Source organism: Coffea eugenioides, chromosome 9, assembly GCF_003713205.1.
Source record: "Coffea eugenioides isolate CCC68of chromosome 9, Ceug_1.0, whole genome shotgun sequence".
In the NCBI taxonomy this organism is placed as follows: Eukaryota; Viridiplantae; Streptophyta; class Magnoliopsida; order Gentianales; family Rubiaceae; genus Coffea; species Coffea eugenioides.
The window spans coordinates 14,506,449-14,578,537 of record NC_040043.1 but is presented as its reverse complement, the minus strand read 5'-3'; the positions used below and the strand labels follow the sequence as shown (position 1 = coordinate 14,578,537).

Below are 72,089 nucleotides of genomic sequence, written 5' to 3'. Positions count from 1 at the left end.
GGTTTTCGTAATCATATTTTTTTTAATCACTTTTTTACTTCACATATATCAAATCATTGTAGTAATTTTCTAAAAAAAAAAACTCCAGAAAATAATGATCAAGTTGTCAGAACCACAATATAAAGCATGAGCCAATATATAGTAATACAATAATTCATCCATTGTTAAAAGAATACGTTAGTTCAATCAAAGATATGTTTACCTTAAAAAACTAATAAAAGAGCAGCATATTAATTTATTACATCAAAGACATCAAGCTATTCTGGTCATTGAATACAATCTGTCAAAATTTGATATTATCGCTTTTACCATCCTGTCAGTGGTGGAATGCTTTGCTCATTTCGAAAGAAATTGCTTATTCTTAACATGAACCAATCTGTCAAAATTATTCTTGAAATATTTAGTCCCCCAAATGCTTGCTTTTTTATAGCTTGTATTCCCTTGAATATCATTCACGCCCAAGTCGAGATGCCTATAATACGTATAGACTGCTCTTGGAGACTTTGAAACATAGGTAGACAAGTAAGGAATGAATTTCGTTTTGGCCCTCTAAAATAGACCAAAGTTTCGATTCGTCCATTGAAAGTAAGCAAGTTCTAATTAAGTCCTCCAAACTGAAAAGTTGGTACCAATTGAGACCTTGTATCAATTCAACTCTGGTTATTAAAGTTCGACTAAGCTTGAGCTGTATATTGAAATTTTACAAATTTTTTAGGAACTTTAAAGCAATTAATCTCCTTTTAAAAAGAATAAAATTTTTCTTCGAATCTGATTTGAAAGATTTATCATAGTGGAAGAACCTTTTCCAGATTAAAGAAACAATAATGTATCCTTTTTAGTTCATTTAGCTGATAGGTTCATAGTAGTCCTGAAGTCCTTATAATTGGTAAGGTTTTACTTTATGACTTAAAATTTTGGTCAAACGTGAGTGACGAAAAATGAAGTGATGAAAGGGCTCATTTAAAACAAATTTTTTTTTTTTTTTTTAGCTCTGAAGACTCAATTAGGACTTATTCAATTTCACGGATTGAATCAACACTTTGGTTTATTTTGGAGAACCAAATCAGAATTTACCCTTTATTAAATTTTCGCCAATGTCTTGATGTGTTCCTCAGCAATAATCCACTTTTCCATTTGGTCCTATGCATGTTATTCATTATCCTTGTGGATTTCTTGAACCGACACCTCTACCTGATAACATATAATTTGGTTAATTTGATGAATTCGGGAAATGTTGAAATGGAAATGCATGTCAAAGAGATAAGACCAATTATTGGCCATTTCGTACCCTAAAGTGTAGATCTCAAAAAATTTCACTAAAAAACTATAGGAAATAAATTTTATAAAATCAATGTATGGGAAGGCAATTTACATACGTATAAATATGTGTGGAAGAATGAGGCATAAATCAATAATATATTATCAATCACACATAATAGCAATACCCTTAACTTTTTACTTTTCTCAGCTGATAACAATATATAGAATCCTATTTATAAATTGGATAAGTTGGTGAACAAGTATTACGACCATAAGAAATTTTTTAATAAAATACTAATTCATAAACAATAACACTACCATAATTTGAACCCTATAGAATTACTAGAATCTTAACTTGACTAAAACACTACTAAATAATAATATAAAAATTTCTACTTTTGAACCTTGATTTAATATGCCTGCATAAAGGTTTCGAGATGAATGAGAGTAACAATGGTCAAAGACGGGAACTAATTTCAAGTGGCGCCTATAGTCACCGTTTTAGCTAAAGAAAAAGTAAACTGATCAAAACAACAAATTTTGAATAATTTTGGTGACTATTTGTGCCACCTTTTCCGTTTGATTTAATAAAAAATATCTAACTAGAAATAAAAAAGTTAGCTATAATGATCAATCTACTTTTGTTGATATCTCACAATTATTTTAAAAGAGTAAATCTAATAATAAAAGGAAAATGGCCATTTTGGTCAATTGTCTTTGGAGTTTTGATCAATTTAGTTCCTTATCTATTATCACAATTATTTTAGTCCATTATTTTTGCCATAAAAAAGCCAATCTAGGCCATCTAACATAAAATTGAAAGTTTGTAATAGAATTAGTCTCGTATGTGCACCATTAAAAATAATCATTTTGCTCCATTATCATTAGAGTCATGTCCAATTTTATTCTTATACCTCACCGCATACCCATTGTTGTGTGTGTGTGTGTGTTATTTTGTTTTATTAATCTAATCTTTTTTCTAAATTTCGAAGGTAGGCTTATAGTGCACGATACCGGCTAAATTAAGGTTTTGTAATTTCTCATAAAAGTCCTATATTGACTTTGTTTTGTGAAAATGCGGGTTTAAATTCGTGAAATGACAAAATTGGACAAAACTTTAAAAATAATGGAGCAAAACGGTCATTTTCAACAGTGCACATGCATTGCAGGTGATTAACTTGGTTAAACATTTTTAATTTTTCATTGTAGGTTCTAGATTGTTTTTTTTTTGCCCTTTGTGTAAAGATAAGGAACTAAAATGGTGGCAATGATAGATAGGGACTAAATTGGCAGAGACTCCAAAGTCCATCAAAATGGCTATTTCCCCATAATAAAATAGCAATGAGTTAAAGAAAATGACTCGTGTATTTTGACAAAAAGAGGGAAGCATCATGGATATCCTCGAGACCATCGCAAAGAACACCGCCTCAAAAATTATTATTTCACCTTAAAAGGTCGCCGGAAAAAAAAAAGAAAAAAATTGCTAATTTCGTATATGTCACATAATCACAATTTTTTTATCCAAACCAGATAAAAAGGCTACCACACTTGCTTATAATTACCAAATAACTGGCCTACCTTGTCACTATTCATTCATTCATTGAACCTTGTATATTTTTATGATAAAACGAGATAAAACATAACAACGTATTTCAGATGTTTTTGCTGAATTTCTTTGAGATTGAAGTGAAAAAGATGATATCTACTTCTCTATTATGGTACTATTTTCAAACTCGTGTTTGGTAAATGGTATTTTGCAGCTACAAGCAAAGGAAAATTATGTATTCGAGAAAAGGACTTTTGAGCCTGATTTCTAAGAAAGGATCTGAGATGGACTTTTCTTTTCTTAATATTTTTCCCATTGTGGGTCATCAAATCTTCCACTTCTAAGAAATTACAACTGGAATTTTTGCTTGTTCCCTTCCTGTGAGTAATCGGCCATGAAACTCTCTGTTCCATTTCTCATGTGGTCTTTCATGCAAACTACAGATTGAAAGACATTAGTAGTAACATTGTGCAATTTCATTCTGGAATATGCAATTTTGAATCACGAAGATTTAATATGAAATGGAACTCTACGGAGGAGCCTCACCATGATAAATGGAACAGGAGAAGGAGTATTTAAGAAGAAACACTGGGTTTCATTTGGATTGAGGAATTTTAATGAAGCATTTGAAATTCTATCAAATTGTTTTAATTGTTTAGATTGCTTAAAAAACATTTGGGTTTGTAATTTATCAATTATTTATCATATTTTTAACACTAGAATAATTGGTGATGTACAAATCTAAATATCTCTCAAGAAATCTAAATAATTAAAAGAATTTGAGAGGATTTCAAACCGGTCGTTGAATACCTCATTACAAACGTAGTCAGAACATATTAACATGAGGAAATCATTCACTACATCAGGATAGCAATACTTTTCTAAAACGTGTTATAGAAAATTTTCAGTTCTTGGGATTTGTGATCTCGTAAACGTGTCCAAGAGAACTTCTGAATACGGTAAGAACCAAAACCTCCTCAAGAAAATTCTATAAATAGCACTCTAGCCCAATTCAGTTTTATCAAAGAATTCAATACAAAGAAAAATGGTGACTTCCCGCAGTTCATTGTTTTCTCATTTCTCATTTCTCATACTTGCATTAGCCATCCTACAGGCTGACGCATCAAGAATTCATGATGATTATCTAAAATGCCTACAATCTCAAAACTCAGACTCCATATCTACCATTGCTTACACCCCAAGAAACACATCATATGCATCCATATTGCAATCCACAGAGCAAAACTTACGTCCCGCATCAACCTCTCTATTCAAGCCAACTCTCATCCTTACACCACTTCATTCATCTGAGATCCAGGCAGCAATACGCTGTGCCAAGAAACATGAAATTCAAATCAGAGTCCGGAGTGGTGGACATGATTATGAGGGTCTTTCCTATGCTTCAACAAGCCCTTTTGTCATTGTTGATCTTAGAAACATTAGCTCGATATCAGTTGACAGGGAAAATCGTACGGCATGGGTTGAAGCAGGGGCAACTCTTGGCCAACTTTATTACAAAATCGGTGAGACAAGTAGGGAACTCGCATTCGTTGCTGGTGCTTGTCCCACAGTAGGCGTTGGAGGACACTTCAGTGGAGGAGGCTATAGCATGTTGTCACGTAAATTTGGGTTGTCAGTTGATCATATTATTGATGCCAAAATTATTGACGTGAACGGTCAAATTTTGGATCGACGGTCTATGGGTGAGGATCTATTTTGGGCAATCAGAGGAGGTGGTGGAGCAAGTTTTGGGATCATCATTGCATGGAAAGTAAGTCTTGTTTCTGTTCCTGAAAAGGTAACAGTTTTCAATCTAACCAAGACATCGGATCAAAATGCCACTCAGCTAGTATATCAGTGGCAACACATTGCAGACAAGATTGATGAAAATTTACTAATTAGGCTCTTCATATCGAGTTCCACTTCTCCCCAAACCGGAAAGAAATCCATAGTAGTTTCATTTACCTCTTTGTTCGTCGGTGGAATTGATCAGCTCCTTTCCTTGATGCAAAAAAGCTTCCCAGAGCTGGGATTGGCAAAAGAAGATTGCATTGAAATGAGCTGGCTCGAGTCCACAGTCTACTTTGCCAACATTCCAGGAGCTGCATCAGTTGAGGTCCTTCTGGATAGGAATTCGTCCAAGTCATATTTCAAAGGAAAGTCAGACTATGTAAAGAAACCAATTTCAGTAAAAGGTCTTGAAGGATTATGGAAAAGGCTTTTTGCAGAAGAAGAAGAAGACATGGAGGCACATTTCCAGCTACAGTTTAGTCCTTATGGAGGAATGATGAGTGAAATCTCAGAATCTGCAACACCTTTCCCTCATAGGAGAGGGAACATTTTCATGATTCATTATGCAGCGGCATGGGACAAAAAAAGCAATGCAGAATCCAAAAGACATCTGAATTGGACAAGAAGAATTTACAGCTACATGGCTGCCTATGTATCAAAGTCTCCAAGAGCTGCATATTTGAATTATAGGGATCTTGACTTGGGAGTTAATAAAATCAAAGGCAATACAAGCTATAAACAAGCTAGCATTTGGGGAACTAAATATTTCAACCAAAATTTTGACAGATTGGTACATGTGAAGACTAAAGTGGATCCAAGTAATTTCTTCAGAAATGAGCAAAGCATTCCACCGCTGTCATAATGGTGGTAGGTATATTGAAGGACCAAAAAAATAGAGTTTGTTTATGGTTATTTTCCTTTGCTCTTTTTTTTTTTTTAAATGGTTCATGGTACAATGCGAAATAAATAAAATTATTGCTTTTAGAATATTAATGATCTGTACTACACAGCAAATCTTTTGCCGTTGCTCTAGCTTCAATTTTCCTTGTGAACGCAGAGAGGAAATAATCTTTCTTGGTTCTGATTAGATTTAAATTCGTAGTGCTGTTATGGGTCGGAAGCAATTTGAAATTCTTTATGACTTCATAGGATGTTGTTTCCTTTTCCGGGTTAGATATTGAATAATTATAAGCTTATCAGTACTTGTTGCTTTGGTATACATTTTTACAAATGTAAGTAGGAACATTTGTGTACCAATTCTAAATGTCTGACATATATATGCAGGGTTTGAGTCCAATTATCTTATGGTGTTTCCTTTGCCGAATACTTGCCAACGGTCATGACACAAGGAACATGCAAATCACATCAATTTAGATCAAACCAGACTTAAAACCTCGATTCCTCTTTTATTGTGTCTCTTCAAATAGCAAATTTACCTGAAGAAATTTATGCTATGAGTGCATAGCCTGAACCACACCAAGATAGACAAAGTGTCGTCCTTTGAAAGTGGGGATAATTTTAGAAACCTCTGTTGTGGTTTTTGACAATTTCATTGACCTTATGGTTTGAAAAATTATATTAACCTCCCTTGAGGTAAAGGTTTTGGTAATAAAATCAATCCAAATAAAAAAAGTACTTTAAGGAGAGAGATAAAATTTTTATTCCAAAAATGTCCTTTATGCATGTATATAAGTTGTATTAATAAAAGGCTGAAAACATATTAATAAAAGTAAGGGAAGGCAAGTGCAAAGAGTAAAGAACCAGAAATAAGTAGTAACTAACTTTCTCTACAAATTTGGACCAATGATAGGGTGTAATTTGTTATTAAATTTATGGTTAATTTCACCTTTATCCTTGCCAAATATTGTTTTAATTGGCGGATGCTACTTATATTTGGTGTTTGGGCCTAATCACAGGAGATGGAGCGGAAAAATGCTAAAAAGAGAGATTTTCTTGCAGACATGCTATAAAGTCCAGATTTTCGGGATTGTGTGCACGTGGGAAGCTTCCCGAAAATTGACAAATCCGGTTCCAAGTTATGCTGAACCAATTCTTTCTCTTTTGTTGACTAGTAGTCCACTCGTATTAGGAAACAAGAAACAAGGAAATCTCGATGGTTGCCTTATCTTTCTCTTTTCCTTATTCGGGTAGGAAACTGAAAGGACATAGACTAGTCACTTAGATTAGGTTTGTGACCCTTTTTTTGTTTGGGATCGGCCGCAAGACAGGAGCACACTTTCTCTTCGTTCGCTTACCTTTTCATTCGAACATATATTACATCGTTTGAAGAAAAACAAGATTGATGTCAATGAATTCAATCTTTTCGCGTGAATATTTATCTATGAGATGTGACTAAATTTCTAATCTAGTCAAAGATCAACTCAATGACGCAGTCTTAAACATCTTTGAAATCGAACTAATCTCAACTAGTTTCTTCAATTTATTAATGTTTGTGCAATCTTTATTTTAATTTCTCGAGATTATTTCGTTAACTGAATGTCAAGGGCCCGATATTCAAAGTGACCTAATAATCTATTGCCAGATTAATCAATTAAATCCGTAATTAATTAGTTGATTAATATTAGTGGTAACTAGCATTTACACACGTTAGAAGAACGTGCAATCTAATTTAAATAGCCCTCTTAGTGTGTTATTGATTAGGGTCAAGCTTTTCTAATTCTTAATATAATTAGGAAATTAAATCCTATGATCGTACTTAGGATTATTTCCTGGTTAGGGGTGATCATCGGTCATACCTTGGTCGTCAATAAACTAATGAAAAATTGGCCGTCAGAACTTGTTGACGACTATAACTGACCTGTTAATGAATTGAACGGACCATCTTTGCATCAATGATCAGATGAATAGACTGTGTCTACGAGGTTGTATTTTTTGCTAGAGTTTGTCTACAATCGATTTAATTCCTGCTTACTTTCGTGAATTGTTTTATTAACTAATTGTTTATTTATTTTTGTTTGAGTTGTTTAATTGTTTCCAATTTTATAAAATTCCCCTTTCTCGATACTCTAGATGAAACAAATTATTCTCAATTCCTGTGGATTCGACTTTACTCACCGCTATTTACAAAATTTATAGTTTTGTTGAGTAGGTTTTTATTATTGTACAGTCTCGACACCTGTCATTTTTTGGCACCGTTGTCGGGGACTAGTGCTTGATCAAATTGTTTCTTTTTGAGTTCATTTATTTTGTTTCGTTTTGTTTTCATTTTTTCTTTTTTTCCAGCTTATGCCTCGTTCTTCTTGTACAGAAAATTTGGTGTATATTCTTGAAATAGAGAAGACAGCACGTAAGCTAAGGAAGGAGACCAGAGAACAAAGAGAGGAACAGTCACTTGTTGTATCCCCAGAGGATTTTTCAAGTGATCATTCGAGTGATTTTGAAGAGGAGGAAGCTACCATGGCCAACAATCGAACATTTAGGGAGTTGGCTGCTCCTGACTTAACTCAGTAGACACTATGCATTACTTCCCGCACTTAAATGAAAATACTCATTTTGAATTAAAATCTAGATTAATTCACCTCTTATCTTCTTTTCATGGTCTTTCAGGTGAGGAGTCCCACAGGCATCTACAAGAATTTGATATAGTGTGCTTGAGTATGAAGCCCCCAGAGATTACTGAGGAACGAATAAAGTTGAGGGCATTTCCCTTTTCTCTCAAGGACTCAGCAAAAGACTGGCTATACTATCTACCCGCAGGTAATATCACAATTTGGATGCAACTGAAAAAGAAGTTCTTGGAGAAATATTTCCCTGTCTCCTGAGCTGCAAGTTTGAGAAAGAAAATATGTGCTGTTAAGCAGCAACCGGGAGAGATCTTCTATGAGTACCAGGAGAGATTCAACAAACTGTGCACAAGATGCTCGCAACATCAGATAAGTGAACAATTATTAATTCAATATTTTTATGAAGGTCTTTATTTGTCTGACAGGAATATTATTGACGCTGCGAGTGGTGGAACACTGGTGAACAAAACTCCTGGAGAGACGTGGGAGTTGATTCAGAGAATGGCAAAGAATTCACGACGTACAATTTGACTCCTGAGATACTCTTTCCACTCGTCGAGTGAATGAGGTAGAAATTTCATCATTCAACAGTAGTTATCTAAATTGACTTCTTTTGTTCGACAATTGGCTGTAGGAAATACGCAGCAAGTCAAGGTGTGCGAGATCTGTACCAATATAGGACACTCTACTGATATGTGCCAAATGATCCAAGAGAAAAATGCTGAACAAGTCAGCATGGTTGGCAACATGCCCATGCCACGGAGGCAATATGATCCATACTCTAACACCTACAATCCTAGTTGGAGGGATCACTTGAACTTTAGTTATGACGGGAACTGACAGCAAAACTTTGGTTAAAATATACAACAAAGGTTCCAACCTTAATACCAGCCAAAGTCTCAACCTTTAACTTCTAATTCAGGAAGCTCTCTGGAAGATGTGATCAAAAGTCTAGCCACAAGTGCTGCTCAATTTCAATAGGAGACGAGGTCAAGCATACAAAATATGAGAAACCAAGTGAGTCAAATGGCAACCGCAATTAACCGCCCAGAATCTCATGTTTTTGGAAAGTTGCCATCTCAACCTGAAATTAACCCAATGAATGTAAGTGCTATGACCCTCAGGAATGGGAAGGAGGTTGAAGGACCCAAGTCGATGGTTCCCAAGGATAAGAGCAAAGATCACATTGAGAAAGAACTCGAGGAAGAAGGAGGGGCAGATACAAACCCTAAGGAGGTAATTTTTTGTTATGTTATTAAGAATAAATCTAACACTCCACCTTTTCCTAGATGGTTGGAGAAACCAAGTAAACTAGACAAAAAGAAGGAGATCTTGGAGATGTTTAGAAAGATTGAAATAAATATTTCTCTATTGGATGCAATCAAGCAAGTGCCAAGATATGCCAGATTTTTGAAGGATTTATGCGTCAATAAGAGGAAGTTGAAGGGTGATGAGAGAGTAGTGGTGGGGAGAATGTGTCTGCAGTGCTACAAAGAAAACTCCCACCCCAATGCGAGAATCCAGGTATGTTCACTATCCCCTGTAAGATAGAAAACACTAAAATTAGAAATGCCATTCTAGATTTAGGAATCTCTATAATTGTGATGCCAAAGACCATTTATGCTTCTTTAAATTTAGGACCACTAAAAGAAACTGACATTATAATTCAATTAGCTGATCGCACTAATAACTATCTTGAGGGGCTAATTGAAGATGTTCTAGTACAAGTCAATGAATTAGTGTTTTCTGCCGATTTCTATGCTTTAGTATGGGTGATGAACACTCCCCAGATCCATCCTTTGTTTTGTTAGGTTGACATTTCTTAAGTACTACTAGTACCAAAATTGACGTTAATAAGGGTTCACTAACAATGGAATTTGATGGAGAAGTTGTTCATTTTAATATCTTTGATGCATTGAAATACCTACATGAGTCTAGTTCTATTTTTTTGGTGACTACAATTGACCCTGTAGTGCAGGAAGTATTTAAATTTAATGGCAGGGATAAATTAGAAGTGGCCCTGACCAAACACCTCGAGTTGGAAATAACTTGTGATGTGGAGTTGAATGACGAGTTACAGTATGTGGTTGGGGCATTGCAGTCATTGATACATACTTCAGTGAGGTATAGGCTTACTCCTATGTTTGTGTCTGAGACTCACTAAAAGTTATTACCTTCTGTTGTGCAGGCACTTGAGGTGGAGTTAAAATCCCTATCGGACCATTTGAAGTATGCATATTTGGCTGATAAGGGAACATTATTTGTGATAATCTTGCAGAGATTATCACCCAGTCGAGAAGATAAGCTGGTCCGGGTGCTTAAAGACCACAAGGAAGCCATCGAATGGACCATTACTGATATAAAAGAAATCAGTCTATCCGTGTGTATGCATCGAATTAGGCTAGAAGATGATGCGACACTTGTCAGATAACCTCAAAAGAGACTGAACCCAATGATGATGGAGCTAGTGAAGAAAGAGATACTCAAACTCCTGGATGTAGGTATAATTTTCACCATCTTTGACAGCCAGTGGGTGAACCCAGTTCAAGTGGTACCCAAGAAGCTAGGAGTGACAGTGGAGACAAACCACGAAGGAGAGGTAGTCCCAATTCGTAAACCTACGAGTCGGTGCCAGTGCATTGATTATCGTAAGTTAAATGCGATAACCAAGAAAGACCACTTTCCCCTCCCCTTTATAGATCAAATGATAGAAAGATTGACCTGTCGTGCTTATTATTTCTTTTTAGATGGTTTTTCAGGTTACTTCTAAATTGCAATAACACCAGAAGATTAGGAAAAGGCAACATTTGCATGCTCGTTTGGTATCTTTGCTTTTCGAAAGATGCCTTTTTGGCTATGTAATGCTCCCACCACGTTTTAGAGATACATGGTGAGTATATTCTCTGAATATGTAGAAAAGATAATAGAGGTGTTCATGGATGATTTTAGTGAATATGGAGATAATTTTGATGATTGTCTCGATAATTTGATTTTAATTTTGAAAAGATGCATCGAAACTAATCTAATACTCAATTGGGAGAAGTGTCATTTTATGGTTGAGTATGAAATAATTTTAGGTCATGTCGTATCATTTAAGAGCATAGAAGTTGATAAAGTTAAGATAGATCTTGTGTCTTCTTTACCCTACCCTGTAAGTGTGAGGAAAGTGCGCTCTTTTTTGGAATATGCAAATTTTTATTGAAGGTTTGTCATAGATTTCTCTAAGATTGGAGTACTATTGTTCAGATTCCTACAAAAGGACGTGGTATTTGTGTTCGATGATGAGTGCAAACAAGCATTTAGCAGGTTGAAGGAGCTATATCCAAATTGGGACCTCCCATTTGAGATCATGCATGACGCTAGTGATTATGCAGTAGGGGTGGTGTTAGGTTAGAGAGTGAAAAAAACTGTTCACACAATTTATTATACTTCAAGAATTTTGAATGAAGCTCAACTCAACTACTCCACCACAGAGAAAGAGCTTCTAGCTGTCTTTTTGCCTTAGAAAAATTTAGGCCTTATTTGTTAAGAGTTAAAATAATTATTTATTTTGACCATGCAGCATTGCGGTATTTACGGACGAAAAAGGATGCCAAATCAAGGCTGCTCAGATGGATTCTACTCCTACAAGAGTTCGACTTAGAAATAAAAGACAAGAAGTGAGTAGAAAACTTGGTGACTGATCATTTGAGTCGCATACCAATCATTGAGGAGGATTTTCCATTGAGAGAGTCATTTTCTAAAGATCAACTATTTTCTGTTAATTCACCCCCTTATTGGTATGCAGATATTGCTAACTATTTAGTCACTGACAAATTTCCTGTAGGATGGTCTAAGGTAAAAAAAAGATAAATTGAAAAGTGATGCTAGATACTACATTTGAGATGATCCTTACCTTTGAAAGCAAGGCGCCGATCTAGTGATCAGAAGATGCATAAGTGAAATTGAGTTTCATTCTATATTAACATTTTGTCACTCTTTTACATGTAGAGGTCATTTTGGGCCGAAAAGAATGGCTCGTAAGGTGATAGAAAGTGGTTTCTATTAGCCGACTCTCTTCAAAGATGCCTATATGTTCTGTAAGTCTTGCGATAGATGTCAAAGAGTGGGGAATCTTTCTCATAAAGATCAAATGCTACAAATCCCTATGTTTTTTATTGAAATCTTTGATTTTGGGGTATTGATTTCATGGGCCATTTTCCCTCTTCTTTCAGTTTCTTATATATATTACTTGCAGTCGATTATGTTTCTAAATAGGTTGAAGTAAAAGCCACCCGAACTAATGATTCTAAAGTTGTTGCAAATTTTGTGAGGTCTAATATTGTTGTTCAATTTGGAATGCCAAGGGCAATTGTAAGTGATAGGGGAAAGCATTTTTGTAATAGAACAATTGCTGTAGTGTTCAAGAAATATGGTGTTCTTCATAAGGTGTCAACTTTCTACAATCCTCAAACCAATGGTCAAGCAGAGGTTTCAAACAAAGAAATCAAATCGATTTTGGAGAAGATAGTCCGCCCAGATAGGAAGGACTAGAGTGTATGGTTAGAAGATACATTATAGGCTTACAGAACGACTTACAAGACACTCATTGGAATGTCTCCTTATACACTAGTATTTGGAAAGCCGTGCCATCTTCCAGTCGAGCTCGAGTACAAGGCAGTTTAGGCGGTCGAGCAGTGTAACATGAATATTAAGGAGGTTGGAGTTCATAGGAAATTGCAGTTGCAAGAGTTGAAGGAAATTAGGAATAAAACTTACGAGAATACTTTGATTTACAAGGAGAAAAATAGAATTTTTCATGACCAACAAGCCTTTAGGAAGATATTCGTTAATGGACAAAAAGTTCTTCTCTATCATTCAAGACTCAAACTTTTTCTCGGTAAGTTACATTCCCGTTGGATTGGTTCATTTGTAGTCATTTTTTTTTTTATTATGGTGCAGTAAAGATCCATAGTTTGAAGACAGATAAAAAATTCATGATAAATGAGCATCGTCTCAAACCCGATTATGAAGGTTTTCTAAATGAGAAGGTGGAGATGGTGCACCTTGAGAATCCCACTTATTCGGATTAAGAACATTGGTCATGTATGGTCAAAGATATTAAAGAAAGACGCTTATTGAGAGACAATCAATTCAATTTTTAGTTGCATTTTATTTATCTTCAAATTTTGAATTTGGTGTGTTTAATTTTGTTTTCAATGTTTCAATGGTCAGAAGCTTTCCTCCTGATAGGATGTACCCGCACCTTGAGAGGTCGTGGTAAAACATACATACTCCACTCCACCATCAGAAACGTTTCCACCAATATGACGTGCCCATACCTAATTGATGGGAAAGCTCATGTTTTAATTTCAGCAATTCTGAAGGACCAGATTACAGGATGTGCCCGTGCCTTGAAGGCACGTGCTAACGTGGAATTAATTAACTCTACAGTCAAAAGTGTTTGGACCAACATGACGCCCCCGTGCCTAAAGGGCGCGTGGTAACTCGTAATGTGCCAATGTCATCATCAGAAGAGTTTCTATAACTCGATGTGCCCACGTCTTGTAGTAGGGACGAGTAAAAAAAAAATTCCTGAAATCCTTTGCTCTTTCCTTTTTCTTTTTCTTTCTTGCTTTTTCTTTTCTTTTCTTTTCTTTTCTTTTTCTTTCTTTCTTTCCTTCTTTTTTCTTTCTTTTTTTTTTTTTTTGCTTCTCTCTTTTCTTGCTTTTCCCTTGAACAACCTGAAACCCTCATCCCACGCACATCACACTGCCGTTGCCACCTTCGCCCTATCGCTGCTCGATCACCGTTGAAGCGTAGCACCCCTGCCATCCACAACCATCGCACGCGCCTTTGCTGCGCCATTGTCCGTCGTTCGCCACTTGCCGTGCCGCTGCTGCTCTGCAACTACCGCAATCTTGGGTCGGCCGACACTTCATGCCGCTGTCATCGTCGCCACGGCCTTGTTGCTCTCCGCACCTTGTCGCGCCACGGCCGTTCCAGCCTCTCAATTGTCGCGGTTCCTTCAGGTTCTCTAAAACAAAAAAAAAGGGCGACGGGAGCACACAGAGACATCCGTGAGTTTACTCTTTCTCTGTCTTCGAGGATTTCATAATATTTCGTTGCCTATTATTGTTTGCTTGTGTACATTTTCTTTGCAATTTGATTATCGGTGCTTAGTTTTGCTGATTAACTTGCTAGAAATTTTGGGCCATTAGAGTCAATTTCTTCTTTATGCGCACTAGGGATATCATGGTTTGACAATTACTGATGCGATAGTTCATTAGTTGGATGATTCCTTACTTTATTTAGGGAGTACATTGGAGCTCTGTGTAAACACTTATCATCTTATTTTGTACTTTTCTTGATTGTTATCTTGATGGCTAAGAAAAAGTCCACTTCCAAGACCAAATCCCGTAATACCAAGTCCACTACTGCACCCCAACCCACAATTCCCGTCAATGACCTTACGTACCATTCATTTTCTTCAGGTAAACGGACACATTTAGATAGGGACAAGTTGGTTCATATTTCTTCTCTTGCATACTTTGGGGACCATTTAAATTTTACCAGGGCCCTGATAAACAAAGATACTCCCTTTGCTGTGAAAGACAGATTATCCCCTACATGACCCTTGACCCCCTTACCATGACTAACTTGGGTATTCGGGATGAGGTTGAGAGAATGCTTGACCCTATAGGGTGGCGATTTTCTATTGAAATTCGTTGTCCTCCTTTTGTTGAGCTGGTTCAAGAGTTTTATGCCATTTTTGAGTTTGATTTACCCACAGGGTATACGGTTACTACCCCAAATGTGGTTCGATTTCATTTGATGGGTCAAGAGTTCAGATTTTCAATTACTGAGTTTAATTTGGCATTTAGATTTATTGATAGAGCATATGCCGAGTCTAGGGAGTATGCTAAAAGTGCTTGTGATTTTATAGAACCATTTTTCTCTTATCATACTGAGATTTGAAAAGACATCTCGGTTGATGAGAACCGCTACGATCTTAGCCAGTCCAAGAGTTCTTATCTCAAGAACCCGAGTTCCCGTTATGTTGAATGCTTCCTAGCCTATAGTTACGCGGGTTCGAAAGATAGCGCAAGGACATTTTCTAAGTTAGAATTCTTCTTTATTTGGTGTATGAAATGAAATACTAAGGTCAATTTGGATTGTTGGCTAGCATCAAATTTAAGGCGGTCTTGGCTAAGAAGAATAAACCACTAATTCTTGGGTTGTATATCACACATTTGGCAATTCCTTTAGACGTTCTTGATCTTCATAATCATGATTTACATTTGGCTTATGACATGGACATTTTAGATGTCAATTGTCTTGAAAAGATAGGAGTTGTGGAGGAAATGGATGGCATATCTTGATTTGCACTTTCAGGGCCCATTCATGCACCAGTTTGTCGTCCCTCTACACGCGCAGGCCCTTCATCTACTTTTGGAGTTGCCGATGACAAGGCTGACCCGTCTACTTCTGCACCTTCTCCGCCGTCATCTTCTGATGCTGAATGGCAATATCTCTAGGCACAGGTCCACCATATGGATGAGTGGGTAACCAATATAGCGAGTCAAGTGGCCCAGATGTGTCCCAGAATTTGGCAACCTACTTCCATCATGTGGGTTTTCTGTTGCCCTTACCACCTATTCCCTACCTGTCCAAGACCCTCCTCCACACCTATTCCCTACCTGTCCAAAACCCTCCTCCACATTGTTCAGGAAAGTTTCTTTACCCTATCTCTTTTATTTGTTTTATTGTATCTACTGGGGATGATGTCTACTTCAAGTGTGGGGAAGGGATATGTAGTATAGTTGGTCTTGCTCCTTTTTGGTATTTTAAGTTCTTTTTGTTGTTTGTGAGCATTGTTGCAATTATTTGGGATTGACATTGGTTAGTTGACTCTAATTTTTCTATTATCAAGTTTTATTGATGAGAGCGTATCAGGTGTGAGATGGTTAAATTTGAGGAAATATCCTTGGTGAATATCTAAAATCTAGTGAGTTTTACGACTTTTAGTTAATTCTTCTAGGCATTGTGAATATTTGCTTGGCATTCTCTTGTGAATTGGTTCAATTATTAATCTTAGTTTTCCATGCTTGAGGAAATAAAGCAGGCTTGTGTTGTTTTGTGCAATTTGTAGTGCTATTTTGTCGATTGTTCATGAATAAGGTTGGCTATACTTTGATGGTTATCACTACCTTGTAGCCGAAGTTCTTCACCAAAAGTGTCGACATTTTAGTCAAAATGTAGTGATGTCCATGAGTATGTGGTTTTATAGCGATAAGAGCTGAGTACCCGGACTTCTTCATTTGACAGATGTCGAAATTCGTGTCAAAAGGCTTTAATGGCTAAAAACTAAGCCCCGACACAAAATTTATCCAAAAAAAAGTGTGTAGTCGATTATGTCAGCCTGCCGATCCATGAGTTTAATGTTAAGATTTTAGTTAATAGCTGAAGCATTTACTGGTGAATGTTGGTCAGATATTCTCTCTTCTTAGATTAGTTAGTTATAAGTTGGAGGAGTCCATGGTCTTAGGAGCTAACCGGAGGGATATTTCTTAGATCTTTGCCATTGATACTTGATTTGTGTTTCAATGGTACTTTGGCAATAGATAATTAGAGTGATAGCCATTGTTGGATTAAATTGCTAAACGGTCGCTTCTCATACTTGAGTACAAGCATGGTTTAGGTGTAGGAGGTATTTGTTATTAAATTTATGGTTAATTTCCCCTTTATCTTTACCAAATATTGTTTTAATTGGCGGATGCTACTTATATTTGGTGTTTGGGACTAATTACAGGAGATGGAGCGAAAAAATGCTAAAAAGAGAATTTTCTTGAAAACAGGCTGTAAAGTCCAGATTCTCGGGATTGTGTGCACGTGGGAAGCTTTCAGAAAATTGACAAATCCGGCTCCAAGTTATGCTGAACCAATTCTCTCTGTTTTGTTGACTAGTAGTTCACTAGTATTAGGAAACAAGAAACAAGGAAATCACGATGGTTGCTCTATCTTTCTCTTTTCCTTATTCGGTTAGGAAACTGACTAGGATATATACTAGCCACTTAGATTAGGTTTGTGACCCTTTTTTGGTTTGGGATCGGCCTCAAGACAGGAGCACCTCTTACTTTTTCATTCGAACATATATTACATCATTTGAAGAAAAAAAGATTGATGTCAATGAATTCAATCTATTCGCATGGAGATTATCTATGAGACGTGACTAAGTTTCTAATCTAGTCAAAGATCAACTCAACGACGCAGTCCTGAACATCTGTGAGATCAAACTAATCTCAACTAGTTCCTTCAATTTATTGATATTTGTGCATTCTCTATTTTAATTTCTTGAGATTATTTCGTTAACTGAATGTCAAGGGCCCGATATTCAAAATGACCTAATAATCTATTGCCAGATTAATCAACTAAATCTATAATTGTTTAGTCGATTGATATTAGTGGTACCTAGAGTTTACACACGTTAGGGGAATGTACAATCTAATTTAAATAACCCTCTTAGTGTGTTATTGATTAGGGTCAGGCTTTTCTAATTCTTAATGCAATTAGGAAATTAAATCCTATAGTCGTACTTAAGATTATTTCCTGGTTAGGGGTGATCAACGGTCGTACCTTGGTCGTCAATAAACTAAGGAAAAGTTGGCCATCAAAACTTGTTGATGACTATAACTGATTTGTTAATGAATTGAGCGAACCATCTTTGCATCAATGATCGGATGAATGGACTGTGTCTGCAAAGTTGTATCTTTGGTTAGAGTTTGTCTACAATCGATTTAATTCCTGCTTACTTTCATGAATTGTTTTATTAACTAGTTGTTTATTTATTTTTGTTTGAGTTGTTTAATTGTTCCTGACAAATTATAAAAGAAACAAATTGTTTAATCTCAGCACTCTAGAAGAAACAAATTATCCCTAATCCCTGTGGATTTGACCCTACTCACCGTTATGTACAAAATTTATATTTTTGTTGAGTAGTTTTTATTATTATACAGGCTCGACACCTGTCAACCAACAACTAGTGCACTGGATTACAACAGCTATTTTTTCAGGTCTTTGCCATTTTGCATGTAAAGGCAACAAAAAGCATTAAAGTGGATCTTATTTTGACTTGAAATAGCAAAATTTGTGGTAGGAAAATAGTGATTTTATGTGGATATATCAACCTGATGGTGAAGTATAGGTGCATAAACTATGGTCTCATCAAGTTAAGGGAGGAATCATGAAATTCAAATATTGCAACTGTAATCACAAGGCAACTGTGAAGATTTTTTATAGTGAAAAAAATCCAGATAAATTATCGTTTGGTGTATCCATTCGTGAGAGTAAATAAATATTTTGTTTATCAATTGGCACCATTTTGTAATTACAAGTTATTGTTCATTATTAAAGAGATTCCTAATAACAGTTTTCATTAATTAGTTACTAACAATTGATTAGTACCCTAATTACTTAATTGTCACGTATTAGTTTCTAATGAGCTATAATATCTCAAGGTATATGAGTAATTTTTTCCTATGTAATGTAAGTAATTGGACCCATAATTCTGCTAGGGGATGTCAGTATTTTTTGCAAACCTCAAGGGAGAGCAGTGCAATGTTAGAAATTTTATGAGATGTTTCTGAAATTATTTTGATAAGTCTGGATTTTGTGTGTTTTATTATTTAATGTTGGTGTGTTTTATTCATTTTTATAACTAATTAACTAGGTTTCTAATGAATTATGCATTTTCTGGTTCAAAGTGTGAAAAATTGCATTTTTAAGTGTTCAAATAGTGAAAACTTCATGTTTTTGTAGGTTTAAATGATTCAATCATCAAATGGAGTGAATTGAGAAGATATTTGGATCGTTTTTGATAATTTGAAGTGATTAAAAGGGATTATGAAGTGCAAAATGTTCAAAAGATAAAATGCAATCAAGTATAAAAGAAGAAATGTTTGACAGTTGTGACATCTTTTAGTATTTAATCTATATCTTGAGATAAAAGTATCAAATTGAAGTGATTTGTTAGCCATTTTGAAGCTAAAACATATCTCTACATTTTTTATGAGATATCAAAATCTAATTCATGCATTTTCATAGTCAAAAAGTCAAAATACAGTAGGCCATTTATGTTATCACAAATTGAAATAGGGAATTGACCAATCAAAGGTATTTTGTTTATTTCTCTGTCAAAAGAGCTCCAAATTAGATGATTCTTGATGCATTGAAAACCTAATTCAAAGGGGTGAAAACCTTTGTATTTTGTACAAATGCTACTTTAGATTCCATCATTGAGAAAATATCAATTGAATTTGGTGTAAAAACAGAGCAAAGTTGGAGACTGAGTAGAAAAGTGCAAATCTGTAGGGGTGGCAATACGCGGGTACAATATGCTACCTTACACTTGCATATTAACCCAGCATATTGATAAGGAAGTTGTGCAACTTGCACAGCTACTTGCTTTATTTTTTTTTACAACTTTTTACAGTTCAATTCTAGCAAGAATTTCGGCTATAGCTGTAAAGAAGAGCATGGAGACTCGTAGAAGAATATTTGAGGAATCTTAAGAGTATTTTACATCAACTTTAACAACTCATTTGGAGTTTTAATTCTCTATAAATAGGGCTTTTATTGAGCTTGTTAGATAACTTTAGAAGATTAGAGACACTATCAAAATGTAGTCTTTACTGATTTTTCTTAGTTCATTAGTATATCATAGTTAGTGTAGTTTGCCCATTTTGTACTTGTAGCTAGATTTGGATGAAGAATTGAGTAAGATGGAGGAATTCATGTCACAATGGCGACTTCTCTTCTATTACTTTCTCTTTTGTATTTGAGTTCATGTTTAATTATAATACAAGTATGGTCTTTTCTTTCGTTCTCTTCATGTTCAGCTAAAATTTATGTCTAAAGTTATGGATGAACTTTCTATACCTTGTTAGTGATATTTACTTGGTTATTTGATGATATTATTTTAATCAAATTATTTATCACTTTTGCTTATCTAATCATGATTAACTGATCATTAATTGTGATAATCTTAAAATGTTAAATTTACAATGAGAATTAAAATTTGACATTAGTTCAAGGAAGTGCTAAATCTAGAGAGTTTACTCAAGAAAGTAGAAGAGCAACTTTGTGGATTTAGTGGCTTGTTTCATGTAATTTTATAAAAAAAAAAAATGAACTTGTAGTTAAGTTGATTCACTATAAGAGTAGGTTTCACATACATTAGAAAATTTCATCATAACTAACCAAGATAATAACATTCAATTAACCAGTAATTTCACTTGTAAGAGTAGTGAGGAATTTCATAATTCTAAGAGCTTTCTATTGTTATTTTTATTATTTTCATTCCATGTTTATAGTGTAGATTTAATCTCTTATATTTGTGGCAGTCTAAATAATAAAGGAGTTAAAAAAACTATTGATAATTGACAATCTTCCCTATAGGATTGGCCCCTAATATTCCTTATATTCGATAAACAACTTGTATACTTGCAGAAAATTGAGTATTTAGGTTTTATTAAAATTTTGTGCATGGTAGAATCTCGTGAAGTTTTTTGCGCCGTTGCTGGGAAAGATTTGATTCAATATCAGTGCTAAGAATAACTTTATTAGTTTAGATATTTTTCCTTCTTTTTCTTATTTTTTTGTGTCAAGTGTCTTGTTTGTTATGTTTAGTATCTTGTTGGGTCTTTTGTTTTGTGTTTAATGTCTTGTTTTTGTTTGTATCTTTTAAACTATGCTTCTTGACTAATTTTGCTTCTGAGATTGTTTGAAAGCATTTTTAGATTACAAGGAGGATAGTAAATAAATGTGGATAAAAGCATGAGACAAAGAAATTCGACAATGGATTGCAATTTTCAAAATTACAACTATGAATGTAACCAATGGATGTCCGAAGGTATGTCTTTTGAAGATGGTTTAAGGAGTTTAAAAATTAAACTTGATTTTGTAACATTAAAAGTTCAATTGGACACCATTATGCATATATTTGAACAAAATAGGAATGATAAAGTTTTAAATTCTAATCATGTGATTTGTGACTTATGTGGAGGTTATCATACAACCTATACATATAGACAAGTACAAAATGTGGATTATTATGATAAATTTGGGCATTGCAATCCTTGTTTTAATTAATATGGCCCTGATTAGGGTAATTCTTTTGCTTATAGTTAGGAAAATCAATATGGATATAATGATTCTCTGTGTTTTTATGATTATCAATCCAAATTTGTCTATTTAGAATCAAAATTATCTTGGGAGTTAGCCATTAAAAGGTTAGCTAATTCACCTTTGTCTTAAGAGTTAGCAATTGAAAGGCTTGCTAATTCAACTTCTGATTGTTTTGATAAGGTTGAGGATCGATTAGATAAATTAGCTTCTCATTTTGGTAGAATTCAAAACTAATTGCATGTTGTGTGAAGCTATATCTTCTAATAATATGCAAGTTGACCCTATTGTGAATGATTGGAATGTTGAATGTGAAAGTAGATTGTATTTTGATGAAAATAATGAATCTAATTTGTGTTTCAATGAGAAAATGTCATTTCGCACGATTGTGTCTTGGGAATTAACTTTGAACGTCAAGAGATGAAAGTCAATGATTCATAGTTAACCCCTCCTGAGAAGTGTTTTGAAGAAGTAGGTTCTAAACATGTTATTATCCAAGAAGGTTATATAGGCGTTCTTTTGGAGTATTCTCAAGTGATGTTACTACAGGGTAATATCTATGAAACACTTGGAATAAATAAATCTCTTCCATCTCTCACATCATTTGAATATATGACTTTTGCTGTCAAACCACTTTTTGTTAATCCACTACGACCTAAAATGGTGCATTATTCATTAACAAATCCTCCTTGGAATATGAGGTAAAATGGTTAAACTAATGACTATAAAAAAGCACATATTGGGAGGCAACCCAATGTTTTGTGTTAATTTATTTCATTTGAGTGTTTTAGGGAGATCACGTGGCAATAGATGAAACTATGGGGGGTTATGTAATTTACCCTAGTTTCAATGACCTTTGCAAATAGATTGGTATTCATACTTGATTTAAATTAGACAATAATGATGCTATAGCATCTCAATTTGATTAAGGAGATTCTAATTTTCAAATTCATTTCACCTTAAGAAAATGAGATAGAATTTTTTTTTCCCTTTTTGCCTTTCATAATTCATCGTTCAACCGATGACCAAGCAGGCCTAGAAAAAAAATTCCCTGCTATTTCACTCGAACTATATATTCATTTCTTAATTTCAGGATCCCAGTCAGCACTAAAAACCAAATGGTTATCTAATGATAAACCATGTGCTAATTTACAAAGTAAAGACCAAAAGTACCACGAAAAGGAATGAAGATGACACCCAATACGGAGACCTAATAGCATTAGTGTTTTATGAAGATCATGTGGCAATGGATGAAACCATAGGGGGCTATATGATCAAGTTGTGAGATGATACCGTAGGGGGTTATATAGATGAAACCATAGGGGGTTAACATGATCGAGTTGTTAGAACCACAATATAAAGCATGAGTTAATATGTAGTAACACAATAATTCATCCATTGTTAAAAGAGTACATTAGTGCAATCAAAGATCTGTTTACCTTAGAAAACTAATAAAAAAGTAGCACATTAATTTATGACACCTTAGACATCAAGTGGTGAGATTCTACCATGCATCAAATTTTAATAAAAGCTAAATACCCCATTTTTTGCAAGTATATAAATCGTTTATCAAGTACAGGGATATTAGGTATCGATCTCACAGAGAAGTTTGTCAATTATCGATGATTTTTGAACTTTTTTATTATTTAGACTATCATAAGTACAAGTTGTTAAATCTACATTACAAACATGAAATTAAAGTAATAAAGTTAATAGAAAACTCCTAGAGTTATGGAATTCATCACTATTCTTGTAAGTGAAATTATTGGTTAATTGAATGTTATTCATCACTATTCTTGTAGTTATGAAATTAACTATAAGTTCATTTTTTCTATGAAATTACATAGAATAAACCACTAAAGTCATAAAGGTGCACATCTACTCTTGTGAGTATACTCCCTAAGCATACTACTTCTTTGAACAAGTGTCAAATCTCAATTCTTATTGCAAACTTAACACTTTAAGATTATCACAATTAATGGTCAGTTAATCATGATTAGATAAGCAAAAGTGCTAAATAACTTGCTTAAAATAATATCATCAAATAACCAATTATATATTACTAACAAGATATAGAAAATTTATCTATAACTCTAGGCATGAACTTAGCAAAACATGAAGAGAATGAAAGAAAAGGCCATACATGTAATATGGCTAAATATGAACTCAAATACAAAAGAGAAAGTGATAGCAGAGAAGTCACTCTTATCACATGAGTTCCAAACTCTCCATCTTGCTTCTTAATTCTTTATATAAATCTAACTACAAGTACAAGATAAATAAACTACGCTAACTATACTATACTAATAAGCTAAGAAAAAGTAGTAAAGACTACATTTTGGTAGTGTTTCTAGCCTTCCAAAGTTGTGAAAATATGTTTTTAAGCTCCAAATAAGTCATTAAAGTTGATGTAAAATGCTCTTGAAATTCCCAAAATATTCTTCTACAAGTCTCCATACCTTTCTTTACAGCTGCAGCCGAAATTCTTGCTAGAATTGAGCTGTAAAAAGTTATAAAAAGTCAGAGCAAGTAACTATGCAAGTTGTACACACATTACAGATTACGCACCCTTATGGTCGCGTATTGTGGGTGAGTTTTGCCTCCCATGCAAGTTTGCACTTTTCTTATCGGTCTTCAACTTTGCTCTGTTTATATATCAATTTCAACTTATATTTTCTCAATAATGGAGGCCGAACTAACTCTTGTACGAAATATGAAAGTTGCAACTGTTTGAGTTAGATTTTCAATGTTTCAAGAATCATTTAATTTGGAGATCTGTAGACTAACAAATGACCAAAATACCCTTGTCTGGTCAATCCCTTATTTCAGCTTTTGACAATAGAAATAACTGACTGTATTTCGACTTTTTGACTAGAAAAGCTCATGAACTAGATTTTGATGTCTCATAAAAAATATAGAACTATATGTTAGCTTCAAAATGACTTAAGAATCATCTCAATCTAATAGTTTTAGCTCAAGATATATCCGAAATGTCAAAAGGTGTCAAAACTATCAAGCATTTCTTCTTTTATACTTGATTGTATTTTATTTTTTGAACATTTTGCACTTCATATGCTCTTTAAATCACTTCAAATCATCAACAACCATCCAAATATCTTCTCAGTTTATTCCATTTGATGATTGAACCATTAAAACCTACAAAAATATGAAATATTCACCATTTGAACACATAGAAATGCAATGTTTTACACTTTGCACCACAAAATGCATTATTCACTAGAAACCTAATTAATTAGTTATAAAAATGAATAAAACACACTTAAACACTCAAAATGCACACTTATCATCAATCAATTCTGGTTATTCTTAACATGAACCAATCTATGAAAATTATTCTTGAAATATTTAATCCCCCAAATGCTTGCTTTTTGAGCTTGTATGCCTTGAATATCATTCACTCCCAAGTCAAGAACCATGTAATTCATATAGGCAGCTTTTGGAGACTTTGAAACATTGGTAGACAAGTGAGGAGTGAATTTTGATTTGGCCCTCCAAAATAGAGCAAAGTTTTGATTCGTCCTTTGAAAGTAAGCAACTCCTAATTAAGTCCTCCAAACTGAAAAATTCGTTACAATTGAGGCCTTTTATCAATTCAAATCTGGTTATTAAAGTTGACCAAACTTGAGTTGTATATTGAAATCTTACAAATTTTTTAGGTACTTTAAAGTAATTAATCTCCTTTTAAAAAGAATAAAATTTTTCTTCGATCTGATTTGAAAGATTTATCATAATGGCAGAACCTTTTCCAGATTAGAGGAACAATAATTTATCCTTTTTGGTTCATTTAGCTGATAGGTTAATAGTAGTTCTGAAGTCCTTAGAATTGGTAATGTTTTACTTTACGACTTAAAATTTGGTCAAACGTGATTGACCAAAAATGAATTGATGAAAGGGCTCATTTGAAACAAATTTTTTAGCTCTGAAGACTTAATTAGAACTTATTCAATTTACGGATTGAATCAACACTTTGGTTTATTTTGGAGAACCAAATCAGAATTTCCCCTTTATAAAATTTTTGCCAACGTCTTGATGTGTTCCACAGCAACAATCCACTTTTCCATTTGATCATATGCATGTTAGTCATTATCCTTGTGAATTTCTTGAACCTACACCCTCTGCCTGATAACATATAATTTGGTTAACTTGATGAACTCGGGAAATGTTGAAATGGAAATGTACGTCGAAGAGATAAGATCAATTATTGGCCATTTTGCACCCTAAAGTGTCGAACCTAGAAGATTTCACCAAAAAACTATGGTAAATAAATTTTATAAAACCAATGTACGGGGAGGCAATTCACACTCATAAAAGTTTTTGTGGAAGAATGAGGCATAAATCAATAATATATTATTAATCACACATAATAACGATACCCTTAACTTTTCACTCTTATCAACTGACAATAATATATAGACTCCCAATATGTAAATTGGATAACTTGGTAAACAAGTTTTATAACCATAAAATATTTTCTAATAAAATACTAATTCTTAAATAACAATATTATCATAATTTGACTCCAATAGAATTACTAGAATTTTAACTTCACTAAAACATTGCTAATTTTGAACCTTGATTTAATATGCCCACATAAAGGTTTCGAGATTAAAGAGAGTAACAATGGTCAAAGACCGGAAGTAATTTCAAGTGGCACCTATAGTCACCATTTTAACTGAAAAAAAAAAATTGATCAAAACAACAAATTTTGAATAATTTTGGCTACTATTTGTGCCATTTTTTCTGTTTGATTTAATAAAAAATATCTAAATAGAAATAAAAAAGTTAGCTTTCATGATCAATCTATTTTTGTTGATATCTCACAATATTTTAAAAAGAGTAAAACTAATAATAAATGGAAAAATGGCCATTTTGGTCAATTTTCTTTTGTGTTTTGACTAATTTAGTCTCTTATCTATTACCATGATTATTTTAGTCCATTTTCTCTGCAATAAAAAGCCAATCTGGGCTATCTAACATAAAATTGAACATTTCTAATAGAATTAGTCCCGTGAACAGTATGTGCACCATTAAAAATGATCATTTTGCTCCATTATTATTAGAGTCATGCCCAATTTTTTCTTATATGTCACCGCATACCCATTGTTGCATGTGTGCTATTGTTTTTCTAATTAATCTTTTTTCTAAATTTCAAAGATAGGCTTATAGTGCACAATACCGGCTCAATTAAGGTTTTGTAATTTCTCATAAAAAGTCTTATATTGACTTTGTTTTGTGAAAATGCGGGTTTAAATTTGTGAAATGACAAAATTAGATGCAACTTTAAAAATAATGGACCAAAACGGTCATTTTTAATCGTGCACATGCATTGCACGTGATTAACTTTGTTAAAAATTTTTAATTTTTCATTAGAGGTCCTAGATTTATATATATATATATATATATATATATGTATGTATGTATGTATGTATGTATGTATGTATATAAAGATAAGAAACTAAAATGGTAGCAATGATAGATAGGGACTAAATTGGAAGAGACCCCAAAGATCAATAAAAAAATCCCATAATAAAACAGTAATGAGTTAAAGAAAATACCCCATGTATTTTGACAAAAAGAGAGAAGTATCAGGGATATCCTAGAGACCATCGCGAGGAACTCCACCTCAAAATTATTATTTCACTTTAGAAGGTGGCTGGAAAAAATGAATAAGAAAAAAATTGCTAATTTCGTATATCTCACATAATCACAATTTTTTTATCCAAATTAGATAAAAAGGCTACCACACTTGCTTATAATTACCAAATAACTAGCCTACCTTGTCACTATTGATTCACTCATTGAACCTTGTATATATTTGTGATAAGATGAAATAAAATATAACAACGTATTTTGATGGGTTCTCAATATAAGTGCAAATTTAATCCAAAATATACCTGTTTGATTGCAAGTATACATGTCAAATAGTAGTTTATAGTATATATCGGGTCGATCCCACGAGGAGCAACTATTACAAGTATTAAGTCCTTTACTTACTCTATTGTTTAGACTATATATCAAATGAAAGCAAAAGAAATAACAATTCTTGCTATCTAACTATTTTAACTAAATAACTTGCAACATAACAATGGAGAAATATTACTAAATACTTGAATCTAGTGAGATAGAATCCACTTATAGCACCAAAGATACAAGTGACTAGATTTACCTCTTGTTGCTACTCTTGTTTAACTAAAGATTCATTTCCAAATTTACCAAAATTCACTCTCATAATATAGTGGTTTAGATTAGTCTAGTTTTCCCTATTCTCATGGTGAATAACTAGATCTACTCTTTTGTTTGTCATAAAATGCAAAGTTAATCTACTGAAGTGTACCTCTATTCTCATGAGTTTACTCTTTAAACTCCATTTATGTTGTTCTATCATTATTACCAATTTTTGTTGGATAATAACAACTAAAAACTTGCTATTGGTGATCAAGTAACAACAAGTAATAAGTAGGCATAAATGGACAAGTTAATACAAGATGTAACAAGTGTAAATCATATTCACTATATATCAAATAGCCATAAACTTCCTCTACTCCCTAAATCTAGAAATTTAGCTACTCATGTGAAATAAGACAATAAAAAGCATAACTTCATTGCATGCAAACATAATGAATCACAAGCAAAGAGAAAGATAGAGAAAACTAAGCCAAGGTGATAATCAAGCTCTCAAATCTTCTATATTAAAATGATTGATACAATAAATTTTCCAAATTTTTCTTACAAGTTTCTAGCTAGAGAGAATGTGAAAGTACTAAAACTAATGTTTACCAAGAACAACCTAGAACTTCCAAGGGCTCCCTCTCTCTTCAATGATTCTTACATATATATTGTTAAGAGAGTCAAAAAGTGGAAAAATGATATGACATAAATCTCCTCTTTTCTTTCCTAAGGAATCTTGAGCCTGTGCAGTCAAAATTCTAAGGTAAAATTGAGCTAAAAAGCAGTGTAAAAATAGAGCAAGTTGCAGAATAAGTTACAGAAAAATAGGAGAGAACACACAACCTAAGGCTGCAAATTGAGGTCACGTATTGCCTTCTAGACTGAATTCTTGATTGTTTTCTACTCCAATTCCTCACTAATCATCATGTACAGATGTTTGTTCATGCAATGCACCATTAATACTTGTATTTGATCTTCTACTTTCCGAATTACTGTTGAATCAAGAGCTAATGACTTTGAATCCAATCCATCTAGTTCCGACATTGAAAGCTCACCTCAATTCCTGCAAATATAACCACTTTTTGCACATTAAGTTGCTCAAATGAAACTTGCAAAATTTAGAAGTTTAGGAAACATGTTATATCTTAAATCATCCTAATTTATACAAAAGACAAACACAAAATGCTACTAATATCCATATATAATAAACACTTATCATATTTCACATGTTTCCCAGTAACGTAATCTTTCTGCTGAATTTCTTTGAGATTGAAGTGAAAAAGTTGATATCTACTTCTCTATTATGGTACTATTTTCAAGCTCGTGTTTTGGGAAATGGTATTTCGCTGGTACAAGTAAAGGAAAAATATGTATTCGAGAAAAGGGCATTTGAGCTTGATTTCTAAGAAAGGATCTGAGATGGATTTTTCTTTTCTTAATATTTTTCCTATTGTGGGTCATCTAATCTTCCAGGCATGCCTTTTTTTTTTTTCTGAAACGTTAGTAGACTTGCATTGATCTAGAAGATGAATTTACATATCGAGCAACGGCTCGTTAAGCTATACAACTTGTGTTCAAAAACACAGAGGAAGAGATGCTTCCTCATCCAACAAAATGCCTAAGGCATATAAGCTAGCATTAGCACTAGCGGTACTATTATCATTCTTATCTAAACAAAAATAGCACATTCGAAACAATGGCTTTAAACAAAATATGTCCTCTAAGATCATTGTTAACCTGCCATCCAATGCTTTCCCAAGCATTATTTGTCTCAGCACTTCTTTGTTTTGGACCCTTACTTTGATGTTACGCCTTCCCTTTTGCAGCGCTTTGCACAATACTAATCTGATTGCTGCAGCCGCGTCCGTGTTTTTGTTTCCATGACTTCTGTCCTTTAGTGCCCAGGATTCTATTGTGTCATGTGACCTCGTCTTGATCTCGACCCCAATACCTACCACAGCAGGCCTGAGTAGGGTAGTTGTTGTCACTGTCATACTTTTCAAGTTCTGGTCCTCTTGTGCTTCATTTCCAACCTCCAGGTCTGGTATTGTTTCTGCTGTACTCAAATCAGCTTCGTGCCTTCTTACATCCTCCATTTCAAATCAGCTTCCAGGCATGCCCACTTCTAAGAAATTGCATCTTGAATTTTTGATTGTTCTCTTCCTATGAAATTCTTGACTTGGGGAATTCATTACCAGAGCTTAAGCTTTAATTTCAAAACTGAACAAGATTCACTAGCTTCTACATTTAAGTAATCAATCAAACTAAAAGTACATGAAGTTAGGATGAATTGACTGCTATGCTATGCTATTCAACATTGAATTTATAAACATAATCTAATTGCTTTAATTGTTTAGATTGTTTAAAAAACATTTGGGTTTGTAATTTATCAATTATCTGAACATATTTTAAATACTAGAATAATTGGTGATTTACAAGTTTAAATATCTCCTAAAAAAATTCTAAACAATTAGAAGAATTTTAAATGATTTTAAATTTTTCGTCAAATCTCTCAATCCAAACGCAGTGATAATATATTAATACAAATAAACTACTCTACCTATACTATATTAATGAACTAAGAAAAACTAGTGAAGACTATATTTTTGGTGAGTTTCTCTAGGCTTCCAAAGTTGTGAAAATGTTCTCCAAAGGCCTCTATTTATAGAGGAATTCAAGAGTCAAATGAGTTGTTAAAGTTGTCATTTTTTACTCTTGAATCTTCCATGAGTTGTCTTTCTAATTTTCCAACCTTTTCTTGATCAGATACAATCGAGATTGATAGCTGGAATTGAGTTGGAAAAATTGTGTGAAAGCAAGGCAAGTTGATGAGCAAGTTGCAGAAAACAGGTGAGAATACGCGACTACATCAATACGCAACTTCAACTCGCGTATTGTATAGTCGCCTTTTGAGTTCTGCGTAGTCCAACTGCTATTTTCTCGATGATGGAGACTGAAATAACACTTGTGCAAAACATGAAAGTTGTAGCCCTTTGAGTTATCTTTCCAATCCTTAAGAATCATCTTATTTGGAGCTCTGTGGACCGTGATATGACTGAAATACAAAAGACTGGTCAGAGCTCTGTTCCAGCTTACAACCACAGAATTGCACTTCTATATTTTAACTTTTCGACATGGAAAACGACTGAACTAAACTTTGATGTCTCATAACAAAGGTAGATCTATCTCTTAGCCTTAAAATGGTATAAGAGTCATCTCTATCCGATGCTTGTAGCTCGAGATATAGCCGAAATACGAAAATGTGTCAAAGCTGTGAAACTTGCTTCCTTTGTTCTTGATTGCATTTCCTCTTTTGCATTACATATTCTCTTTTTATTACTTTAAACCATCATCAATCATCCAAATATGTTCTCAAATCATGTATTTGATGATTGAATTTTTAAACCTATAAAAACATGAAGTTTTCACCATAAAAATGCAATTTTTACCCTTTAAACTACAAAATGTATATTTTCACTAGAAACTTAGTTTATTAGCTATAAAAATAGTTAAAACACACCAAAACTAAACAATAAAACACGTAAAATATCTACTTGTCACTTTAATTGTTTAAATTGCTTAAAAAACGTTTGGGTTTGTAATTTATCAATTATCTAAATATATTTTAAACACTAGAACAATTGGTGATTTTCAAGTCTATATATCTCCCGAGAAATCTAAACTATTAGAGAAATTTGAGATGATTTCAAATCTTTCATAAATCCCTCAATCCAAATGTGTCATAACATATTAACACAAAGAAATCATTCGCTATATTAGGATAACACGCAACATAGCAATACTTTTTCTAAAACGTGTTACAGAAAATTTTCATTTCTTTGCATTTATGATCTTGCAAACGTATCCTGGAGAACTTTTGAATACGGTAAGAACCAAAACCTCCTTAAGAAAAATATAGAGCAAATTATCCTAATGGCCACTAAACTTTTAGAATTATCGAGTTTTGGTCATTGAACTAATAAAAGTTTGATTTTGGCCACTGAACTATCTAACATTTAGATTTTAGGCCATTTCGTTAGATTTGGTTATTAACTATGCCAGATTTGAGTGTCCACACGATTCATGAGACAAAAAGAAAGAGACATAGTTAATTATTAAATCTGACGGATAACCTGAAATCTAAAATTTAAATAGATAAATAGCCAAAATTAGACATTTAATAGTTCAGTTGTCAAAACTCGATAATTTCAAAAATTTGGTGGCCATCTTGATAATTTCTCAAAAATCTATAAAAAAAACACCATAGCCCAATTTAGTTTTATCCATAGTTATTATACCCAACCCACCCCGGCGGTTGAATCGGTTAAATAGATGAACCGGCCATGGAACTGGATCGATTTAGCAATTGGATCGGAGTTGCAGATGACTCGCTTTGAACTGTTTAACCCGGACGGTCGAACCGATGACCCGCTAAATCCTGCAATTTTTTATGAACCCGGCGGATTTCTGAAATTTTTCTAAAATTACCTTTTTATCCAAATTTTTAATTTGACCAGTCACACCAGTATGGGCATTGTTGTGTTTTTGACAATTAGATGAGAAAAATTGAAAATGAATTTGGGGATTAGGGTTTCTTTCTTTCTTTGACACTTAAATTTATCATTTATGTTTAGGGATAATTGCAGAAACCTCTCCTGAGGTTTCTGACATTTGCACTGACCTCCCCTGTGGTTTGAAAAATTACACTGACCTCCCTTGAGGTTACTAATCCTTTGCAAATTCAGTCCAAATGATTAAAATATTGTTTTAGGGTGTGAAATTAGAATTTTGTACCAAATTTGTCCTTTCTACTACATGTCCAATGAATGACAAAGTATTACAAATCAATTAACAATTAATAAACTTTAAGGAGTATAGTTTATAGGCAAATACATATTACCTATTTAAAGTACCGGCTTTTTATGGGTATTTTACTTTCAAACATTTAATTTTACTCTCAGGGGAGGTTTCTGCAATTATCCCTTATGTTTATGTATAATATCAATATGAATTCATGAAACACGTATGGGTATAACTTGTGTATGAACTATGAAATATGAATAGGTTATAACTTGTTAACATTTAAAAATTTATGTACTTATATTATAATTTATATATTTATTTAATTATACTTATATTTTTATTATATAGTATAATCCAACGGTTCAATCATTGACCCGTTGGTTGAACCACTGACCTGGCAACCTCATCCTCCTGCCAGATTGATGCCCAAATTGATTTTAATAACTATGGTGTATTAAAGAATTCAATACTTTGGACTCGGTTCTCCTCATTTGGTGGCCCACAAAACAAAGCCGTTGGTTGATCAAATCAACTTGACGTGAAGCAAACCTAGTGGCTAGTCTCTTGACTAGTACTAGAGCCACGTGTTTCGTTTCCTTTTTTATCCAAACCAGATAAAAAGGCTTACAATTACCAAATAGCTGGCCTACCCTGTCACTATTCATTCGCTCATTGAACCTTGGACATATTTATGATAAGATGAATAAAATATAACAACGTATTTCACATGTTTCCCAGTAACGTAATCTATTGGCTGAATTTCTTAGAGATCGAAGCGAAAAAGTTGATATCTACTTCTCTGTTATGGTACTATTTTCAAGCTCGTGTATTGGGAAATGGTATTTTGCGGCCGCAAGCAAAGGAAAAATATGTATTCGAGAAAAGGACATGTGAGCTTGATCTCTAAGAAAGGATCTGAGATGGACTTTTCTTTCTTTAATATTTTTCCAGGCGAAATTACATCTGCAATTTTTGCTTGTTCTCTTCCTGCGAAATTCTTGACTTGGGGAATTCATTACCAGAGCTTAAGCTTTAATTTCAAAACTAAACAAGATTCACTAGCTTCTACATTTAAGTAATCAATCAAACTAAAAGTACATGAAGTTACGAGGAATTGACTGCTATGCCATGCTATTCAGCATTGAATTTATAAACATAATCTAATTGCTTTAATTGTTTAGATTGTTTAAAAAACATTTAGGTTTGTAATTTATCAGTTATCTGAATATATTTTAAATACTAGAATAATTGGTGATTTACAAGTTTAAATATCTCCTAAAAAAATTCTAAACAATTAGAAGAATTTTAAATGATTTTAAATTTTTCGTCCAATCTCTCTATCCAAATGCAGTGATAACATATTAATACAAAGAAATCATTCAGCCAGTGCATTGCATCTGGCTACTGGAACCAGCTGCCTTTGTCGGCTTACGAATTGAAAATATCGGGCACTTGTTTTGATTGTTCCATTGTCTCCCACGCCCGATAAAATACTCACTAAATAAACGAGATAGAAAACGTGTTATAGAAAATTTAATACCGTAAGAACCAAAGCCTCCTTAAGAAAATTCTATAAATAGCACTCTAGCCCAATTCAGTTTTATCAAAGAATTCAATACAAAGAAAAATGGTGACTTCCGGCAGTTCATTGTTTTCTCATCTCTCATTTCTCATACTTGCATTAGCCATCCTACAGGCTGACGCATCAAGAATTCACGATGATTATCTTAACTGCCTACAATCTCAAAACTCAAACTCCGTATCTACCATTGCTTACACCCCAAGAAACACATCATATTCATCCATATTGCAATCCACGGAGCAAAACTTACGTCCCGCATCAACCTCTCTATTCAAGCCAACTCTCATCCTTACACCACTTCATTCATCCCAGATCCAGGCGGCAATACGCTGTGCCAGGAAACATGAAATTCAAATCAGAGTCCGGAGTGGTGGACATGATTATGAGGGTCTTTCCTATGCTTCAACAAGCCCTTTTGTCATTGTTGATCTTAGAAACATTAGCTCGATATCAGTTGACAGGGAAAATCGTACGGCATGGGTTGAAGCAGGGGCAACTCTTGGCCAACTTTACTACAAAATCGGTGAGACAAGTAGGGAACTCGCATTCGTTGCTGGTGCTTGTCCCACAGTAGGCGTTGGAGGACACTTCAGCGGAGGAGGCTATAGCATGTTGTCACGTAAATTTGGGTTGTCAGTCGATCATATTATTGATGCCAAAATTATTGACGTGAACGGTCAAATTTTGGATAGAAGGTCTATGGGTGAGGATCTATTTTGGGCAATCAGAGGAGGTGGTGGAGCAAGTTTTGGGATCATCATTGCATGGAAAGTAAGTCTTGTTTCTGTTCCTGAAAAGGTAACAGTTTTTAATCTAACCAAGACGTCGGATCAAAATGCAACTCAGCTAGTATATCAGTGGCAGCACATTGCAGACAAGATTGATGAAAATTTACTAATTAGGCTCTTCATAACGAGTTCCAATTCTCCCCAAACCGGAAAGAAATCCATAGTAGTTTCATTTACTTCTTTGTTCCTCGGTGGAGTTGATCAGCTCCTTTCCTTGATGCAAAAAAGCTTCCCAGAACTGGGATTAGCAAAAGAAGATTGCATTGAAATGAGCTGGGTCGAGTCCACAGTCTACTTTGCCAACATTCCTGGAGCTGCTTCGGTTGAGGTCCTTCTGGATAGGAATTCGTCCAAGTCATATTTCAAAGGAAAGTCAGACTATGTAAAGAAACCAATTTCAGTAAAAGGTCTTGAAGGATTATGGAAAAGGCTCTTTGCAGAAGAAGAAGAAGACATGGAGGCACATTTCCAGCTACAGTTTAGTCCTTATGGAGGAATGATGAGTGAAATCTCAGAATCTGCAACACCCTTCCCTCATAGGAGAGGGAACATTTTCATGATACATTATGTAGCGGGATGGGACGAAAAAGGCAATGCAGAATCCAAGAGACATGTGAATTGGACAAGAAGAGTTTATAGCTATATGGCTGCCTACGTATCAAAGTTTCCAAGAGCTGCATATTTGAATTATAGGGATCTTGACTTGGGAGTCAATAAAATCAAAGGCAATACAAGCTATATACAAGCTAGCATTTGGGGGACTAAATATTTCAACCAAAATTTTGACAGATTGGTGCATGTGAAGACTAAAGTGGATCCAAGTAATTTCTTCAGAAATGAGCAAAGCATTCCTCCGTTGTCATAATGGTGGTAGGTAGATTGAAGGACCAAAAAATTTATGGTTATTTTCCTTTTCTATCTTTTTTTTAAAAAACAAAATTTGTTCATGGTACAATGCGAACTAAACAAAAATGTTGCTTTAGAATATTAATGATCTGTACTACACAGCAAATCTTTTGCCGTTGCTCTATTTTCAATTTTCCTTGTGAACGCACAGAGGAAATTATCTTTCTTGGCTCTGATTAGATTTAAATTCGTAGTGCTGTTATGGGTCGGAAGCAATTTGAAATTCTTTATGTAAAACCCACGATTTTTAGCTCAATTTTTATTTCGGCCAATTAACTAAATGGATATTTACCATGAGTAAAAGTAAAAATAATTGTAGGATAGATTAAAGGATTAATTGAGGGATAAAAATGAGATAAGATAGGGTAAAGGTTCATGACAGTTAAAACTCTTATCTAACCCATTTACTAGTGGGTGGTTATTAGGGTTTGGCACACTTATAAAAAAAATAATTGCCTTGTTTGGAACCCAAGTTTTTTGCCAAGTTTGTCTGCTACAAGTTTTTTAAAAACTTTAGCTACAGTAACCTCAAAAAATTTCTCAAAATTTTTAAACTATACATTTCAAAATATTTAAAAATCTGCATATTTCAAAAATTTTTTAAAATACTTCTACAGTAAGTTACAGTAAAGTTTTAGATAAACTCCTAAAAAACTCACCTTCCAAACGGGCAAATATTATTCCTCCCTTTCATTGTCTGCCTTCCCTTAGAACGAGAGACATCAGAGAGTAGATGAAGAGAAGAAGGCGTCGCTGTCAATCAGTTAGGCAACTAGGCACCTAACCCTGTAAGTCTCAAGTTCACGCAAAACTTCTCTTTTAGTTCTAGTAGTTGCATTAATTATCCTAAAGATTTTATGGATATATATTATTGTTATATACATATTGATATTTGCGTTTCTATAAGAGATTAGGAGGATTCATGTTTGGATTAGTAGGAATAGGGGGATAGATTATAATTTTGGGATGAACAGATTACCCAATCTGTTAAAAAAAAAAAAAGGAAGAGGAGGGAAGAGCAGCGGCGGCTGCCGTTGCCCTGTTGTTGCTAGGCGTTGTGGAAGCAACGCAACAAAAGAAGAAAAAAAAATAAGGGGGAAAAGAGGGAGCCGCCCTCACTTGCGGCAGAGAAAGGAATTGCAAGGTTGACCTATTGGCCAACCCAAGACCCAAACGAAAAACGAAAAAAAAAAAAAAAAAAAAAAGGGACACTTGCTGGCGACAAAAAGCAAAGGCAATGGTTGGCCTTTTCCGCTTTTCGGCCAACCAATGAAGAACAAGGGGGTCGCCAGAAAGTCTGGCGACCATGGTCAAAGATGGCCAACCATGGGTCCTACCCGACGAAGAAAAAAAAAGAAAAAAAAAGAAAAAAAAAGGGGGGGCAATTCAGGGGTGGACCAAAATATAGTATAAAATTAGTAAAGATTTAATAAATAAATTTTAAATATAACTAGTCCATTTTTATAGTTTATCATGGATATTAAAAATTCAAGACCCAATTTAAGGCAATTGTGAAAATTGAAGGGTTAGTCATGTAAACTTTATACTTAATCAATTACGTCCAAGAGGCTTAGAGGGAAATCTAAAACATCTTTGTCTAGCTCTATTAGGTTAATGTAAACAAAGTGAGATAAGTTCTAAATAATTAAACGAAACGGTTAAAATAATAATAATAATAATGGATAATCATAAGTTATAAATAAGCATAATAAGATAGTAGTCAAGATAATAAATATGATTATGAGTAATTATTTTCTTTTAATTAGGAAACTTTACAAAGGGAGAATTTTCCAAATTAAGAAACTTTCTAAAAATAGAAACTTTCCAAATTAGGAAACTTTTTAAAAATAGAAATCATCTACTTTAAAAAGATGCTATTAGGGTCCATATAATGGTCTAGACACGAATCTTCGACTTACTCAGAGTTTGTGTATTTATGCATCTATAGGAAGTAACGACTAATTAGGGAACTCATGCATTTGATAGGTACGGTATAAGGACCTAAGGTAGTTCCATTCGAGCAGCCAAACAAAGGTAGGTGGTACTTACCCTTCTGAGATTTCAAAGGTGCAAAAATAAAATTCTTGTTTTCAATCTTATGTTGTTGTGTTGACTCGAAATATATTTGACTAAATGCTTTACTTGGATATTTATGAAAATTATATTTTTACTATACAAAAGTGGGCCATGTGGCTTATTTGAAACGTTTTGATATGTTATTATATACCAATTGAGGTGAATTTTTATGAAATCAAAGATTTATATATGTGACGTGTGGAATGAATTTTTGACAAGTAAAGCTCAAAACAGTTAGGGAATAGACGGTAGGGACTATAGTCCTGTCTAATCGCCATGGTAGCCTGGTATAAAATCCGGCCGATTGGCAAGGCCATGATAGCCTGGTATAGAGTTCGGCCGATTGACAAAGTCATGGTAGCCTGATATAAAGTACGGTTATACGGCCGATTGACAAGGTCATAGTAGCCTGGTATAAAGTCCGGCCGATTGACCCATGTATGGAATGAGACCAATCTGTATTCATGAAATCTATTAGTCGCCCACCTAGAAGGGGTTTAATCTCTAGGCTGAGTACTCAGTAGTCTGTCATTGCATGTACTTGTTATGAGCTGATCTGAAAGAATGATTTATGAGCTGATCTGAAAGAATGATTTATGAGCTGATCTGAAAGAATGATTTATGAGCTGATCGGAAAGAATGATTTATGAACTGATCTAAAATGAGACTTATGAACTGATATAAATTGATTTATGAATGGATATGAAGAGACTTGTGAATTGAGACGAAAACGATTTACGGCTTTATGATTTTCCATGTTCATTTATCAATAAGATGCTTTTAAATTGCTTGCCACTCGTTACTACTGATTGTTTTATAAATGACGTTACTTTCAAGATTATGGATGTGAATGATATGCAAACGATTTGAGTTGTACTTATATATATATGTATTTATAAAGTTACGAGTACATGGTCCAACAGAGGGGTAGATATTACCTACGGAACGACTTGTTGTTCAACCCATTTTTTACCATTTTTGCATATTCTGAAGAGTATGAATTGGTTTATGTAGAAGACTCTGAGGATGACTTTTACTAGTTTTAGATGAATGGAAGTTGGCAGGCTAGCTGCTTCTAGTTGTTAGCTTCAATTACTTTTGTCTCCGTTGTTTCAATTAGAGAATAAATGTATGAACGTCTTGAGTATTCGTAGACTACCTGTTATATGAGACGTGTACCGCATTTCATTTAATTATATTGTTTTAGTACTTTTAAAAGTAGTCTAGTTAATGTAGCCTTGTATTCTTGAGTGGGACTTGGGAATATGACGGATGTCACGTGACGGGCGCGTGCAGGCTCGGAGCGTGACACTTTATGACTTCATAGGATGTTGTTGTTTCCTTTTCCGGGTTAGATATTGAATAGTTTATAAGCTTATGAATACTTGTTGCGTTGGCATACATTTTTACAAATGTAAGAAGGAACATTTATGTACCAATTCTAAATGTCCAATTATACTAGTAGCATCTTATGGTGTTCCTTTTCCGAATACTTGCCAACAGGCATGACACAAGACACAAGGAACATGCAAATCACATCCATTTAGATCAAACTAGACTTAAAACCTCGATTCCTCTTTTATTGTCTTTCCCTTCAGATATCAAATTTACCTAAAGAAATTTATGCTATGAGTGGAATGCATAGCCTGAACCACCCCAAGATAGACAAAGTGTCGATGGAATGCATTGCTTTGAAAAATTATATTAACTTCACCTGAGGTAAAAGTTTTGATAACAAAATCAGTCCAAATAAAAAATTACTTTAAGAAGAGAGATAAAATTTTTATTCCAAAAATTCCCTTTATGTATGTGTATAAGTTGTATTAATAAAAGTAAGGGAAATCAAGTGCAAATAGTAAAGAACCAGAGATAAGTAGCAACTGACTTTCTCTACAAAGTTGGACCAACAGCTAGTGCATTGGATTACAACCGCTATTTTTTCAAGTCTTTGCCATTTTGCATATAAAGGCAACAATATGCATTAGAATGGATCTCATTTTCACTTAAAGCAGCAAACTTTGAGGCAGGAAAATAGTGATTTTGTGTGGATTTATCAAGTTGAAGGTGAAGTATAGGTGAGGAAACTATGGTCTCATCAAGCTAAGGGAGGAATCATGAAATTCAAATATTGCAACTGTGAAGATTTTTTACAGTAAAAAAAATCCAGATAAATTATTGTTTGATATATCAATTTATGAGAGTGAATAAATATTTGGTTTATCAATTGGCACCATTTTGTAATACAAACTATTGTTCATTATTAGAGAAATTCCTAATAGCTATTTCCGTTAATTAGTTACTAACAATTAATTAGTACCTTAATTACTTAATTGTCACATATTAGTTTCTAACAAGATATAATATCTCAGGGTATATGAGCTATTTCTCCCCATATGATGTAAGTAATTGGGACCACAATTCTAGTAGGGAAGGTCAGGGTTTTTTGCAAACCTCAGGGGATGGCAGCAAATTTTTAGAAACTTTATGAAAGGTTTCTGAAATTATTCCTTGAAAGTAAGTAATTTCAAATTAAGTCCCCAAACTAGAGATCTCATTCAAATATGGCCTTTAATTTTATCAATTTAGGTGTGGTTTTTAAAGTTTGACCAAACAGGAGTTGTAGAAAAAAATCATACAAATTTTTTAGGAACTTTAAAGCAATTAACCTCCATTACAAATGAGCTAAAAAGAATAAAAATTTTTCTTCTAATCAAATTTGAAAGATTTAACATAGTGTTAGAAAGTTCTCTAGATTAGAGGAACAATAATTTACCCTTTTTACTTCATTTAGCTGACATGTTAATTTCTCTAAAGTCCTTAGAATCGGAATGGTTTTACTTTACGACTTAAGATTTTGGTCAAACATAATTGAACAAATATGAATTGATGAAATAGCTCATCTAAAACAAAATTTTCAGTTCAGAGGACTTAATTGAGACTTGTTCAATTTTAGGGATTGATCAACACTTTAGTTTACTTTGAACGGCCAAATCAGAATTTAACCTTATTAAATTTTTGCCAAAATCTTGACATGTTCCATAGCAACAATCCACTCTTTCATTTTGGTCCTACGAATGTTACTTATTATCCATGTGGATTTCTTGAACCTTCACCCTCTACTTGATCACATATAATTTGGTTGACTTGTTGAACTCCGGAAATGTATGTCAAACAGATGAGATCAGTTTTTGGCCATTTGCACCCGTAAAGTCTCCGAGATGCAACTAATTTCAAATGGCGCCTATAATCACCATTTTAGCAGAAGAAAAAATTTACTGATCAAAACAAGGAACTTTGAATAATTTTGCGACTGTTTGTACCATTTTTTCTGTCTGATTTAATAAAAAAATCATCTAACTAGAAATAAATAATTTATTACTCATGATCAATGTATTCCATCGCTCAAAATGTTTTAAAGAGAGTAATGTTAAAACTGAAAAAGTAATGAGTTAAAGAAAATAAAAAATCGTATTCAAATATACCAATAAAAGTAGCAAATTGAAGGAAGTTGTGTTATAGAAAAAAAGAAAAAGAAAAAGATAAGTTAAAAGAAGAAAGATAAGTTGATCCGGCCCGCACCTGTAGTCTACCATCCATATTGGTGATAAAGTAGGCATTAGAGTGGTTCTATATGTGTGAATTGTTGGTCAATTGCTCTTTCTACGCTTAATTTGAATGGAAGCTGTCTAATTTGAATATTTATTGATTTTTGTAAGAGAAATACATGATCGAGTAAGAAACGGATAAAAAACGTGACGAAACTGAGAGGAATCCGGTGAAGCCCGACACCGGACTTGGTGCCCGACTTTGTCTGGAATTGTGGAAGATTGTTTTGAACAAAGTCTAGGCCCGGATCTTGGGCCAGTCTTCTCTGGAATTTCATGTTACTGTTTATTATTATGTCCCTGACCCGACATTTCAGTGGTCATTGCACCAATCATTAGTGAACTCCTACTAGAACTCGACTTTTGATAGTTCTTCAAGACCCAATCTTACCATATTTGGGCGACAACTTTAGGAAGTTATAAATAGAGGTGTTTAGGACTTTTTAGTGAGAAAAATACTAGGATAGCTCTAGTTCATGTTACATAACTTGTTTTCAACATGGAGACTAATGCATCAAAGATTGAGAAGTTTTTTTTTATTTTTTATTTATTCTCATATATTGTGTTTTTTGCTTGAATTCTTGGATTTATTAATGGATATGTTAAACTAATTTGTTTCTAGTGATAGGATTATGTGAAAGAATATTGGTTATTTATCCTAGTTAAATTCTTGACATCTGCCTTGATTTATCTATCTTGTTTTAATTACATGTTTATGTTTGGTCACGGTAAACATGCTCTTAGGATTTGTATGAACTAAGAAGGGATATACCACCAAGCACTAGATAAATAAACATATTTTAACCTAAAAATGAAAGTAGTTTAGGATTTGTATGACGTAATTAAAATTACCTAAGATTTTAAAAGGTTCAATTAAATACTAGTGATCTCGAGAGAGATGTGAGATTTAATTGGGTATAATTTAGATGTATTGAGAGATAATTTAAAATATTTTTTATGTGATGCGTTCTTCGCATGTTAAGAAATAATTGGATTATTAGTTCAAACTCCGGATCATATTCTGAAACCCTAATCTCTTGTCAATTATTTTCCCAACTTTATTTTATCTCACTTGATTATTTACTTTATTTATTAATTAGAGATTAAAACCCTTTGAATTTGAGCTTTATTATTTTCGATAATAATTAAAGTAGAGAAAATTAATTCATCCTTGTAGGTCCAACCCCCAAAATTCTCCAGGTGAATTTATTATCATGATTGACTCCATACACTTGTAGAATACATGGATCAAGTTTTTAGTGCCATTATCGAGGATGGCAATGAATTTTTCTACTTTAGTTATTTTTTGGTATTATATTTTCAATTTTTTGCTTTAGTTTTTATTTATTTTTTTAGGTTCTTGGTTTATGACCTAATCTCAAAAAGGCAAATTGGAATTTGATTCTGAGATTGAGAAAACTGCAACGAAGTTGAAAAGGCAAGCATAGTTGTGAAAACAATCTTTGTAGCAATCCTTACCTGGAATTCATATTGCTCTACACTTAATCAGATAGTTCAAAAGAAGATGAGATGGCAGTGACCAATCCATTGATGCTAACAACAATATTAGAATCTGCCATCTTCTCCACCTGTTGGACTTCATTTTAGAGACATCATATGTCCCATGTGTTAAACTAACTATGTACATGTGAATGTACTACACAGCGGAAATCTAAATACACTTATCTCTAACCATTGTTGTCAAGCACAAATTAATCTCTTCTTGTGTCTTTGACTCCTTCTTGTCTATTCTAACAAAACAAAATATGTAGAAGAAGGAAAAGTAAAAGGAGAATTTAGAATAAGGATCTTCTAACCTATGCCTAACCCAAAAGTGCACAATTGATGGAATACCACAGATTATTTATAGGTTAAGCTAGGGACCCTTACTAGAAAATACAAAAATTCCTAGGGTTTCCTTCCATCAAGGAAATCTTGCCAAAATTCATAACTGAAAATAACATTTTCTGACTAATTGATTGATTTCATTGATTAATTCATTGAATAAGATATCAATTAACAAAGATATCAATCAATCATTAACAAATGAGAGACACTAATTAATTATTGACAAAATATCAATCAATTAATCAAAATATCAATCACCAATCATTATCTGATGGGAGATGCTAATTAATTATTAACAAAATATCAATCAATTAATTATGATATCAGTCACTTTAGAATCAATCATGTGGATCATAATTGACTCAAAAAGAGGCAAGTCTTACATTCTCCCACTTGACCCATGTGAAATAATCAAATAACTTATGAGTGACTAACTACTTAAAAAATGGCCATAAACCTTGTTTGTCACTCACCAAATTTAGCAGTTATGTAATAGTTACTTAATTAGAAAATAATAATACACGAATCATGTTGGTTATGCTCTCATGGCAAACACTTCCTTCCATGTACTACAATGTATTATACTTCCTAGTAAAGTGCTTTAAAAGAACTTTATGAATAACTTCATATAAGTTATTCAGGGTCCAACTTTATGGATCACATGATTCTTACTTTATACATGAACAACAATGTGCACAAAATTATGTAAATATAAATATCTCGAGTGTCTAGGCAATAACAATAGTTTGAGAATAATAGCAAAATACTAAATGAACTACTAAGTTCCATATGAGTTATTTGATAATTAACAACTCAGCCGACAATCTTTAATTGTTTGATAAAAAATAATAGCTCCTTATTGCATACTCTTTTTTTTTTTTTTTTTTTTTGTCGAAACGATAGATGTCCTATAACCGAATCTAGCCTAGTCTAAGGGGAAGGGGAGGGGGTTCGATGTGAGTACAGACTCCATCGATGAAGGTCAATTAAGACCGCCACAAATTGTGGCAAATTTGTGGGAGGCAGGGATTGAACCCCTGACCTCCAGCATCACCTTTAATGGTGATGACCACTGGACCAAATGGCCAGTGGCCCTTATTGCATACTCAATAGCTAACTTTTTGCTTTTCAAATAACTATTGAATACTTTATGTTGACTTGCCTATTTTGACTCCCACTCTTTCATGTATACATAATGAAAGGGTATAGTCAAATCAAATATCTATAATGGCCACAATACAATATCGACAAACTTTATGCCAAATAGCATATGACTGTGGTATAACTTCATAACCTCCTTGGTGAATTTATATTCATTCCAATGTATGATGTGAACATTATGCAATTGTTTACTATTATTACTTAAAAGTAATCAAAGAACTCTTCCATGAAGGCCTTAAGATAGATTAACTATTTCTTACATTCGACTTTGTGAATATCAATTATAGAAGGGTTTCACAAATATCATGATTGAGAAAAACTCTCATTTTATTACTCCCACTAACCTTAATATATATTAATTTACCAGAAAAAATTCTTCTAAAATCAAATGAAGAATAAATTAATATACTATTGGGAAGAACAATTTAAATTGCATTCTCTACAAATGTATTATGGTGACACATATGTACACCTAATTATCAAGAGTCACGTTAAGGACAGTTGTTTTCATATTTATCTAATGTAACTCTAATAGTGAGTTTCTAGTGTGATAATTACCCTAAACAAAATCTCTCAAAATTTGATAGAGATTTTATGGTAATTTGTGACATTATTCCTGAATATGGAGATTTCTCCATTTGTACCTTATGAAAACATTACCCAATTCATCCTTAAACTCTTGTAGGTATACAACATAGTAACTAGAGAACTTCAATTCTCTATAGAGAACATTTTGCCTCCCACTCTCTCAAAGATAACTCAATCAGTAGGTTCAAAGTGAATTTATCTTTATGTGTTTATTTGACAAGGAGTTTTTCAATTGATTGCTTATCTAAAATAATTAAATAATTATTTTGAGAAAAGCTATCAATTTTTCATATGCAAATGAGTCAAATATGAATCCTTACCATTTCAAAACTCCATTCCAGAGTCAAAACACTCCCACTTACTTCATGTTCTTAAGAAGATTAAATCTCCAGTTCTAATAATTCTTGAAGTGTAAAGGAATCTAAATTTCTTGAAGTAAGATAGCCTTGTTTCCTTTGTACAGCTTTTTTATGTGTAGGTTGATTACCCTCACAAAAATGAACATAATATTTTAAACTCGATTTCCATCCATACCATAATCAAAGTAGTGTTTAACAATATTGGAGGAAATTGTTTAAGTATATACTTCAATTTCAAGGCATTACTCACAAGATATAAAGATTGTCAAAATGCTATATCCACAACTATCTCATTATTTCCTTAAAGTACATCATTTGGATGTAACTAATCAAGAATTGCTTTTACTCATTAGCAATACTTCAAAATTATAAAATGAGTACATATAGGATAGTCCCCTAATTTTGTGTGCCTTCATTTTATTTTCTATCCCTCAAATTTCAAACTTCATTTTTCGTTTGAACAGTTACAAAGGTATCAAATATTGATCCTTTATTAAGTAAGAAAGGAACTTTATATTTGTTGAATGGTTACCTAATAATGAGATAAATATCTCTCACCAATCAAAAAGGATAGAAAATAATTCACAAAATTTTAGTGTTATAATGAAACTCTTATGGTATCTATAATGGTTGGATAGTCTACTCTACCTATGCAGTTTACCTGAAATTTTATAGTCAATAAATCTAAAATCTTTAAAGATTTATGATTTATCAACTCTTTATTTCCTTATAGAGATATATCTCAATCTCTTATGCCAAAATTTAAGGAGTTTCCCCAGTGATAAACATACTTGCTTCCAAAATAATTATTGTGATCAAGTGCAGTATATTGCTCAATTCAAAAGATGGTACTGAAAACTTTAGAAATAACTTCACTATTTTCAAAATCTGCTACTAGATAATGAGGTTTATAATCATACCCAATAGTAATTAATTTGAAAATAGAAATTCTAAAGTAATAAGAAAATAATGTTTTCGAAAAAAAATTTTCCTGAAATGAGCAATAATACATCACTTATCTTTATGTGAACATTTTTTAGTTTCTATAAAGAAACTTTTGTTCACTTTTCATATAATCAGAAACTTATTATACTGACAACATAAATTGACAGTTTTAGCCAATTTACCAAATATATCACAATTTATAACACTCAACAATTGAGATTTTCTTTTGAGTTACTTTCTCTCAAGGTAAAGTATCGAATATCATTCTCTTACAAACAACGTTGATCTTTATTGCTGTTTGACTTAATGAGAACAAAATTACCTTCCTTTCCATTTCTTCTTTCATGAAGGTTAAGTTTCTCTTATTTCTTAACCTCTTTATCCTTTCTTAATACACATGGTTAAAACAAGTAATTAACTATATATCTTTATGTGTATTATAAAGGTTTGAATGGTTAAGAAATTATGCATGAAAGAATAGAAATGACTCAATCTCAATTTGATGGGACTTTAATTGATGATGTAGCAAAATTCTCAACTCATAGAAATGAGCTAAAATACACTTCAATATTTAATTGTCACAAAAGAAAGCCTTCTAATGGTGCTAGTTAAAACTTGCAACAATTTCTTTATGGCTTTCATGCAAGATTTAACTATAAATAATTAGGGTTTGAACCCTATTTTATATGAATATGAAACAAAATGAGCAAACTATTAAATTGTTCCCAATTCTCATACTCAACCTCTATATTAGCAAATATATCCATATTATGAGAATGGTTTGTTCATTCTCATGAAAGTGCTAATTCAAAACTTGCACCAAAAACAAAAGAGAATGAATTTAAAAATCAAGCTAATAAGAACCATAAAATCATTGGAATGAAACACTAAATTAACAATCAAGAACTATATCATAAAAAAGCTATGAAATTTGTACCTTGATTTTGAATCAACCTTATGTCAATTCAAATAGTAAATTCAAACTTTTCTATGGACAAAGGTTGCAAACATAAGACTAGTAATCTAGAACAATGAATTAAAAAATAATTCGTACCTGTGATCATAGAAATATCTCTTAATTGACCCTCTAATTTACCATCTTATGTCAATTAATCTCACCAAAATAATTACCTCCCTGTGGGGCCGGATAACTATCTCAATGAATTAATTGCAACTTGATTTAGATGCCATTTTTTTTAAAAAAAAAAATTCTTTAATCACTCAGCAATACGTGAAAAAGCAATACAAAATTTCTCCAAACACCAATATACTTAAGATGCTATGGCTACTCCTAAGTTTACGGCGTTATAAGAAAAATTGTCAACAAGTCAATATGCTGACTAAAAATTCATAATTTCAATCACCAAACTGTATGTAATGAAAAACTTTTCTCATCAAATATTTGGGATACTATGGCTACTCCCAAATATATAATGTAAAAGTGAAATTTTTAGCATGGCATCTTGTTATTTGTCAATAGTCAAAAAACTTTATGTTGACTGAATTTTATTGAATTTTGCTTTCCTTTTATAATCACTTAATCATATGTGATTAAAGTTATTTACACCGTATATTTGAGATACTATAGCTACTCCCAAATATATGATGCAAGAAAACTTCTAATGAAAATTCATAGAAAATAAGTAGTCAACTTGTTGATTAGAAATCCTTGATTTTAATCACTAAACTATATGTGATCAAAATTGTAGTACACCAATGTTTGAGATACTATAGCTACTCTCAAACATAAAGTGTACTAGACTTTATAAGGATATCAAAATAGTCAAAAAAAATCTGTATTTTGACAAAAGAATTTCATAATTTCCATTTTTTATATTCATTTTTTAACCACCATCCTTTATGTGATTAAAATTCTTCATGCATCAAATAGTTGAGATGCAAGACACACTTTATAAAGGAAATTCTCTAAAATTTAAATGTAATCAACCATACTAATGTTGACATTAGTATATATGAGATAAATGAACAAAAGTGTAGTACACAAAATACTACATAATTCCAAATAACAATAGGAACGTGGAGGCAAACTCATATTGAAATCATGCCTTTAGATATTTATCTCAAAATAAGGTAGCAAAAATTCAATAAACCTGCAGATCCATTCATATAAAGTCAACCAATTATCTTGCATGGATTAATATGATATTAATCTTTTGATTGTTGAATATAACAACTCTTTATATGTTTCTCGAATTGTTATATTGTATTGATAACAACAATCAATACATATAATCCTTACAATCACAAATATGCAAGTCCAAGAAACATTCAAATTACTTGCAGTCATACCAGATTATTGGAGGAAATCTAAATGAACTGCATAACCAAATAAGATATCATACGAATGATACATATACATAGGATTAGTCAATAAATCTCAATTATTAAGAAAACGGACCATAGATCCCATGGCAAATTAAATTCGATTCATTCAAACTTGTAACGAATCTCTAAAACTTTTATCAGATTGCCAATAAACCATGAAATTATAAGCTGAACAACATGGTTAGAGGTTGGCTCTGATACCACATGTTAAAACTAACTATATACATGTGAATGTACTATGCAACGAAAATCTAAATACACCTACCTCTAACCACTGTTGTCAAACACAAGTTGATCTCTTATTGTGTCGTTGATCCTTCTTGTCTATTCCAACAAAATAAAATATGTAGAAGAAGGAAAAGTAGAAGGAGAATTTAGAATAAGAATCTTCTAATGTATGTCTAACCCAAAAGTGTACAATTGATGGAATACCACAGACTATTTATAGGCTAGGCTAGGGACCCTTACTAGCAAATACAAAAATCCCTAGGGTTTCCTTCCATTAAGGAAATCTTGCCAAAATTCATAACTGAAAATAACATTTTCTAACTAATTGATTGATTTCATTGATTAATTCATTGAATAAGATATCAATTAACAAAGATATCAATCAATCATTAACAAATGAGAGATACTAATTAATTATTGATAACAGTTAACGGGTCGATTGGTAACACATCCATCGAATATACTGTTATCACCTTGTTTCCTCTCCTCATTTCTCTCTCTTTCTGCAAATATTTATTAGGGTTCGTAATTCTTGCATGGCTGCCCTTCAGCCATCGGCTGAGGGGCAAGGATCTCCTACAGGAAAAAAAACTTTCTCCCAACTTTTCTCACAGCCTTCAACATCTCCTATCCAAATTCGGCAGGCAACTGTTTACAAAGGTGAAGCTGCGGTCATCTTCTCGAGAGCAGATGTGGAAAAACTAGCAGTGCCGTTTCGATGGGCTTTGGTTGGAAAATTTTCTCATGGGAGACCTTCGTTGGAGGATATTCGCAAGTTCTTTGCTTCTTTAAATCTAAAAGACCACATCTCCATTGGATTGATGGATTATAGACATGTCCTGATTAAGTGCTCTGCTGAAGTAGATTTTAACAGGATTAGGACAAGAGGGATTTGGCAATTGGGCAATTATCCGATGCGGGTATTTCGCTGGACCAGGGAGTTTCATGTGCAAAGAGAGTCATCTCTGGTTCCGATTTGGGTGGAGCTTCCAAATTTACCCATTCATTATTTCGATAAACACTCTTTGTTCTCCATATTATCTCCAGTAGGAAGACCATTGTTCCTGGATTCGGCAACGGCTGCTGGGACACGTCCTAGTGTGGCCAGGGTGTGCGTGGAGATCGATGTAGCGAAGATTGTTGTGCCAAGGATATGGGTAGCTGTTGAAGGAGAATCAGGATTTTGGCAAAAAATTGTTCCAGACAACATCCCGCCATATTGTTCATCTTGCTGGAGATTGGGTCATTCGTCTAGCAACTGCAAGAATAACGTTTCCAAGGGAGAACTTCAATACCACAATCATCAAACCAACCGGCTGCAGCAAGGTCCTAAGATACTTGGGGACAATCAGTATGGGTTAGTTATTACACCTACGGGCAACCCAAAAGCTGAAGGGAAATCAACAATGGAGGTTACGACATCGACTGAAGATGCGCGACCTGGTGCTGTTGCAGTCCAAGGAGCTTCCACATCTGAAATGGAGAAATCTGTTGGACCTGATCGGATAGCTGAGAAACAGAATACAACTCCTCCACAAGATGATAAGCTCAACTGCATTACTGCCCAAGCTCAAGCTGCCGAAGCTTCCGCTGCTGATGCAAATGGACAGTCGGTGGTTGATGATGACAGGGAGGGACCATTGCACAACGTTCAAACGACAATTGCAGGCCAAGACCATGCACATAATTGTGAAGGGTCCCATAATCTAGTGGAGCAAATCTTGGGAGATGTTCAACAGCAAATGGCCGACACTACCACATTGATTAATCATAATGCCGACAATCATAGTTGGAACAAAGGTGAAGGGTCCCAACCTGTTGAGGAGAAGCACTTGGGAGGTGAACATCTTCAACAGTCCAACACCACTGAGCTTGAAACTCTTTATGTCGACTTGTGTGGGGTCGAGGAGGAAAATTCCAAATCCGATGCGGTTGATGAAGCAGCTTTGCCAACTACAGCAGGGAATTTATCTCCAAGATTGGTTGTAACAAGTGAGAGGTCAGTGGAGCCATCAATTAACACTTTAAACATTGACCAATCTGTAGCTATGGAGAGGGATTGCCGACAAGAAAAGGTTAAAGGTGTGCGAGCTTACTTCCCATCCGACAGACAGCTACGTTCGGCAACATCATCCCATAACTCATTCCAGGTTTTTTCTCATGATTAGTGGAATATTTTGGAATATTAGAGGGGTAGCTAAGGCCCCTAATCTACGAAGATTGATTAAATTAGTTCGTACTCACCATGTTCAGTTTGTCGTGATTTGTGAACCAAAGTTAGACGAGTCCAAAATTGAGTCCATTTGTCTACGATTATTATTTGATCATACCTTTGTTAATAACTCGGGTGATATTTGGGTATTCTATAGTAGTCCTTTTATGTGTTCCATTGTGGGTAGATCGGAGCAGCATATTTCTATACATGTCCAAAGTCAATTGCTTTCTTCTCCAATCGTCATGTCTTTTGTTCATGCTAAATGCTCAGTGCAGGAGCGCCGTGTCTTATGGTATACCTTATTAAATGATAAGCCAATTTCTCTTCCTTGGTGCATTGGGGGTGATTTTAATGTTATATTAGCACCTCATGAAAAACGAGGGGGACGTCCATTTGCTATAGCGGAGGGGATGGAATTCATGTCTTTTATGGAAGAGGCCAGAGTTTTTGACGTAGGATTTTCAGGAGCTAGCTTCACATGGTCTAACAATCGGAGAGGAAGAGCTCGGGTTTCAAAGAGGTTGGATAGGTTTTTAGTCAATGGGGCTTGTTTGGATCTCTCAAACGCAATTTCTGTGCTTCACCTGGCAAGACATCCTTCAGATCATGCACCGTTGAAAATTTCATTTAAGGAGAGATCAGATCATACGCCACGGCCTTTCAGATTTTTGAACGTCTGGACAACCAAATCTGAACTCTTGGAGGTAATTCGATATGCTTGGAATCAAGATGTGTCTGGTTCTCCATTGCGTGTTTTGAGCTCTAAACTTTTGGCAACGAGGAGGGCTATTCAAACTTGGAACAAGCAACACTTTGGGAATGTATTTGATGCTGTTCGTTCTGCGGAAATGGGGCTTCAACGCGCAGAGGAAGCTATGGATCAATATGCATCGGAGGAATGTCAGGTTGAGCTTAGCAAGGCTCAGGCGGAGTTGCGACATGCATTGTCAATTGAAGAACAATTTTGGAGCCAAAAAGCCAGGGTCAAATGGCTTAAACACGGAGATCGTAATTCAAGGTATTTTCATGCGGTAGTAAGACAGAGACGGGCTCAAGGAATGATTCACCGCATCAAAAAGTCAAACGGTGTTTGGGTGGACAAGAATGATGATATAGCAACTGAGGCAATAACATATTTTTCTGACCTATTCACGTGTTCTTTAGAGTCATCTTCCGATTTGCGGTACCTAATTCCATCCATAATCTCGGAAGAGGACAATGAAAAATTGGAAGAGGTTCCTTCGATTGAAGAAGTCTATCGAGTCGTGAGATCAATGGATGGGGACAGTGCTGCTGGCCCAGATGGTTTCACAGGTAAATTTTTTACATTTGCCTGGGAAGTTGTCGCCCAAGATGTATATAATGCAATACTCAGTTTTTTCTGTGGGGCAGAGTTGCCTCGATTCATCACATCTACCTCCATTGTGTTAATTCCGAAGATGCCAAATCCTCAGGATTTTTCTCAATATAGGCCCATCAGTCTGTGTAACTTCTTCAACAAATTATTATCCAGGATCTTAGCTGATAGAATTGCTTATGTTCTGCCCAAAATTATTTCACCCCAGCAGACAGGCTTTGTGAAGGGGCGCAATATAACAGATAATTTTCTGCTAGCTCAGGAGATAGTTTCGGGTATTGGGAAAAAAAATAGAAGAGGCAATGTGGTAATGAAGCTTGACATGTCTAAGGCTTATGACCGGGTGGCATGGGATCATATTATTGATGTTCTCAGGAGGTTTGGCTTCGGAGAAATATTTATTGATTTAGTATGGCGATTGATCTCTAATGTCTGGTTTTCGGTCATTTTAAATGGGGCATCTCATGGTTTTTTTTAAATCTACGAGAGGCCTCCGTCAGGGTGATCCTTTATCGCCTGCTTTATTCATTATAGGGGCTGAGGTGTTATCTAGAGGACTGAATAACCTTGCCATGCAATCGGGTTTTGTGGGATTCAAAGTCCCGTATGCATGTCCTACTATAACTCATTTGGCGTTTGCGGATGATGTTCTCATATTTGCAAACGGATCCTCTTATTCTCTAAAGGTTATCATGCAGGTGCTAGAGGCTTATCAAAGGTGTTCGGGTCAGCTAATAAATGTGCTAAAACTTGTTACCTGGTTCATCCATCTTTACCACCGGCAAGACGAAGGGTGATTGAACGTATCACCAAGTTTACCTGGCAACCATTTCCAATTCGGTATTTGGGTTGCCCCCTTTACTTTGGGAGATGCAAATCATCATATTTTGGAGAAGCGTGTCAGTCTATTCTAGGGAGAATTATATCATGGAAATCAAGGATGCTTTCCTTTGGAGGTAAGATAGTTCTAATCAAACATGTCTTGGCATCGATGCCAGTACATCTGATGTCGGCTGCGGTTATCCCGAGTAAGGTATTTAGAACTATTGAAAAGGCTTTCTCGACCTTCATATGGAGCTCTTCACCCGAGGAGTCGAAATTTCACTGGATACGTTGGTCCCATATGTGCTATCCGATAGATGAGGGAGGAGTTGGATTTCGGAAGCTACAAGACATCTATACAGCTTTCTCATTCAAACTTTGGTGGAATTTTAGAAAGGGTTTGTCATTGTGGGCTGAATTTATGAAAGCAAAATACTGTAGACACCTTCATCCTTGTCAGGTAGAAATCAAGGCAATTGACTCCGCACTCTGGCGCAGGATGGTCAATGTGAGTCGACAAGTGGAATTCTCTATGCTATGGATTGCAAAAGACGGCGCTTGTCATTTTTGGTACGACAATTGGTTGGGGGGTGGTGCTTTGTTCCACCAAGCGACCGTTGTCCCACATTTGTCTTTTGCTAATTTCATCATCAATGGACACTGGGATGTGAATTTGTTATATCAGATAATGCCGAGGGAAATGGTGCCCTCTATTTTAGAGCACCCGATTCCAGAAGAAGGGGGTGAATCTGAAGTCATTTGGACGCTCACAACATCTGGAAACTTCTCTATAGCTTCGGCATTTCGGGATATTAGGCAGGCCCGCAACAAGTCTATGGTCTTTAATACAATTTGGCATTCTCAGCTCCCTTTCAAAGTTTCATTCTTCATGCTACGATTGTTGCTGGGGAGACTGCCGGTTCCAGATCGGTTATGTAAACTTGGTTTACATTTACCCTCAAAGTGTTTTTGCTGTGCTTCGGCATCTGAGGAATCAATTGAACATTTATTTTCTAATGGCCATATAGCGTCGACAGTTTGGCACTATTTTGGAGCTTCATGTGGTTTGTCCTTTCCAGGGTCATCTTTGAGGCCCCGTATAGTGGGTTGGTGGCTCAGCTCATATGATTCTGAAATACAACGATTTATTGGGCAGATTCTACCCAGCATTGTCTGTTGGCATATTTGGAAAGCAAGGAATAAAGCAATGTTTGAGGATGTTCAGATGAGGCCGCTTGCCATTTGTCGTGCCATTTTCTCGAAAATCCAGACCATGGTGGGAATTCATTTCAAACAAGTGTTCAGAGTACAGTCATTTCATCATTTGTATGATTGGTCGTATTCTTCTCATACTGAGGTTACATACAAACTTGTTCGTTGGGAAGCAAAGGAATCCGATTGGTTCATATTAAATACGGATGGCTGTTCTAAGGGCAATCCAGGAGTGAGTGGAGGCGGTGGGGTTCTTCGGGATTCAAATGGCATACCTTTGATTGGCTTTTCGGCATATCTTGGGGAAACTACAAGTCTATGTGCAGAGGTTCGGGCACTCCTTATTGGTCTTCAAACTTGTGTACATAGGGGTTTTCAAAATCTCTATGTTCAATCGGATTCTTTATTATTAGTTGGAATTCTTCAGAATCACATTCAATGCCCCTGGAAGATTCGACGAGAGAATAGGCAGATTTGGCAGTTGGTGAAAGATCCTGATCGTTTTTCGCATTGCTATAGGGAAGCTAACAAAGTTGCTGATGCGCTGTCCAATGTGGGCGTATTTCATCCAGAGCATCAAGTCAAGCTTTACGAGGCCTTTAATTCGTTCCCAACTATGGCTCGTGGGGCCATTCGACTTGATAGATTAGGAATGCCTTCAATTCGGAAAAGTAAGCGTATGAAGGGCTGAGAACAAAGGACAACTGGAGCTAATATGCGGTTGAATGAGAAATGGAGGTTTTGTGTTTGATTTATTACCTTTTCAGTCGATTTGCTGTACTTCGAATTGGTCTTTCTCAGTGTGTAAAATTTGCTCCTATCTATAAAATAAAATAATATTTAAAAAAAAATATTCTTGAACAAAAAAAAAAATTAATTATTGACAAAATGTCAATCAATTAATCAAAATATCAATCACCAATCATTATCTAAAGGAGATGTTAATTAATTATTGACAAAATGTCAATCAATTAATTATGATATCAATCACTTTAGAATCAATCAATCGATTGATTGATTTGATTGATTAATTCATTGAATAAGATATCAATTAACAAAGATATCAATCAGTCATTAACAAATGAGAGATACTAATTAATTATTGACAAAATGTCAATCAATTAATCAGAATATCAATCACCAATCATTATCTAATGGGATATACTAATTAATTATTGACAAAATGTCAATCAATTAGTTATGATATCAATCACTTTAGAATCAATCATGTGGGTCATAATTACCTCAAAAAGAGGCAAATCTTATACCGTGATCATAGCTTCTCCTCGTAGTATTCGCTTGAGTGATTGAGCAAGGAAATATGAGCTCAAGATTGTTCACTTCACCATGTTGTCCTCTTTTCATAGGTTAGCTAACGAGGAACTATTGTCTTTCATCTGTGAATTCTATTCGGTGGTCTAAATGTTTCCTTTGAATGGAGTTTCAGAGGATGACCTACAGATGAGATGTTTCATATACTATCATAAGGATCGTACAAAATTATGATTACTTTGCCTAAAAGATCATTGAGAATATGGGAAGATATCTACAACATTTTCGTGACAAAGTATTACTCACTTCAAAAGGCCATCAATTTGAGAAACAATATCTATACTATTGCTCGGATGAAAGGAGAGCTGATTCATGAAGCATGGAAACAATTCAAGCTACCCCTCACTTAGTGTCCCCTACATCAATATTCTTTGGTATTGCAAGTGCAATTCTTATGTGATGGGTTGTCATTAACAACCCAAAATATGGTGAATATTGTAGCTGGAGGTTATATTGGAGACAAAACCCAGAGGACTTGGTAGGTCTTTATGAGTTGCTATTCAGTAACTCCCAGTAAAAAGTAATTCGGAGGGAAAGAGTAGGAGTTCATGAAGTGGGTACATCAATAGATTCGGGTTCATAGGTTGCTAAATTGAGTCATCAGATACTGCTACTTATAAATTGAGAAACTCAATCTCAAGAATCATGCTCATATTATCACATATACGGGCATAGTACTGTTGACTACTACAATGGAGAATATCCTACCATAGTGAAAGATATGAATTTTGCTAAAGCATATGGTAGGCAAAAATTGCAGTCAAGGAATGATCTTTTTTTTTTTAACACGTACAATAAAAGGTTGAGAAATCATGCTAATTTTTCATGGAGAAATCAAGGGATCAGACCTACGGAACCACCTGGGTTCCAAAATTAGTAGTAGACCTCTCAACACTCTCCCCAGCCTATTTAAGAGAAAAAGTCTAATTTTGAAGGAATGATGCTGCAATACATGCAAAAACTGGATCAAGTGATTGATCCAACAGACTATCTTATCCAATCCCAATAAGCATCAATCCAGAATGTTGAGAGGTAGGTCGGTCAATTAGCAAAAGCAATAACAGAGAGAGAATGGGGAAGATTGCCCAACAAAACAAAAGTGAATTCCAAAAAGACTACTGTAGTAGCGACCTTTCAGTCAGGAAAGTATTGGATGATCTCATTTATAGTTAAATCTAATGAGGCATGGAAGAAGAAATATGCAATAGAGATTGTTCATGAAGATGAAAGAACTAGGAGTAAAATGCAAGAGTTGGGCAAAGAAGTTCATATAGAAGACCATCCTGTCAATTTGCTTGCGGTTAAAGGTTATGAGCCACCCATTCTACACCCTCAAAAGCTCAAGAAAAAAGCAAACGAGTGTCATTATCAAAATTTTTTAGAGATGCATAAAAATTTCCAAGTGAATATGCCTTTTTTTTAAGTTCTTGCAAATATGCCATCATACGCAAAGTTCTTAAAGGAAATAATCTCGAACAAGAAGAAATTAGAGGACTTCACAAGGATATCCCTTACTGAGGAGTATAGTGCAATTCTATAAATTCTTCTTTCTATCAAGATGAGAGATTCAGTGAGTTTCAGCCTGCCTTGTTATTTTGAAGATATTTTATTGATAAATGTTTATCTGATCTGAGCTTTAGTGTTAATTTAATGCCCTTATCATTTTACAAGAAATTAAAATTTGCTAAACTTGCACCTACAAAGATGATTCTACAACTTGCGGATTGTTCAACGTGATAGCTCATTGGTATTGTAGAAGATATGTTGGCTAAAGTTGTAAATTTTACTTTTCTACCGATTTTCTTATTCTTGATATGGAACAAGACACTACTATGCCTATTATCCTTGGTAGAACTTTCTTAGCTATAGGAGGGGCTAACATAGATTTGTTGAAAGGAAAGTTAATTTTAAGGTTTAGTAAGGAAAAATGAGAATTTAATGTTTTCAAACCCTTAAAATGCTCTTTTTTATGATGAGTCTTATTTGTGTATTCATGTTATTGACAATTTTCATAGTAAGGAACATGTTACGGAGCAGGATTTGGGGACTAGGCCTTCCTTCAATCATTGCCAATTTACTTCTTTGGTGGTTCGAAAGCAAAATAATGATAAGAAGAATTATGAATTATTTTACGCACATGCAATGAATGAAGTAAGATTATTTTCCCGGTCTCGATGAAGATATTAAATTTAGTCCTTATTGGGAGGCAACTTGATTTCTGCTTTTACGTTATCTATTTTCCTTTATTTTCTTATTTTTGGGATGGGTAGTGGTGTTTAGTAGTATAGGATTTTCACAATATAATCAGAAAAATGACCATCATACAACGTTGAAATATGGTAGGAGCATTGCACGATTTGAAAAGTATCCTTCCAAGGACAAATGTGCCATGGGACGAGTGGATGTAGCTTTTTGTTGATCCCAGGAAGTTATAACTATCTAGTTATAATCTGAGGATACATCAACAAAGTAATAAAACTCATAACCAACTAGCCTCTCCAAAATTTGATCAAGAAATAGCAATGGAAAGTGATCAAGACATGACAATAGAAAGTGTTTCTTTAGTTTAGCAATATTGAACCAATGGCTACATTTGGTACGATTTTTTTATTCGATCCAATTTGTGATTGGATAGTTACAGATTCATGAATTTTGAATAATTTTGCTGGATTTTTTATGTGAGAAGGTTCTTAATCACCTAGCTTGAACTAGAGTTTGAAAAAGTTATGGTGAAATTTGATTATTTTTCTGTTTTTTAATATTTTTTAAGCTTAAAATGTTTGATTTCATCTACCAGAATTGGGTGGTTGATCGTTAGTTCATTGGAATCTCGTAGGTGGTTGGGTCATGGGGGCTAGAGTGCCTGGAAGATAAAAAAGGAAGGGAATATGAGGGTTCAATGTGTCATTTAAATTAAATTAAATTAAATTAGGGTTCAATATAAAATATAGGAATTTTATTTTAAGTCCTGACAGTCAATGTCGTTGGCTAGCGTGCTTTGGAAACTTTCCTAATCCATTTTCTTGGTGGATTTTGCTCTTAGGAAAATCTGTACCTATATATACTATACATCATCAGCATCAGCATCTACAATATAAATCATATATTCTTTAGTGATAGATAAATGGCTGATAACATTCCTATAGGGTTTCGTTTTAGACCTAGTGAGGAAGAACTGATCTTCCTACTCTGGCTGAAGGTTACAAACCAGCTTGATGAAACGGACCATGTCAAGAAGAAGATACTTTACGGTGAAGGTGCAGAACCCTGGGATGTTTTGGGGGATGATGATGTTTGTTGGCAATTCTATGATGACAGTGGAAAAGGGGCTAGTACAAAAAGAATGGTCTATGTCTTTACCAAGTTGAAGAAATTGAGTTCCAAGAAAACTGCGAGAACAACTAGTTTGGGGACGTGGGACGGAGAAACAAAGTCGTACCCAGTTGAGGATATGATTACTGGCGAGGAAATTGGTTCGAGGAGGATGCTAAGTAATGTTCTGAATTCAGGTTCAAAAGGGGTGAACGGTGGCTGGATAATGCATGAGTATTTGGTCGATGGTGCATCATTGAATGGGTTAAATAGCAGTCATAATACTGATTATGTTCCTTGCAGAACAATAAAGGAAGATTCTAAGTATACCAAAGTCAAAGAATCTAGAAAGAAAGGAAAGATTGTGAAAGAAAAAGAGGTTGGAAATTGTGTACGCCGTGAAGTTGTCTTGGGCAAGAGAAAGATGAGTCTTGGGCAAGAAAGTTCACAAGTGAGTAAGAGATCGTGTAACAATCCTAGGAATCCAATGGATGAGGCCAAGAGTTCGCTAATAACGACTCAGGCAATTAGACATATGGAACTGCCTAATTTGGTTAATTGTGACTATGATGGAGATACAAGACTGCTACAAACATATACAGGTCTATTGCTGGATGAGGGTGTACAGTCAATGACATATTGAAATGGTGATTATTTGGGATCAGTCGTCCAAGAAGAAGCTTCATCCTATACTGAAAAACATTGGTTCAATCTGACCATTGTTGGTACGGAAAAATTCAGAACATATATGCGAAAATCTTGAAAATTCAAAACAGCCCTTTGAAGTGCAAGTCTATGAACAACCATCATCATCAGTTGATTGTGATGGCCAGATGATTACCACAAGTCACGAAGGTCAAGTAGCGGAGGACAGCTTGTCAGATTCAATCACTTGGGAGGATATTTTGCAATCCATTGAAGAAGGGAACAAAGACAAATTTGGAAGATTGCCATTACCACCAGATGAATGGTTGCAAGTAGCCATCCCATGTAGTTGATTAGCACTAAGATTGCGAACTCCAAGAGGCAAAGTTGATATCTGGTGACTACTTTGTTCTTTTTGTGGTTTCATTCTTGAACATTGGATGTAGCATATTTTTATCTTTTACATATTAATGAAGTTATTTCTATCTGCACTCACTTGTCCAAGCTTTTCTTGTCATATTCATGCTTTGGAATTTAAATGAGAATGCCTTTTTTTTCCCTAAATTTCCTCCGCAAATCGCAATCATTTTGCTTGTTTGTTTATTTACTCTACTTGCTGCTTTGGCTTGTTCATAATTTTGATTTTTTCTTCTGAATTTGTCTTCTTAAGATTGAAATTTATGAATTTGGGTACTTTATATTTTGTCTAAAATAGCTTTAGGAGATCAAAATCTACTATGCTGGGCGTTTTAAGGCGAAAAGTCGCTTCGATGCTGCTTCTGCTTTGGTATTTAAACTTCAATTTTTGCATGTGTGTTTAGATACCTGTATTCATATATGCTTGAAGGCAGAACTTTTTTTTTTTGGTTTTCTGGGGTAAGAATACTGATCTCATTTGTGTTTTTTGCGGACCAGATTAAGAATGCATAATCAAGAACTGACAAATGTGCCTATTAACAAACAACTCAATTAGTAGTGCCTATGGTGATTGGTCTTGTGATTCCAAAATTTAGATTTTCCATGTACTTTAATTGATGCTTTAGGTTGATTTTCTTACAAATCTAGTATTATTTTGGAACTGCACTTGGTGTACGTTAGAGGTACAAGTATTAGTATGTATACTTACCCCAAAAAACAAGTATTGTTATGTATATATGCTTCAGAACAAATAATGTGCCTCTTGATATGATATGTTGATTCATGAATACATTAAATAGTTTTTAGGGTTCTAATTGATCTTAGAGGTGTAAATTACCCATGATTTCACGAAATATAACCAAATTTTAATGGTTCCACAATTTGTTTATAACAAAAGTTTTTAAAGATTGTTTGTCCATCTTCTTATAAGTATTTTGATTAATTTTATGTGCACTGATCATGTATACATTTTTACCCTTAAATGCATGTCAAAGTTTTTGCCGCTTCATTTTTATCCCTATATAATGGGTTTCGAATCTTCTGTCCTTAAATTAGTCTCTATCCCCTCCGTTCATCTTTTTACAACTGCCATGTATCTCTAACTTTTTGATAACTCAAACTCAAACAAACTAATAATAATTAGCTTCTTCCTCAAAAGTTTACTAAAAAAGTTTACCCAAGTTTGAGTAAATTTGTCAACTGATTATTATCAGTTTATTTGAGTTTGGATTATCAAAAAGTTAAAGACACGTAGCAGCTGTACAAAGAAGAGATAGAGGGGATAGAGACTAATTTGAGGACAGAAGATTCGAAATTATAATCTTTTCTGTTATGAAACAATTAAATGGGAGTGAATGTCCATTAAACTCTCCTATGTTTATTAAGCTTCCTTATGCCTATTGAATTCCCTAAAAGATAAAAGAGTTGGTATAGATGAAGGTTTGGTTTTCCTATACAATCAATTTTGTAACATCTCTTATATTTAGAGATTAATCTTTTCATTTTATTCAAGTGTTCTCTATAAATAGAGAATAGAGATGAGAGGTGATTGAACATCTCTCGGTAACCTTCTTGATGGTTTTGAATAGAAGAAAGAATAGTTCTCTACTTTTATCGGCTTCTCTCTATTTTATTTTATCCCACATCTTGTTATTTTATTAGTTTTATAACACGTTATCAGCACAAGACTCTATTTCTGAGCAAAAATGAATCACAAGGCTCTGTCAAGATTCTACCAATATCGAATCAACAATTGGGTATTTTTCCGAACAACTTTTGACTATATATTGAGATAAATTTCTAACTTATAAATCTATTTCAATTTCTTATGGCTAACCTTACAAAACAAGAATTCGTACCTCTTGATATTTCTGAAAAAAATTATTTATCATGGGTATTGGATGTTAAAATTCATCTTGAAGTAATGGGTTTTGGTAATACTATTGTTGAAAAAATGAGTCCTCAAACCAAGACCATGCCAAGGCTATGATTTTCCTTCATCATCATTCAGATGAAGGATTAAAAATAGAGTATCTTACTGTTAAAGATCCTCTTGTGCTTTGGAGAGATTTGAAAGAAAGATTCGACCACCTGAAGTTGGTCGTTCTTTCAAAAGCCCAATATGATTGGCTTCACTTACGGCTACAAGATTTTAAATCTGTCAATGAATATAATTCAGCCATATTCAGAATTACTTCTCAATTATCATTAGGTAGTGAAAAAGTCACCGATGAAGATATGTTAGAAAAAATATTTTCTACTTTTTATGTCTTTAACATGCTCCTGCAGCAGCAATATCGAGAGAAGGGATTAAAAAAATATTCTGAACTCATTGCATGTCTTCTCTTGATTGAACAAAATAATGAATTATTGCTGAAAAATCATGAGTCCTGACCGACTGGTGCAAGTCCATTCCCTGAAGCGAATGCGACTCAATTTTAAAATTCTGATTGAGGTCGTGGACGTGGTCGTAGAAGTAGCCGTGGACATGGTCGTAGCCGTAGATGTGATCATAGTAGATTTGTGCCCCATGAAAATTATAACCGTGGCAAACAACAAAATATGTCCCAAGAGATGAATAATAACTACGATCAGAAAAATGGAGAAAAAAAAGTTTATGAAGAAAAATGCTATCGGTGTGGCATGGAAGGTCATTGGTCCCGTACCTGTCATACAGCTGACCACTTTGTTGACCTTTATCAAGTATCTTTGAAAAAAAAGACAAAAATGTCGAGACAAATTTTATCGACCAAAAGAATGATTATGATGATAGGAATGATGTTGATATGACACATCTCGATGTAATTGATTTCTTTGAACATCTTGAAGATGTCAACAAATACCCTATGATTATTTAGATATTTTATGATACTTTATATCTTTCATGTCTTTTTTTTCTATTTAATATTTATTTTCACATCTTTATTAATATTTATTTTTGTTTGAAATTTTCTTTCTGAAGAAGAATTGGATATCAAATATTTAGGATTAAATAATAATGATGATGACATTTGTATCATTGATGGTGCTACTACGCACACTATATTGAAAAATAAAAAATATTTTTCTTATTTGAAAATGGGAGAGACAAATGTTAATACTATCAGTGGTGGTGCAAAATTGATTTAAAATTCCAGAAGAGCCATTCTATTTCTCCCTGCAGGAACTAAAATTGTCATAAATAATGCATTACTCTCTCCCAAGTCTCATAGAAATTTATTGAGTGTTAGAGATATCCGCCAAAATGGATATCACCTCGAGATAATAAATGAGACAAATGATGAATTTTTATTAATTACAAATACCATTTTTAGGGGAAAATATGTATTAGAAAAATTACTTTCACTTTCTTCTGACTTATATTATGCACAAATTAGTGCGGTTGAAATTTATCATTTAGTAGACCAGAACTCTATTTATTCCAATAATTTTATAATTTAGAATGATCGTCTCGGACATCCTGGATCTATAATGATGAGACGAATAATCGAGAATTCGCATGGCCACTCATTGAAAAATCAAAAGATATTAAAAGCAAATGAATTCTCCTGTGTTACTTGCTCCCAAGGAAAATTAATTATTAGACCATCACAAGTTAAAATTGGGACTAAATCCCCTACATTTTTAGAACGAATTCATGGTGATATATGTGGACCATTTCGGTATTTTATGATGCTAATTGATGCATCAACTAGATGGTCACATGTATGTTTGTTATCTACTCGCAACCTAGCATTTACGAGATTACTTGTTCAGATAATTAAATTACGAGCACAGTTTCCTGATTATCCAATTAGAAGAATTCGTCTAGATAATGCTGGTAAATATTCATCACATGCTTTTGACGACTATTGCATGTCCATTGGAATAACTGTTGAACATCCTGTAGCCTATATTCATACAAAAAATGGTCTAGCTGAGTCATTTATTAAAAGACTTCAATTAATTGCTAAACCATTGTTGATGAGGCCTAAACTTTTTTTATCTACTTGGGGACATGCTATATTACATGCAGCAACACTTGTGAGAATTAGTCGACTAGTTATCATAATTATTCTCCCCTACAATTAGTATTTGGTTTTGAGTCCAATATTTCTCATTTAAGAATATTTGGTTGTGTGGTTTATGTTCCTATTGCACCGCCCAAACGTCATAAATTGGGCCCCTAAAGAAGATTGAGAATATATGTCGGGTATGAATCACCTTCTATAGTTAAGTATATTGAGCCATTGGTAGGTGATTTATTCACTACAAGATTTACAGATTGTCATTTTAATAAATCACATTTCCCGACATTAGGAGGAGAAAAAGATCAACCGAAAAAGGAAATCCTGAAAAAAGAAATCATTTGAAAAATGTCATTGGATTTCCTGGATTCTCGTACAAAAGAATGTAAACTAAAAGTTCAAAAGATCATACATTTGCAAAATATTGCAAATCAATTACCAGATGCATTTAGTGACTCCAGAAGAGTCACCAGATCACATATTCCTGCTGAAAATGCTCCGATTAAAACAAATGTCCCTGAAGGACAAATCACAAGTGCTAATGAATCTAAAACACGCTTGAAGCGTGGGAGACCTCTTGGTTTCAAAGATAAAAATCCTAGAAAGAAAAGAGGATCAAATGAATCAATAATTAGTGACAAAATTCAACCTCCTGAAGAGGTCGCTCCCGAAGAGCCAACTCCCGAAGAGAATGAAATTTTTGAAAACTCAATAAATTTTGTTACTATAAGAAAAAATTGGAACCGAAGATAAATATTTGTTGATATTACTTTTGCATGTAATGTAGCACTTGATATTACGATAGATGACGAGGATCATGAGTCTAGATCGGTTGATGAATGTCGGCATAGAAATGATTGGCCAAAATGAAAAAAATGCTATATAGTCTGAATTAGATTCACTGGCTAAAAGGTAAGTTTTTGGACCTGTAGTCCAAACACCTGAAGGTGTAAAGTCAGTTGGTTACAAATGGATATTCGTGAGAAAAAGGAATGAAAAGGATGAAATTGTGAGATATGAAGCAAGACTTGTAACTCAAGATTTTTCACAAAAACCTGAATTTGATTATGATGAAACATATTCACCTGTAGTGGATACGATCACATTTAGGTATCTCGTAAGTTTTGCAGTGCATGAAAAACTAGATATGCGTCTGATGGACGCTGTCACTGCTTATTTGTATGAAAATCTTGAAAATGATATTTACATGAGAATTTTTGAAGGATTCAACATGCCTAATGCATGTAAATCAAATCTTAGAGATGTGTATTCTATTAAATTACAAAGGTCTTTGTATGGGATCAAGCAATCTGGATGTATGTGGTATAACCGCCTCAATGAATGCTTAACTAAAGAAGGTTATATCAATGACTCAATATGTCCATGTATTTTTATCAAGAAAAATGGATCAAATTTTGTTATAATTGCTATTTATGTTGATGATCTCAATTTGATTGAAACTCCTGAAGAGATCCAAAAAGCTGTTAAATTTTTGAAGAAAGAATTTGAGATCAAAGATTTTGGAAAGATAAAATTCTGTCTTGGTTTGCAAATTGAGCATTTAGAAGGTGAAATTTTTGTCCACCAAACTGCTTATACCCAAAAGGTATTAAAGCGATTTTGTATGGATAAAGCATATACATTAAGTACCACAATGGTCGTCAGATCACTATATCCTAATAAGAATCCTTTTTGGCCACGAGAGAAACATGAAAAGATACTTGGTCCTGAAGTACCATATCTCAGTGCAATTAGTGCGCTAATGTGTCTTGCTAATTGTACAAGACCAGATATATCATTTGTTGTGAATTTATTAGCAAGATTTAGTTTCTCGCCTACAAGACGACATTGGAATAGTATTAAACACATTTTTCACTATCTCCAAGGAATAACTGATCTTGGTTTATTTTATTCAAATAAATCTAAGTCTGAGTTGCTTGGATATGCTGATGCGGGTATTTATCTGATCCACATCAAGTACGATCTCAGACTGGCTATCTCTTTACTTGTGGTGGTACAGCCATTTCTTGGCGTTCTACAAAACAATCTTTAATTGCCACTTCATCAAATCATGCTGAAATAATAGCAATTCATGAGGCCAGTTGAGAATGCGTTTGGCTAAGACCGAGTCCCCCAGATATTCAATATGAAGAAAGATCAAAATTTCATACCACAAAATATGATGGAGATTCAATTTTTGAATGGAATATAGATGGAAGAGCCGAATATGAAGTATTGAACACTTTACAAGAAATGGGAATGGCTAGACTAGCTTATAAGCTTAAAAATATTCAAGAAAGAAATGTAGCAACTTTATTAGTATCAGGATTCACAGGACAATTAAAAAATTGGTGGGATAATGCTTTAACACTTCAAGATAAATTATCAATATTAGACCATACTCAAGAGATTGAAGATGATCAAGGTAACATTCAAGTTCAATAGATGCTGCAGAATTTTTAATTGTAACAATAGTAATGTATTTTGTAGGAAATCCAAAAGAAGAATTAAATGCTAATAAAACATTTTTAACAAATTTAAGATGTCCAACTTTGTCAGATTTTAGATGGTATAAAGATATGTTTTTAACTAATGTATTAAGAAGACCAAATTGTAATGCTTCATTTTGGAAAGAAAGATTTATTACAGGATTACCAAGTTTATTTTCACAAAGAATAATGGATAATTTACAAAAGGAAATGGGAACAGATATTATTTCATTTGAAAATATTACTTTTGGACAATTATTTGCTTTTGTGAAAAAAGAAGGTTTAATATTATGTTCAGAGTTAAAACTCCAAATTAAGTACGGTTCCAAAACAAAAGAAGTAGAATCATTTTGTGAAGCATTTGGTATAAAAAGAATAAAATCACCATCAGCATATAAAAAGAAAAATAAAAAGGATAAAAAATATAAAAAATATAAAAGATCTAACAAAGATGAAAAATATGAGAAAAAGAAAAAATTTTATAAAAAGAAAATTGTTTGATACAAATGTGGAAAAGTAGGACATAAAGCGAATAAATGTAAATTAAAAGAAAAATTGAATGAAATCCTTGCAGAAGATGAAGAAATAAAGAATAAATTAATAAATTTATTAATAAAAGAAAAGGAACAAAGTTCAGAAGACGATTATTATAATGACATGAGTACTTCAGAAAGTGAAGAAGATTGTCACTGTTCAAATAATCCAAAATACGTAAATGTAATAACAAAAAAGGAAGATAAAGAATTTTTATTAGATATGATAGAAAAAATTGAGGACCCTTTAGCTAAAAAAGAATATTTAGAAAGATTAAAGAGTTTAATTATACAAGAAGAAAAAATGCCAAAAATAATTGAACCATTTAGTATTTCAAAACTATTAGATAAATACCCTAACATAAATAATATGAAAAAAGAAACTACTAAAGATCTTCAAACAGAAATTAATAATTTAAAAATTCAAGTAAAACAATTACAAAAAGAAATTATAGAATTAAAAACTAAAGACTTAGAAATAGAAGCTAAAATGACATTAATAGAAAACCAACCTTCTACTTCAAAACCTCTATCCACGGAAGAAATAATTATTTCAGAAAAACCATTGGATGAAAAACAGTATTTAAATACAATAGAAAAAATAACGTTTCAAAAGTGGTATGCTTTAGTTACAATAACAGTAGAAGATTTTAAAGAAACATATGCAGCTTTATTAGATAGTGGAGCAGATTCAAGCTGTATAAAAGAAGGAATAATCCCTACTAAATATTGTGAAAGAACAAAAGAAACATTAATAGCAGCAAATGGAGAAAATTTACAAGTAAAATATAAATTCACAAAAGGGTCAATATGTAATGATAATTATTGTATTCGACATAACTTTCTAATTGTAAAAAATATAAGTAATGATATAATTTTAGGAACACCATTCTTAATTCAAATATATCCATTTTCAGTAGGACATGAGGGAATTTCTACTAATATTATGGGAAAAACTATTACTTTTAAATTTTTAACACCAATTAGACAAAGAGAATTACAAATGCTACAATCATCCTCTATTTACAAAACAATAAATACTATTACCAAGGTAAAACAACATATAAATTATATAAAGGAAGAAAAATCTTATTTAAAAATCGAAGAACAACTGAAAGAAATAAAAATGCAAAAAAGAATTTCAGAACTAGAGGAATTAATTAAAAAAGAAGTTTGCGCAGACATTCCGAATGCTTTTTGGGATAGAAAACAACATATGATAAAATTACCATATGAAAAAGATTTTAATGAGAAAAATATTCCAACTAAAGCAAGACCTATACAAATGAATAACGAATTATTAGAATTTTGTAAAAAAGATATACAAGTATTACTGGATAAAGGATTAATAACACCCTCAAAATCACCTTGGAGTTGTGCAGCTTTTTATGTCATGAATCAAGCGGAGAAAGAAAGAGGAGTTCCAAGATTAGTTATTAATTATAAACCATTAAATAAAGTTTTGCAATGGATTAGGTATCCAATTCCAAATAAAAAGGATTTATTAAATAGATTATATAATGCAAAAATATTTTCAAAATTTGATATGAAGTCAGGATATTGGCAGATATTAATAGCCTCTGAAGACAGATATAAAACAGCATTTACAACACCCTTTGGACACTATGAATGGAAAGTAATGCCATTTGGATTAAAAAATGCACCTTCAGAATTTCAAAATATAATGAATAATATATTCAATCCGTATAGTTCATTTAGCATAGTTTATATTGATGATGTATTAATATTTTCAGAATCATTAGAACAACATTTTAAACATTTAAATATATTTCTAAAGGTAGTTAAGAAAAACGGATTAGTTGTTTCAGCATCAAAAATGAAACTATTCCAAACTAAAGTAAGATTTTTAGGACATGATATAAATAAAGGAACAATAAAGCCAATAAATAGAGCTTTAGAATTTGCAAGCAAATTTCCAGATGAAATAAAAGAGAAAAATCAATTACAAAGATTTTTAGGATGTTTGAATTACATTGCAGATTTCTTTTCTAAACTAAGATAAGAATGTGCTATATTGTTTGATAGACTAAAGAAAAATCCTAAACCATGGACCGAAGAACATACTCAAAAAATTAAATATCTTAAAGGAAAAATTGAATCATTACCATGTTTATGTCTTCCTCATCCTAAAGCTTTTATGATAATCGAAACAGATGCATCAGAATTAGGATATGGAGGAATTCTAAAACAAAAAATAGATGATCTAAAAGAAGAATTAGTTAGATTCCATTCAGGAACTTGGTCCGGTCCACAAAAGAATTATTCTACTATCAAAAAGGAAATTTTATCTATAGTACTATGTATATCAAAATTTCAAGATGATTTATATAATAAAAAATTTTACTTAGAATAGATTGTAAATCAGCGAAAGAAGTTTTACAAAAAGATGTTCAAAATATTGTTTCAAAACAAATATTTGCTAGATGGCAAGCAATTTTATCTGTATTTGATTTCGAAATAGAATTTATCAAAGGAGAAAATAATTCTCTTCCTGACTTCTTGACTAGAGAATTTTTACAGGGAAATGGAACGTGAAACCCACAAAGAATACATTCGCAGGCTGAGAAAAGAAAGGGACGATCCTATTCTTCAAAGAAAAGATAAAAACATTTCCCATAGATATCATACTTACTATATTAAAAATTCACAAGGACAAATTCAGCCTATTCCTCATCATCAAATTCAAAATCATTCCCCAGTTTATATTAGACCAAGTTTTTGGTCTGTTCAGACTCCAAAAGAAAAAGCCTTTCTTCTCAAAAGACAAATTAATTCCAATATTATTTTTAAAGATGTCCTCAAAAAAGCCGGTCATCCTCAAGAAGAGATTCAATATTATGACCAACAAATTAAACAGCTTCGAGAGAAACTCAACAAAATTATTTCTTGACTTTGAATTTTGCAGGATCATGGATTCAAAAGCAAGAAGTTCTAGACCTAAGACTCCTCAAGACTATGAGATGAGTCTTACTCCTGTAACTCAAAATAGATTCCAATTATTGCAAGATTTTCCAGCATTGACTTATAGTCAAGCTGCTCGTACCCCAACTTCCTCTCAAATAAGACCAACTCAACAAATTCAAAGAACTCCTGAAAAATCCAAAGAAAATTCATATTTTACTAAACCATTCACTCAACATATTACTTTGACTAGATTCCAAGAAGTCCCTCTTTATAACACTCTCAATTCCTTTACTCAAAGAATCTTTCCTTCAAAATGTTTCTGGCAACCAGATGATCCGTCTAAAAATATGGATTATTATGAATTGATCCTTACAGATACTCAATCTGTGGAAATTTTCCCTATTCCAGATCAAAAGAACCCCGAAATTGTTAGTCATTCAAAATGCATTATAAAGAAAGTTTGTTCTCCCAATGAATGGACTTCTCTTTATTCAAAGAAATCCTTCTCAGTCAGATTCATTCCAGATGGATTTACTTATCAAGATTACAAAATGGCATGGTATCGTGCTTTTTTGTATAGACCATTCAATCATTCATGAGTTTTTTACATTCAAAGAAAGTTGTTGCAGAGAATTCCCAATTTGGTTCAATCATTGGTGGCAATGGTTTGGTCCTCAAAAGGATATTCTACCTCCAAATGTACTCATGGGATTTCAAACATATCTCAAAAAAGCAAGGGGGGAAGAGTATACAAGACCAATATTATTCCATATGGAATTCAAAGTACCATGGATTTTTTGCTGGAGTTTCAAAATTCATCAAGAACTTGAAAAATCACTTCCAATGTCACTAGTTCGAGAATTCAAGATCAAATGGTGGATAGGATTCAATCAAGAATTCTGTGACCAGAGAAATGTTTTAAGATTCTTGGAAACAGGAGAGAAGCTCAAATGGACAAATCCAAATCAGCAAAATACCAAAGGAGTTAACATTCCAACAACCCCACAAAAGAAAGAAAAAGAAAGCTGCTCAACAACGGAAACAGTTGCAAATGATTTCCTGATGAAAAAGATGATGCAAAATCCAGAAATGCTCAAAGAATATCTGAATTATTTGCAAAATCAAGATAAAAAAGAAGAAGACAAAAAAGATGAGTCAGCCGGATCATCATCAGAATCCACTTTTGATCCTTTCGGTGGCCCATGTGCTCAAGACCCGACAGACTTTTGATAAAGTTGTCGGCCAATCTCAAAGATGCCGATTTCAAGATAAGATAAGAATCTCAAAAGGACCAATTACAAGAAGATAAGGTGTCGGCAAGAAAAGCAAATGAAATTCAAATGAATGTGTCGGCATGAAAATGCAAATGAAATTCCAAGAAGAAAGTCTCTATAAATAGGATTCAAGATCAAAGGTCACTCTGATTATTTGTAAGTCTTATTTCTCAAGTTTATCTAAATTTTATATGCTTTCATATGCCTGGGTTGGTTCTGGTATCAGAGCTTGACTATAGTTATTGCTAATTTTGAATTATTTCTTATATTAAATTTCTAATTTATGTTTTATGTTATATATTTCATTTACGATTTTATCTTATCATTGGTAAGATTTTGAAGCTTTGTAAGTCGGTTGGTAAGTCCAGGATAGGATGTTCCACGCATAGGTCGGTTGTTCCTGATAAGATAAAAGACTAAATAAAATATAAACATGGCTGCATTTCTTAGACAATTTAAGATAGGATCTAATTCAAAACAAGCAAATACAGTACAAAGTCATGAATATCATATGCCTGTAAATAATTCAGATTGGACTATTCCAGAAGAAAAAATAGAACATATTTATAGAATAGGCCCTTTAGATTTTAAAACAGCGTTATCAGTTAAAACTCACGAGGAAACGATTTCTATTCAAGAAGAATATCAAACAATTCCGTTATTAAATCATAATACAATTCAGAAATATCTTAGTAAAGGATATAGATATATTCATATAGGTTTAATTCAAGTTGCGGTAAAACTTTTATTCCATCTAGGAGTAGATGCTCCTATATATCTAGCTTTAAGAGATACGAGACTCAAAAGATATAAAACCTCTCTTTTATCTATGATTCAAACAAA

The 72,089-nt window shown here is 33.6% G+C and overlaps 3 protein-coding genes across 3 annotated transcripts; all 3 read left to right on the top strand.

Moving 5' to 3' along the window:
• The first annotated feature begins 3,851 nt into the window (after positions 1-3,851).
• On the top strand, positions 3,852-5,709 carry LOC113783682 (berberine bridge enzyme-like 18). Its single transcript, XM_027329884.1, has one exon. The coding sequence runs from the start codon at positions 3,852-3,854 to the stop codon at positions 5,457-5,459; it is 1,608 nt and encodes a 535-aa protein (XP_027185685.1). The 3' UTR covers positions 5,460-5,709.
• A 28,192-nt stretch (positions 5,710-33,901) lies between these two features.
• On the top strand, positions 33,902-35,578 carry LOC113782275 (berberine bridge enzyme-like 18). Its single transcript, XM_027328170.1, has one exon. The coding sequence runs from the start codon at positions 33,902-33,904 to the stop codon at positions 35,507-35,509; it is 1,608 nt and encodes a 535-aa protein (XP_027183971.1). The 3' UTR covers positions 35,510-35,578.
• A 15,585-nt stretch (positions 35,579-51,163) lies between these two features.
• LOC113782274 lies at positions 51,164-55,003 on the top strand. The gene is made up of 2 exons (XM_027328169.1): positions 51,164-52,745; positions 52,977-55,003. The coding sequence occupies exons 1-2, from the start codon at positions 51,164-51,166 to the stop codon at positions 55,001-55,003; spliced, it is 3,609 nt and encodes a 1,202-aa protein (XP_027183970.1).
• The last annotated feature ends 17,086 nt before the right edge of the window (positions 55,004-72,089 follow it).

Excerpts from the sequence above, each read along its gene's own strand:
- LOC113782275 (XM_027328170.1), top strand. The coding sequence starts at position 33,902 with ATGGTGACTTCCGGCAGTTCATTGTTTTCTCATCTCTCATTTCTCATA.
- LOC113783682 (XM_027329884.1), top strand. The coding sequence starts at position 3,852 with ATGGTGACTTCCCGCAGTTCATTGTTTTCTCATTTCTCATTTCTCATA.
- LOC113782274 (XM_027328169.1), top strand. The coding sequence starts at position 51,164 with ATGTCTTTTGTTCATGCTAAATGCTCAGTGCAGGAGCGCCGTGTCTTA. Across the intron at positions 52,746-52,976 it reads TTTAAATGGGGCATCTCATG|GTGCTAGAGGCTTATCAAAG; the intron begins GTTTTTTTTAAA and ends GTTATCATGCAG.